Source organism: Chelon labrosus (assembly GCF_963514085.1).
Source record: "Chelon labrosus genome assembly, chromosome: 6".
Taxonomy (NCBI): Eukaryota; Metazoa; Chordata; class Actinopteri; order Mugiliformes; family Mugilidae; genus Chelon; species Chelon labrosus.
The window spans coordinates 3,802,824-3,874,912 of record NC_140342.1 but is presented as its reverse complement, the minus strand read 5'-3'; the positions used below and the strand labels follow the sequence as shown (position 1 = coordinate 3,874,912).

General features: G+C 40.4%; 2 protein-coding genes across 4 annotated transcripts; both read right to left on the bottom strand.

Moving 5' to 3' along the window:
- Positions 1-36,330: 36,330 nt before the first annotated feature.
- klhl20 (kelch-like family member 20) lies at positions 36,331-52,119 on the bottom strand. 2 transcript variants are annotated; one of them, XM_084546988.1, is made up of 14 exons: positions 51,967-52,119; positions 50,335-50,423; positions 47,386-47,643; positions 47,187-47,295; positions 46,879-47,085; positions 44,285-44,443; positions 43,935-44,029; positions 43,658-43,773; positions 43,376-43,559; positions 43,101-43,244; positions 42,778-42,911; positions 42,246-42,454; positions 41,125-41,231; positions 36,331-39,524 (listed from the first exon to the last, which is right to left on the bottom strand). In XM_084546988.1, the coding sequence occupies exons 2-14, from the start codon at positions 50,355-50,357 to the stop codon at positions 39,440-39,442; spliced, it is 1,830 nt and encodes a 609-aa protein (XP_084403114.1). In that variant the 5' UTR covers positions 50,358-50,423; positions 51,967-52,119; the 3' UTR covers positions 36,331-39,439. The 2 variants fall into 2 exon arrangements, with proteins under 2 accessions (XP_084403114.1, XP_084403113.1); XM_084546987.1 differs by having other exon boundaries at positions 50,335-50,398; positions 51,967-52,095.
- Positions 52,120-52,465: 346 nt separating this feature from the next.
- LOC311489190 (LIM/homeobox protein Lhx8-like) lies at positions 52,466-60,824 on the bottom strand. 2 transcript variants are annotated; one of them, XM_084546142.1, is made up of 8 exons: positions 60,678-60,824; positions 58,775-58,933; positions 57,798-57,919; positions 56,376-56,596; positions 55,715-55,818; positions 55,075-55,170; positions 54,372-54,552; positions 52,466-54,143 (listed from the first exon to the last, which is right to left on the bottom strand). In XM_084546142.1, exons 1-8 carry the CDS (start codon positions 60,702-60,704, stop codon positions 54,067-54,069), a joined length of 987 nt encoding a protein of 328 aa, XP_084402268.1. In that variant the 5' UTR covers positions 60,705-60,824; the 3' UTR covers positions 52,466-54,066. The 2 variants fall into 2 exon arrangements, with proteins under 2 accessions (XP_084402268.1, XP_084402267.1); XM_084546141.1 differs by lacking the exon at positions 60,678-60,824 and adding an exon at positions 59,233-59,755.
- Positions 60,825-72,089: the final 11,265 nt, after the last annotated feature.

Sequence of the window (72,089 nt, the reverse complement as noted above, 5' to 3'; positions counted from 1 at the left end):
CCATCAATAGATTTTTTCTTCCCTGATGGCACGGGCATGTTCCAAGATGACAATACCAGGATTGATGGGGCTCAAATTGTGAAAAAGTGGTTCAGGGAGCATGAGACATCATTTTCACACATGGATTGGCCACCACAGAGTCCAGACCTTAACCCCATTGAGAATCTTTGGGGTGTAAGGCTTTGTGCAGTGGACAGACTCTCCCATCATCAATACAAGATCTTGGTGAAAAATGAATGCAACACTGGATGGAAAGAAATCTGGTGACATTGCAGAAGCTTATCAAAACAATGCCACAGTGAATACATGCTGTAATCAAAGCTAAAGGCGGTCTAATGAAATATTTGAATGTGACCTTTTGTTTTTGGCCAGGCAGTGTACTTGTCTTCTTCTCGAGTAATATGGATTTTCTCCTCTGAAACAAACACTGATTATCTCCTGAACCCTGAGAGAGAAGGACTCTGCTGTGAGTGAGATGTAGATTTGACTCTGACTCAAATCAAGACTATACTTTCAGGGATCATTTCTATAGTTTCTAACTTGAGAAATGTGCTTCTAAAGTGTATGGTCTCGCTAACCACGATGATGAGTTGAGATATTTCCTTCTGAACATGAAGTGGACAGAGAATAATGATTGACTTCATATGTTCTCTGTCATTAATGAATGCTCTTTGCTTCTTTGTGGAGTAATGAGGAAAGGAATATGATCAGAGCGGTTGCTAGAAATTATAAATGAACTTATGTTGTTTATAATTAAGTGACACTCAAAGTTTCAGGATAAGTGATGTATTAAAATCAATTAACCTTTCTATGTGTAGCCTTTATTTATAAAACTAATAGATTTTGATTTTGATGTGTCACACAGATCCACATGGACATTTTAACTGTCATCAGTCAGAGAGTAGATATCAACAGAATATTCCAACTCATTAAACTAGTTAGCCACAACAAATAAACTAATTTCCAGAATCATGAATTCTACATAGATGTATAACCCTGACCAGGCGGACAGTAAATCCCACTTAAAAATAGACAGAAGTTATACAACTGCTTTAAATCTTGGTCAAAATATTTGTTTCGTATTTAAAAAATTCCATTTTTTTTCCCCCTACGAGCTTGTTTTCAGGTTTAAATATTGTAAAGAACTTTTTAAACCCAAAATTAGTTCAGAAACACCTGATTTTCTTTAAACTCTTTCTGAAAACCAGTGTGATCATCTTCTCTTCCTCAGGGCCCAACAAGAAGCAAAGAGCAGTCATCAGTGACAGAAAATATATAAAATGAATCATTACTCTCAGTCTGCTTCACATGTAGAACAACTCATGAGTCTGGTTTAACACATCAAACTCTCAATCTATTAGTTTTACAAATAAAGGCTACATATAGAAAGGCTAGTTAATGAATAATAATATGAGTTCATTGGTAATTTCCAGCAACCACTCAGATCATATTCCCTTCCTCATTACTCCACAAAGAGGCAAAGAGTAGTCATCAATGATAGAGAACATATGAAGTCAATCATTATCCTCTGTCCAATTCACACTCAGAAGGCAATATCACAACTCATCATCGTGGTTAGCAAGACCATACACTTTAGAAGCACATCTCTCAAGTTAGAAACTATAGAAATGATCCCTGAAAGTATAGTCTTGATTTGAGTCAGAGTCAAATTTACATCTCACTCACAGCAGAGTCCTTCTCTCTCAGGGTTCAGGAGATAATCAGTGTTTGTTTCAGAGGAGGAAATCCATATTACTCTGGAAGAAGACAAGTACACTGCCTGGCCAAAAAAAAAAAAGTTGCCTCCAAAAAAAAGGTTGGACCGCCTTTATCTTTGATTACAGCTTGCATTCTCTGTGGCATTGTTTTGATAAGCTTCTCCAATGTCACCAGATTTATTTCTATCCAGTGTTGCATTAATTTTTCACTAAGATCTTGTATTGATGATGGAGAGTCTGACCACTGCACAAAGCCTTCTCCAGCACATCCCAAAGATTCCCAATCCATGTGTGAAAATGATGTCTCATGCTCTTTCACAATTTGAGCCCCATGAGTCCTGGCATTGTCATCTTGGAATATGTCTGTGCCATCAGGGAAGAAAAAATCCATTGATGCATTAACCTGGTCATTCAGTATATTCAGGTAGTCAGCTGACCTCATTCTTTGGACACATAATGTTGCTGAACCGAGACCTGAGCAACTGCAGCAACCCCAGATCATAGCACTGCCCCCACAGGCTTGTACAGTAGACTCTAGGCATGATGGGTGCATCACTTCATCTGCCTCTCTTCTTACCCTGATGCCCCCATCACTCTGGAACAGGGTAAATCTGGACTCATCAGACCAAATGACCTTCTTCCATTGCTCCAGAGTCCAATCTTTATGCTCCCTAACAAATTGAAGCCTTTTTTCCAGTTAGCCTCACTGATTAGTGGTTTTCTTAAGGCTACACAGCTGTTCAGTCCCAATCCCTTGAGTTCTCTTCACATTGTACATGTGGAAATGCTCTTACTTTCACTATTAAACATAGACCTGAGTTCTACTAGTGTTTTTCTTTGATTTGATTTCACCAAACATTTAGGTGATCAGTGGTTACGATCAATCAGGAATTTTTCCAACCCCATTTCTTCATTCAAAAAAGGCAACTGGACTTGTAGAGTTTGGCATGCATCAAAGACAATGGTTCCCCAGTATCCTTCCAGTTTTTAATGATTTGTTAGACAGTTCTTAACCTAGTTTTAGTAGTTTCTACAATCTCCTTATATGTTTTCTCTGCTTGATGCATGCCAATGATTTGACTCTTCTCAAACAGACTAACATCTTTTCCACAACCACAGGATGTGTCTTTAGACATGGTTGTTTAAGAAATGAGACGCTACTCATTGCATCAGTTGGGGTTAAATAACTTGTTGCCAGCTGAAAGATAATCAGCCACGCAGGAATTATCCAATAGGACGCTCCTACCGATTTGCTTAGTTAAATCCAGGTGGTGATTTATTTTTGGGCAGGCAGTGTCTGTTTTTTCAAAAGTAATATAGATTTCCTCCTCTGAAACAAACACTGATTATCTCCTGAACCCTGAGAGAGAAGGACTCTGCTGTGAGTGAGATGTAGATTTGACTTTGACTCAAATCAAGACTATACTTTCAGGGATCATTTCTATAGTTTCTAACTTGAGAAATGTGCTTCTAAAGTGTGTGGTCTCGCTAACCACGATGATGAGTTGAGATATTTCCTTCTGAGCGTGAAGTGGACAGAGAATAATGATTGACTTCATATGTTCTCTGTCATTGATGACTGCTCTTTACTTCTTTGTGGAGTAATGAGGAAGAGAATATGATCTGAGTGGTTGCTGGAAATTACCAATGAACTTATATTATTATTCATTAACTAATCTTTCTATATGTAGTCTTTATTTGTAAAACTAATAGATTTAGAGTTTGATGTGTTTAACCAGACTCATGAGTTGTTCTACATGTGAAGCAGACTGAGAACAATGATTCATTTTATATATTTTCTGTCACTGATGACTGCTCTTTGTTTCTTGTCGGATCCTGAGGAAAAGAAGATGATCACACTGGTTTTCAGAAAGAGTTTAAATGAAAATCAAGTGTTTCTGAAATAAGTTTGGGATTGAAAGTTCTTTATGGTAAATGGTAAATGGTCTTGCTTTTATATAGCGCTTTTCTACCTATTGGTACTCAAAGCGCTTTACAGTCAGAGACACATCTACCCGTTCGCTCACACAAGCACTCACACATTCACACACCAGTGCCACGCACTGGGAGCAACTGGGGGTTCAGTGTCTTGCTCAAGGACACTTCGGCATGTGGCACATTCCGGGGATCGAACCGCTAACCCTCTGGTTCGTGGACAACCCGCTCTACCTACTGAGCCACAGCCTCCCTCCCTCCTCCTTTACAATCTTTAAAACTCAAAACAAGCTCGTAGGGGAAAAAAATTGAATTTTTTAAACGCAAAACAAATATTTTGACCAAGATTTAAAGCAGTTGTATAACTTCTGTCTATTTTTAAGTGGGATTTACTGTTTGTCTGGTCAGGGTTATACATCTATGTAGCTCTCATGATTCTGAAAATGAAATTATTTGTAGTTTAATAAATTGTAATATTCTCTTCTCAGTGTGAATAATGTTTCTCTTGATATCTACTCTCTGACTGATGACTGTTATAGTTTTCATGTGGATCTATGTGATACATCAAACTCTGAATCTGTTAGTTTGACAATTAAAGGTTACCCATAGAAAAGTTAATTGATCTTACTACATCACATATCTCTTACTTACTCTTACTCTTTGCTTCTTTGTGGAGTAATGAGGAAGAGAATATGATCAGAGTGGTTGCTGGAAATTAAGAATGAGTTTATATTATTGTTTATAGTTAAATAATGCCAGAAGTGATGTAGAAAGATTATCTAACCTTTATATGTTTAACCTTTATTTGTAAAACTAATAGATTTAGAGTTTGATGTGTTTAACCAGACTCATGAGTTGTTCTTCTTAGTGTAAAGCAAACTGAGAATAACGTTTCATTTCATATAGTCTGACAATTACAGTTTTTCTCAATTGCTAAAACACAATTTCTGAAACCTTGCCCCATTTTCTCAAAACCTTAAACACAAAACCTCAGCTTCAAGCACGATTTACAAAACCTCTGACTCCTCTTGCAAAATCAAACTTTCGCCTCAAAACAGTTTTACCTGTGCCCAAAATGAAACTTTGGCCTCAAAACAGTTTTACCTGTGCTCAAAATCAAATACTGCTCTCAAATAATAAACAAATTGCTCAAAATTACATACACTATCAAGCAGTCAGTAAACAATACACCAAAAAATAGAAAACACATTGTTCAAAACAGATAGTTCTCAGGGAGAAGTACATTTTTAATCTCAAGACAAATTTCATATGTTTCTGTCATTATACAAAAAGCTCAAAATTGATCAGAAATTACTGTGTTTTGCTCTTTGCATTTTTTTTTTTGTTCTTCCTCCTTCTTGTACCCTTATTTTTGCAGTGCTGTGCCCTGCATCTCAAAAACTTTATCTCTGTGATACTGTAATTCTTGTTCTTTGATGATATGAACCTGTAACCAGTCGAAATCTATTGAGCAGTCAGTACTGAAAACAAATGGAAAGCACAATGTTCAGGGCCATACAATTTGTTTATTGTACCATATACAGCCTACAATGCACTGTGCTACAGTATACAATGAAAGTGACAAAAATCAAAGGACTAAACATGTGATCAATGGGCTTCTTCTTGTCTTTAGGCTGGGTCAGGCCAGAGCACTTCATCGACATCACATGCAATATTTTCCCTCCTGAGGCAACGGGGGAAAAAGCCTCTGGTGTGCCCTATCCAGCCCTGACATGATTCCTCACCTATATCACCACAGGCTAAATCCATGGCTTGCAGCAGATTTACTCTGGTGTAGGGCTGTCTATCATACACTTTCCATCTCCAAGAGGAGAAAAACTCCTCAATCGGATTCAGGAAAGGCGAGTATGGAGGGAGGTACAGGGTCATAAACTGCCCATTGATGGTAAACCATTCCCTCACTTGAGCAGCTCAGTGGAAGCTGACATTGTCCCACACTATTACATAGGTGGGCATGGGATCTAGCTCTTGACCCTGCTGCTCTTGACCCTGCTGCTCTTGACCCTGCTGCTCTTGAACCTGCTGCTGCTCAAATAATACATCTCTTAGACTGACAAGAAATCTGAGAAGATGCTGGGTGTTATAAGGCCCCAATGTAACATGGTGATGTATAACACCATGGTTGCTGATAGCAGCACAGATTGTGACATTGCCACCTCGTTGACCAGGGACTTCAACAATGGCCCGCTGTCCAATAACGTTTCGGCCTCTGCTTCTCCTCTTTTGAAGATTGAAGCCTGCTTCATCGACAAAGATGAACTCATGGAGTCTGTTCAAGGATTCCAAGTCAAATATTGTCTCTGTAGAAATACAATATACTGTATGTAGAATTGTGTAAGTTGTACAGAGACAGTGCTATGCTGTAGAGTACAATTAGGCCTAATGTATGCACTTCTGATTCATACACATTGTACTGAAGAGTAATGTCATTCACATAGTATGTGTCGACAATCTGGATTACAGTAAATGTGTCTGGATGTACACTTACTTTCACATACTGAGCTCGCAGTTCTTTCACCCTTGGTGAGTTGCGCTCAAAAGGTACTCTGTAAACTTGTTTCATTCGCATCCTGTTACGATAGAGGACACGGTCAATTGTGGAAATGCTCACACTGTCGATTCCCTGGAAGTGTGTGTTGTCTTGTATCACTCGTTCCTGGATTTCTCTGAGTCGCATTGTGTTATTTTGAAGGACCATGCCCACTATAATGGTCTCTTGCTCCTGAGTGAATATAGCTGTCCTTCCACCTGCACGTGGCAGCCTTGCAATTCTATAAAAAGTAGATATGCAGTTACAAAAAACATTCATGCAGTGCAATACAGTGATGAATTTTACAAATGTCTATTGGAACAGCTGCATATACTGTAGTACAGTAAATTTATAATTACAAAAATACAGTAGTATACTGTACCTGTTCTCTTCTCTGAATGTCCTTACTATGGTGGACACAGAAAATCGGCTCAAATTGGGTTGCACTCTAAGTCCTGCTTCCCTCATTGTCAGTCCATGGACAACAACATGGTCTATTGTTGCTCGAATTTCATTGGATATTTCCACTCTTTGTCTTCCTCTTCCTCTTCGTCCTCCTCTTTCTCTTTCTTGCCCTCCTCCTCTTTCTCCTCGTCCCCCACCTCGCATACGCACTCGTCCTCGTCCTCTCACATAAATTCTTCTATCCATTCTCACACTTTCTCATTCCCACCTTCAACAACCTGTTTGCTCTCTGAACTGGCTTATATTGGTTGTCACATCATTTGAAACAAGTGAAATCAGTTTCGACTGATTGTGTTCAATCAATGACATTTCTGCTCTCTTTATATGTAATTGTTGCCACTTGTGTTTACCAGTATGGATGACATGTGCATTAGAGTGCAGAATGTTTTTAAAGAATGAGAATGTGTTTAGAGTTTTGCTAAACCATGTGAAATGGTTTAAGGTATTGACAACAGACTGAACAGTTAGCTTAAGAGTTCAAGCAACTGAGAACTTTCTTCAGCCAATAGATTTTAGTGTTTTAGCAACTGAGAAAAACTGTAAATGGGATTTACTGTTTGTCTGCTCAGGGTTACACATCTATGTAGATTTTACGATTCTGAAAATGAATTTATTTGTTGTTGCTAGCTAGTTTAATAAGCTGTAATATTCTCTTCTCTGTGTTAATAATGTTTCTCTTGATATCTACTCTCTGACTGATGACTGTTATGGTGTCCATGTGGATTTTTGTGACACATCAAACTCTAAGTCTATCAGTTTTACAAATTATGGTCACACATAGAAAATCTAGTTGGTCTTACTGCATCACTTATCCTGAAACTGCTAACATAACTTAATTATAAACAATATAAAGTTCATTCTTAATTTCCAGCAACCACTCTGATCATATTCCCTTCCTCATTACTCCACAAAGAAGCCAAGAGCAGTCATCAATGACAGAGAACATATGAAGTCAATCATTATTCTCTGTCCACTTCACGTTCAGAAGGAAATATCACAACTCATCATTGTGGTTAGCGAGACCATACACTTTAGAAGCACATTTCTCAAGTTAGAAACTATAGAAATGATCCCTGAAAGTATAGTCTTGATTGAGTCAGAGTCAAATCTACATCTCACTCACAGCAGAGTCCTTCTCTCTCAGGGTTCAGGAGATAATCAGTGTTTGTTTCAGAGGGAAAAAAAGTCACCACCTGGATTTAACTGTGTGTCAAGGAGTGGGATTTGCAACGTGAAACAAGGAGGGACCGACAACGACTCCTGGGGACTTGCACCCCAGGATATGAATAGCAGAAAACTAAACTAGTGTAATGCAAAGAACAAGGACACAGGGTCGTGACTGAGGAGGCAGAGACAGTAGATAAAGCAAATATTTGTATTAAATTTAAATGAATCAGGGATGAAACCAAAAAGAATACTGGAACTACTGAGGAAACAAGATAAACAAGATGACACAAGGTAAGTATGAGGAAAATGATGCGATTAACAAAAACCATCTAAAAGGCTGGCTACAACAAGGCTTAAACTCTAATAACTATAACCTATAGCTAATATCAGTGAGCTGATGCCTCAGTGGGAGGCAGACTACTTGTTACGTGCCCCTTCCCAACGGCCTGGGGTACAACACTAAAACAATCCCTACAAAACATGCACTAAAAGTGCCCCAGTGCCTACTTACATGCAACTGGAGTGAGGTCCTCACCACGGTGCCTAGCCTCCCACCTGACAACACCCAGGCTGCACTGAAAATCAAGAAGGAATCAAACAGAAGGGAACTTTAACTAAACAAACTTAATAAACCTGGACCAAAGGAGTAAATGAAAACCACAGGAACTAAGCAAAAATGGCCAAACCAAAAAGTGTCAATAAGGCCGAAACAAACAAAAAGGTTGATCCAAAGAGAAAGATAAACCTAACAATCAGGGTTGGGTCAGATTACTTTGAAATGTAATCGATTACTGACTGCAAATTACATGGCAATTTTTGTAATCAGTAACGTAATCAGTTGGATTACCAATAACATGTAACGTAATCTGATTACTTTTAGATTACTTCAATAAATATGCACCTTAAGTAAAAGACACCGTCACAGAATTGATCAATGAATTCTCTTTTTATTTTTATTTTTATTATTTCATTACATCTAAGAAAACTTTTTGCTCTCAGTAAAGCTGAGAAAGCATTCCTTTGTGAATGAACTAAAAACTGTATTAACTAAAAACTTTATATTTATTACTAAGTACTTTCTTTACTCTGAACATATCCGTTTTTCAGACCATATCCTCATATCAACCTGTTTAACTCTTTTCTCACATCATATTGAATGTTTACAACTAAAAACATTCCTAAAACATTTTTCTATCTTTTCTCATATTTCTCTTTCTGAACATTTCTCATAGCATATTCACAACATGTCTTTCAAAATCTCAAAATAAATCTGTAAATAAATCTGTAAACATACCATAGAACAAAAGTGAACATGTTCTTTTTACAACATATTAGGATTTCTTCATGCCCAGGCTGTCATAAACAAGTTGCATTGTTTGCATGATAAAATGTAATCAGGTAATCCCCAACAATGTAACTGTAATCTGGGCTGATTACAGTTACTTGATTTTTGTAATCTGATTACGTAATCCAGATTACATGTAATCCATTACTACCCAACCCTGCTAACAATAGACAAACAAAAAAAATAGCACAAGAAAGGAGAGAACAGCACAGAAGTAGGCAAGAAAGAACAGCAGCAGGTGAACCACCTCCAGAGACCACCACCACCAGGGACCAGCAAAAGGCTGAACTGAGCAACGTGAAGCCTTTTATACTGCACCTGGGCAGAAGGAGGAGCTAAGGGAGGAGACTATCTGGGTTGTGTTCACCACCCTTCACTGAGGTTCACTACATCAGCAAATAGGTACGAGCCTCCTATTGGATAATTACTGCATGGGAGATTATCTTTCAGCTATAATGAACAGCAGTTGCTGTGCAGGAAGCATGGAGATGACAATGGTGACATGCAATGAAATGCAGCAACATGCAGCTCTATGCTGTAAAGTCTACTGATTATCCCCTGAACCCTGAGAGAGAAGGACTCTGCTGTGAGTGAGATGTAGATTTGACTCTGACTCAAATCAAGACTATACTTTCAGGGATCATTTCTATAGTTTCTAACTTGAGAAATGTGCTTCTAAAGTGTATGGTCTCGCTAACCATGATGATGAGTTGAGATATTTCCTTCTGAGCGTGAAGTGGACAGAGAATAATGATTGACTTCATATGTTCTCTGTCATTGATGTCTGCTCTTTGCTTCCTTGTGGAGTAATGAGGAAGGGAATATGATCTGAGTGGTTGCTGGAGATTATCAATGAAATTATGGTGTTGTTGTTTATAATTAACTAATGCTAGAATTGATGTAGTAAGATCAGCTAACCTTTCTATGTGTAACATTTATTTCTAACTAACAGAATTAGAGTTTGTGTTCAACCAGACTCATGAGTTGTTCTTCTTAGTGTGAAGCAGACTGAGAATAATGATTCATTTTATATATTTTCTGTCACTGATGACTGCTCTTTGCTTCTTGTTGGGTACTGAGGAAGAGAAGATGATCACACTGGTTTTCAGAAAGAATTTAAAGAAAATTGAGTGTTTCTAGACTATTTTGGGGATTGAAAGTTCTTTACAGTTGCAAAATGCAAAACAAATATTTTGACCAAGATTTAAAGCAGTTTTATAACTTCTGTTTTTCTTTCTGAGAATTAAATGGGATTTACTGTTTGTCTGGTCAGGGTTATAAATCTATGTAGATTTCATGATTCTGGAAATGAGTTTATTTGTTGTGGCTAATTAGTTTAATGAGTTGGAATATTCTGTTGATATCTACTCTCTGACTGATGACTGTTATAGTGTCCATGTGAATTTTTGTGACACATCAAACTCTAAATCTATCAGTTTTACAAATAAAGATCACACACAGAAAGGTTAATTGATTTTAATACATCACTTATCCTGAAACTTTCAGTGTCACTTAATTATAAACAACATAAGTTCATTAGTAATTTCCAGCAACCACTCAGATCATATTTCCTTCCTCATTACTCCACAAAGAAGCAAAGAGCAGTCATCAATGACAGAGAACATATGAAGTCAATCATTATTCTCTGTCCACTTCACGCTCAGAAGGAAATATCTCAACTCATCATCGTGGTTAGCGAGACCATACACTTTAGAAGCACATTTCTCAAGTTAGAAACTATAGAAATGATCCCTGAAAGTATAGTCTTGATTTGAGTCAGAGTCAAATCTACATCTCACTCACAGCAGAGTCCTTCTCTCTCAGGGTTCAGGAGATAATCAGTATTTCTTTCAGAGGAGGAAATCCATATTACTTTTGAAGACACAGACACTGCCTGGCCAAAAACAAGTCACCACCTAGATTTAACTAAGCAAATAGGTACGAGCCTCCTATTGGATAATTACTGCATGGCTGATTATCTTTCAGCTGGCAACAAGTTATTTAACGCCAACTGATGCAATGAGTAGCGTCTCATTTCTTAAACAACCATGTAGAATGACAGATCCTGTGGTTGTGGAAAAGATGTTAGTCCGTTTATTTTATTTTATTTTAGGCGTAACAACACCAAAGCAAATTCCTTGTATGTACGATCATGCTTGGCAATAAAGTCTTTTCTGATTCTGATTCTGATTCTGATTGAGAAGGGTCATATCATTGGCATGCATCAAGCAGAGAAAACATCTAAGGAGACTGAAGAAACTACTAAAACTGGGTTAAGAACTGTCCAATGCATTATTAAAAACTGGAAGAATATTGGGGAATCATTATCTGTGAGGAAGAAATGTGGTAGGAAATAAATCCTGATTGATCATGATCTGTGATCACTTAAATGTCTGGTGAAATGAAATCAAAGAAAAACAACAGTAGGACTCAGGGCTATGTTTAATAGTGAAAGTAAGAGCATTTCCACACGTACAATGTGAAGAGAACTCAAGGGATTGGGACTGAACAGCTGTGTAGCCTTGAGAAAACCACTATTCAGTGAGGCTAACTGGAAAAAGAGGCTTCAATTTGCTAGGGAGCATTAAGATTGGACTCTGGAGCAATGGAAGAAGGTCATGTGGTCTGATGAGTCCAGATTTACCCTGTTCCAGAGTGATGGGGGCATAAGGGTAAGAAGAAGGCAGATGAAGTGATGCACCCATCATGCCTAGTGCGTACTGTACAAGCCTGTGGGGGCAGTGCTATGATCTGGGGTTGCTGCAGTTGCTCAGGTCTAGATTCAGCAACATTATGTGTCCAAAGAATGAGGTCAGCTGACTACCTGAATATACTGAATGACCAGGTTATTCCATCAATGGAGTTTTTTCTTCCCTGATGGTACGGACATATTCCAAGATGACAATGCCAGGATTGATGGGGCTCAAATTGTGAAAGAGTGGTTCAGGGAGAATGACACATCTTTTTTACACATGGATTGGCCACCACAGAGTCCAGACCTTAACCCCATTGAGAATCTTTGGGATGTAAGGCTTTGTGCAGTGGTCAGACTCTCCCATCATCAATACAAGATCTTGGTGAAAAATGAATGCAACACTGGATGGAAATAAATCTGGTGACATTGAAGAAGCTTATCAAAACAATGCCACAGTGAATACATGCTGTAATCAAAGATAAAGGTGGTCTAATGAAATATTCAAATGTGGCCTTTGTTTTGGAGACAACTTTTTTTTTTGGCCAGGCAGTGTACTTGTCTTCTTCTCGAGTAATATGGATTTCCTCCTCTGAAACAAACACTGATTATCTCCTGAACCCTGAGAGAGAAGGACTCTGCTGTGAGTGAGATGTAGATTTGACTCTGACTCAAATCAAGACTATACTTTCAGGGATCATTTCTATAGTTTCTAACTTGAGAAATGTGCTTCTAAAGTGTATGGTCTCGCTAACCACGATGATGAGTTGAGATATTTCCTTCTGAGCGTGAAATGGACAGAGAATAATGATTGACTTCATATGTTCTCTGTCATTGATGACTGCTCTTTGCTTCTTTGTGGAGTAATGAGGAAGGGAATATGATCTGAGTGGTTGCTGGAAATTAAGGATGAACTTACATTATTGTTCATTAACTAACCTTTCTCATGAGTTGTTCTTCTTAGTGTCAAGCAGACTGAGAATAATGATTCATTTCATATATTTTCTGTCACTGATGACTGCTCTTTGCTTCTTGTTGGGTATTGAGGAAGAGAAGATGATCACACTGGTTTTCAGAAAGAGTTTAAAGAAAATCAAGTGTTTCTGAAATAATTTTGGGATTCAAAGTTCTTTACAATCTTTAGACCTGAAAACAAGCTCGTAGGGGAAAAAAAAAAATATTGAATTTTTTAAATACAAAACAAATATTTTGACCAAGATTTAAAGCAGTTGTATAACTTCTGTCTATTTTTAAGTGGGATTTACTGTTTGTCTGGTCAGGGTTATACATCTATGTAGATTTCATGATTCTGAAAATGAATTTATTTGTTGTTGCTAACTAGTTTAATAAGTTGTAATATTCTCTTCTCAGTGTGAATAATGTTTCTCTTGATATCTACTCTCTGACTGATGACTTATAGTTTCCATGTGGATCTATGTGCCACATCAAACTCTAAATCTGTTAGTTTAACAATTAAAGGTTACACATAGAAAAGTTAGTTAATCTTACTACACCACATATCCTGAAACTTTAAGCAGTAGGTAAATATAAACAATAATATAAACTCAATCATAATCTCCAACAACCACTCTGATCATATTCCCTTCCTCATTACTCCACAAAGAAGCAAAGAGCAGTCATCAATGACAGAGAACATATGAAGTCAATCATTATTCTCTGTCCACTTCACGCTCAGAAGGAAATATCTCAACTCATCATCGTGGTTAGCGAGACCATACACTTTAGAAGCACATCTCTCAAGTTAGAAACTATAGAAATGATCCCTGAAAGTATAGTCTTGATTCGAGTCAGAGTCAAATCTACATCTCACTCACAGCAGAGTCCTTCTCTCTCAGGGTTCAGGAGAAAATTAGTGTTTGTTTCAGAGGAGGGGGGTTAGCACTTATGCCTCACAGCGAGAAGGTTCCGGGTCCGAATCCATGGGTCGACTGGGCCTTTCTGTGTGGAGTTTGCATGTTCTCCCTGTGTCTGTGTGGGTTCTCTCCAGGTACTCCAGCTTCCTCCCACCATCCAAAGACATGCTCATGAGGTTCATTGGTGATTCTAAATTGGCCGTAGGTGTGAGTGTGAGTGTGAATGGTTGTCTGTCTCCCTGTGTTAGCCCTGCAATGGACTGGAGACCTGTCCAGGGTGTACCCTGCCTCTCGCCCGATGACAGCTGGGATAGGCTCCAGCAGACCCCGCAAACCTTAACAGGAACAAGCAGTTACAGAAGATGAATGAATGAATGAATGTTTCAGAGGAGAAAATCCATATTACTTTTGAAGACAAATACACTGCCTGGGCAAAAAAAAAGTCACCACCTGGATTTAACTGTGTGTCAAGGAGTGGGATTTGCAACGTGAAACAAGGAGGGACCGACAACAATAGCTGGGGACTTGCACCCCAGGATATGAATAGCAGAAAACTAAGCGATGCAAAGAACAAGGACACAGGGTCGTGACTGAGGAGGCAGAGACAGTAGATAAAGCAAATATTTGTATTGAATTTAAATGAATCAGGGATGAAACCAACTACTGAGGAAACAAGATAAACAAGATGGCACAAGGTAAGTATGAGGAAAATGATTTGATTAACAAAAACCATCTAAAAGGCTGGCTACAACAAGGCTAAAACTCTAATAACTATAACCTATAGCTAATATCAGTGAGCTGATGCCTCAGTGGGAGGCAGACTACTTGTTACGTGCCCCTTCCCAACGGCCTGGGGTACAACACTAAAACAATCCCTACAAAACATGCATTAAAAGTGCCCCAGTGCCTACTTACATGCAGCTGGAGTGAGGTCCTCACCACGGTGCCTAGCCTCCCACCTGACGACACCCAGGCTGCACTGAAAATCAAAAGGAACAAAAGGAACAGAAACTCCCTGACATAAAAACAAACAAACAAAAAGCCCACAGCCTAATTGATGATTAAACAATATCTCAAAACGTACCACTCAACACCAGGAATCAAACAGAAGGGAACTTTAACTAAACAAACTTAATAAACCTGGACCAAAGGAGTAAATGAAAACCTCGAGAACAGAGCAAAAATAAAGCCAAAATAAGGAGAAAGCACTCAAACCAAAGAACACCAAAAGGCCAAAACAAACAAAAAGGCTAGTCCAAAGAGAAAGGTAAACCTAACAAAAAAAAAACTACAGCACAGGAAAGGAGAGAACAGCACAGAAGTAGGCAAGAAAGAACAGCAGCAGGTGAACCACGTGAAGCCTTTTATACTGCACCTGGCAGGAGAAGGAGCTAAGGGAGGAGACTACCTGGGTTGCGTTCACAACCCTTCAAGGAGTTTCACTACATCAGCAAATAGGTACAAGCTTCCTATTGGATAATTACTGCTTGGGCGAGTATCTTTCAGCTATAATGAACAGCAGTTACTATGCAGGAAGCATGGAGACGACACAGGTGACGTGCAATGAAATGCAGCAACATGCAGCTCTATGCTGTAAAGTCTACTGATTATCTCCTGAACCCTGAGAGAGAAGGACTCTGCTGTGAGTGAGATGTAAATTTGACTCTGACTCAAATCAAGACTATACTTTCAGGGATCATTTCTATAGTTTTTAACTTGAGAGATGTGCTTCTAAAGTGTATGGTCTCGCTAACCACGATGATGAGTTGAGATATTTCCTTCTGAGCGTGAAGTGGACAGAGAATAATGATTGACTTCATATGTTCTCTGTCATTGATGACTGCTCTTTGCTTCTTTGTGGAGTAATGAGGAAAGGAATATGATTTGAGTGGTTGCTGGAAATTATCAATGAACTTAGATTGTTTATAATTAACTGATGCAAACTTTTTCAGGATAAGTGATGCAGTAAGATCGACTAACCTTTCTATGTGTAACCTTTATCTGGAAAACTAATAGTTTTAGAATTTGATGCGTTCAACCAGACTCTTGAGTTGTTCTTCTTAGTGTGAAGCAGACTGAGAATAATGATTTATTTCAAATATTTTCTGTCACTGATGACTGCTCTTTGCTTCTTGTTGGGTACTGTCACAGCCCTGGCTCAGAGAGCAAGACAAAATGGGAGACCACACACTTTTAACGTAACTTTAAACTGAACTTTATTACCCAAAGCAACATAATAAAGAAGTCTGTAATCTGTAAAGTCAGTAATTCATGCAGTGTTGTGTGTAAATGAGGTGTGGTGTGGTGATAAAACAACGAAACACAAACCAAACCAAACAGGCAGCAAGTGGTCAGAGAGAGAGACATGTGTGAATGAGGAGCCAGCTAAATAACCTGGGCCCAGGCTACCCAGGTGCATGACATCAGCAGCTCCACCCATCTACCTGAAGTGAGCCTGCAAGAGGAAAAACACAAAGACGACCCAAAAAGAGGGAGGGGTCGTCACCCCCCCCCCCCCCCCCCCCCCCCCCACATAAGAGCGGAGTCCTACTAGGTACTCTGCCAAAGTATGTCAACTATTTACAAAATACAGAACGTCTATCAATACCAAAAATTGACAACATCCACAGTTTTCTCTTAACAGCATTGACAGAATGACAACCTTCCACAGCTTGTTTGGGAGTGACAGAAACAACTTATACCTTCTCCCGAAATTATCAATGAACTTAGATTGTTTATAATTAACTGATGCTAACAGTTTCAGGATAAGTGATGCAGTAAGATCAACTAACCTTTCTATGTGTAACCTTTATCTGGAAAACTAATAGTTTTAGAATTTGATGCGTTCAACCAGACTCATGAGTTGTTCTTCTTAGTGTGAAGCAGACTGAGAATAATGATTCATTTCAAATATTTTCTGTCACTGATGACTGTTCTTTGCTTCTTGTTGGGTACTGAGGAAGAGAATATGATCACACTGGTTTTCAGAAAGAGTTTAAAGAAAGTCAAGTGTTTCTGAAATAATTTTGGGATTGAAAGTTCTTTACAATCTTTAAACCTGAAAACAAGCTCGTAGGGGGAAAATAAAATTGGAATTTTTTTAAATGCAAAACAAATATTTTGACCAAGGTTTAAAGCAGTTGTATAACTTCTGTCTGTTTTTCTTTCTGAGAATTAAGTGGGATTTACTGTTTGTCTGGTCAGGGTTATACATCTATGTAGATCTTGATGATTCTAAATATGATTTTATTTGTTGTTGCTAACTAGTTTAATAAGTCGTAATATTCTCTTCTCAGTGTGAATAATGTTTCTCTTGATATCTACTCTCTGACTGATGACTGTTTTAGTTTCAATGTGGATCTATGTGATACATCAAACTCTAAATCAATTAGTTTTACAAATAAAGTTTACACTTAGAAAGGTTAGTAAATCTTACTACATCATTTATCCTGAAACTGTTAGCATCAATTAATTATAAACAATAATATAAGCCCATTCTTAATCGTCAGCAACCACTCAGATCATATTCCCTTCCTCATTACTCCACAAAGAAGCAAAGAGCAGTCATCAATGACAGAGAACATATGAAGTCAATCATTTTTCTCTGTCCACTTCACGCTCAGAAGGAAATATCTCAACTCATCATCGTGGTTAGCGAGACCATACACTTTAGAAGCACATTTCTCAAGTTAGAAACTATAGAAATGATCCCTGAAAGTATAGTCTTGATTTGAGTCAGAGTCAAATCTACATCTCACTCACAGCAGAGTCCTTCTCTCTCAGGGTTCAGGAGATAATCAGTGTTTGTTTCAGAGGAGAAAATCCATATTTCTTTAGAAGAAGACATGTACGTATCAGGCAGCATGTAAACATTTTGTTCTCAAAGTTGATGTGTAAGAAGCAGGAAATGGAAGTGGAAGGATCAAGGGACTAATTTTAATGGTGAGACGAGTGGGTAGAGCATCTCCAAAACTGCAGCTCTTGTGAAGTGTTTCCAGTCGGCCTTGGACAGTAACTATCAAAAGTGATCCAAGGAAGGAAGACCGGTGACGGACCAAGGTTCATTGATGCATGTCGTGAGTGTAGCCTGGTCCAGAAATATTTGGACCGTGACACGTCTTCATGATTTAGACTCTGCATGCCACCTCACTGGATTTGAAATGAAACTGAGATGCAATTGAAGTGCGGACTTTCTGGTTTATTTCAACTGGCTGAACAAGAATATCCTATGAAACATTTCGGAATTGCAGCCATTTTTATACAAAGTCTCCTCATTTCAGGGGCTCAAAAGTAATTGGACAAATCAAAATGACCATAAATGAAATGTTAATTTTTAATACTTTCTTGAGAATCCTTTGCACGCAATGACTGGAACCCATGGAAGAACAACCCTGGCTTTCCTCCTTCATGATGCTTTGCCAGGTCTTTACTGCAGCTGTCTTCAGGTGTTGCTTGTTTGTTGGTCTTTCTGCACTAGGTTTTGTTTTAAGCAAGTGAAATGCAGCTCGATCAGGTTGAGATCTGGTGACTGACTCAGCCATTGCAGAATATTCCACTTCCTTGGCTTAAAAATCTCCTAGGTTGCATGCTGTGGTGTACTTTGGATCATGAGCCTTCTGCATACTTTCCTCTTCCCATCATTCTGGTACAGGTTGATCTCAATTTCATCTATCCAAAGAATGCTGTTCCAAAACTGGGCTGGCTTCTTTTGATGTTTGCACCTTGTGGTGAACCCTCTGTATTTGCTCTCATGAAGTCTTCTATTTATTGTAGACTTAGATACTGATACACCTGCTTCCTGGTGAGTGTTCTTCACTTGGGTGGATGTTGAAAAAGGGGTTTTCTTTACCGTGGGAAGGATCCTATGATCATGCACCACTGTTGTCTTCCATGGACGTCCCAGGGCCTCATGTACAAAGGGTGCGTACGCTCAAATACGCGGCGCACGTTCTTTTTCACGTCAAAGTTCAGCTGTATCATGACTGTAATGAACGTAGACGTGCTGTGCTTCACGCCAACTTCATGGCTGGCGTACGCTGGTTTCTACAGCTGCTGATCCTTTGGCGACACTTAGAGGTGATGCTGGGAAACTGTCCTAATACAGTTTTTCTCAGTTGCTAAAACACTAAAATCCATTGGCTGAAGAAAGTTCTCAGTTGCTTGAACTATTTAAGCTAACTGTTCAGTCTGTTGTCAATACCTTAAACCATTTCACATGGTTTAGCAAAACTCTAAACACATTCTCATTCTTAAAACACATTCTGCACTCTAATGCACATGTCATCCATACTGGTAAACACAAGTGGCAACAATCTATCTATAAATCAAGAAGCGTCTGTGTGTCTGTCTGTCTGTCTGTGGCACGCATATCTCGCGAACCGTTGGCCCGATTGATTTGAAACTGGGCAGGTGTCTCGCTACGGGCACGAAGATGTGCACTGCTAAGTTTGACGTTGTTTGGATAAGAAATGTAAAATATATCGGTAAAATAGGTTTTCTCCGCTCTAATATTTCCACTAATCCTCATACACAGCACCTGTAGGCTCCCACTATAGGAATACATACTTCCGACGGGCACTGCACTAGTTACATATAAAGAGAGCAGAAATGTCATTGATTGAACACAATCAGTCGAAACTGATTTCACTTGTTTCAAATGATGTGACAACCAATATAAGCCAGTTCAGAGAGCAAACAGGTTGTTGAAGGTGGGAATGAGAAAGTGTGAGAATGGATAGAAGAATTTATGTGAGAGGACGAGGACGAGTGCGTATGCGAGGTGGGGGACGAGGAGAAAGAGGAGGAGGGCAAGAAAGAGAAAGAGGAGGACGAAGAGGAAGAGGAAAAGGAAGAGGAAGACAAAGAGTGGAAATATCCGATGAAATTCGAGCAACAATCATAGACCATGTTGTTGTCCATGGACTGACAATGAGGGAAGCAGGACTTAGAGTGCAACCCAATTTGAGCCGATTTTCTGTGTCCACCATAGTAAGGACATTCAGAGAAGAGAACAGGTACAGTATACTACTGTATTTTTGTAATTATAAATTTACTGTACTACAGTATATGCAGCTGTTCCAATAGACATTTGTAAAATTCATCACTGTATTGCACTGCATGAATGTTTTTTGTAACTGCATATCTACTTTTTATAGAATTGCAAGGCTGCCACGTGCAGGTGGAAGGACAGCTATATTCACTCAGGAGCAAGAGACCATTATAGTGGGCATGGTCCTTCAAAATAACACAATGCGACTCAGAGAAATCCAGGAACGAGTGATACAAGACAACACACACTTCCAGGGAATCGACAGTGTGAGCATTTCCACAATTGACCGTGTCCTCTATCGTAACAGGATGCGAATGAAACAAGTTTACAGAGTACCTTTTGAGCGCAACTCACCAAGGGTGAAAGAACTGCGAGCTCAGTATGTGAAAGTAAGTGTACATCCAGACACATTTACTGTAATCCAGATTGTCGACACATACTATGTGAATGACATTACTCTTCAGTACAATGTGTATGAATCAGAAGTGCATACATTAGGCCTAATTGTACTCTACAGCATAGCACTGTCTCTGTACAACTTACACAATTCTACATACAGTATATTGTATTTCTACAGAGACAATATTTGACTTGGAATCCTTGAACAGACTCCATGAGTTCATCTTTGTCGATGAAGCAGGCTTCAATCTTCAAAAGAGGAGAAGGAGAGGCCGAAACGTTATTGGACAGCGGGCCATTGTTGAAGTCCCTGGTCAACGAGGTGGCAATGTCACAATCTGTGCTGCTATCAGCAACCATGGTGTTATACATCACCATGTTACATTGGGGCCTTATAACACCCAGCATCTTCTCAGATTTCTTGTCAGTCTAAGAGATGTATTATTTGAGCAGCAGCAGGTTCAAGAGCAGCAGGGTCAAGAGCAGCAGGGTCAAGAGCTAGATCCCATGCCCACCTATGTAATAGTGTGGGACAATGTCAGCTTCCACCGAGCTGCTCAAGTGAGGGAATGGTTTATCATCAATGGGCAGTTTATGACCCTGTACCTCCCTCCATACTCGCCTTTCCTGAATCCGATTGAGGAGTTTTTCTCCTCTTGGAGATGGAAAGTGTATGATAGACAGCCCTACACCAGAGTAAATCTGCTGCAAGCCATGGATTTAGCCTGTGGTGATATAGGTGAGGAATCATGTCAGGGCTGGATAGGGCACACCAGAGGCTTTTTCCCCCGTTGCCTCAGGAGGGAAAATATTGCATGTGATGTTGATGAAGTGCTCTGGCCTGACCCAGCCCAAAGACAAGAAGAAGCCCATTGATCACATGTTTAGTCCTTTGATTTTTGTCACTTTCATTGTATACTGTAGCACAGTGCATTGTAGGCTGTATATGGTACAATAAACAAATTGTATGGCCCTGAACATTGTGCTTTCCATTTGTTTTCAGTACTGACTGCTCAATAGATTTTGACGGGTTACAGGTTCATATCATCAAAGAACAAGAATTACAGTATCACAGAGATAAAGTTTTTGAGATGCAGGGTACAGCACTGCAAAAATAAGGGTACAAGAAGGAGGAAGAACAAAAAAAATGGAAAGAGCAAAACACAGTAATTTCTGATCAATTTTGAGCTTTTTGTATGACAGAAACATATGAAATTTGTTTTGAGATTAAAAATGTACTTCTCCCTGAGAACTATCTGTTTTGAACAATGTGTTTTCTATTTTTTGGTGTATTGTTTACTGACTGCTTGATAGTGTATGTAATTTTGTTTATTATTTGAGAGCAGTGTTTGATTTTGAGCACAGGTAAAACTGTTTTGAGGCCAACGTTTCATTTTGGGCACAGGTAAAACTGTTTTGAGGCGAAAGTTTCATTTTGCAAGAGGAGTCAGAGGTTTTGTAAATCATGCTTGAAGGTGAGGTTTTGTGTTAAGGTTTTGAGAAAATGGAGCAAGGTTTCAGAAATTGTGTTTTAGCAATTGAGAAAAACTGTAAACTCAAATTGTGAAAGAGTGGTTCAGGGAGCATGAGACATCATTTTCACACATGGATTGGCCACCACAGAGTCCAGACCTTAACCCCATTGAGAATCTTTGGGATGTAAGGCTTTGTGCAGTGGACTCTCCCATCATCAATACAAGATCTTGGTGAAAAATGAATGCAACACTGGATGGAAATAAATCTGGTGACATTGCAGAAGCTTAACGAAACAATGCCACAGAGAATGCATGCTGTAATCAAAGATAAAGGCGGTCCAATCCTTTTTTTTGAGGCAACTTTTTTTTTTTGGCCAGGCAGTGTACTTGTCTTCTTCTAAACTAATATGGATTTTGTCCTCTGAAACAAACACTGATTATCTCCTGAACCCTGAGAGAGAAGGACTCTGCTGTGAGTGAGATGTAGATTTGACTCTGACTCAAATCAAGACTATACTTTCAGGGATCATTTCTATAGTTTCTAACTTGAGAAATGTGCTTCTAAAGTGTATGGTCTCGCTAACCACGATGATGAGTTGAGATATTTCCTTCTGAGCGTGAAGTGGACAGAGAATAATGATTGACTTCATATGTTCTCTGTCATTGATGACTGCTCTTTGCTTCTTTATGGAGTAATGAGGAAGGGAATATGATCAGAGTGGTTGCTGGAAATTATCAATGAACTCATATTATTGTTCATTAACTAACTTTTCTATGTGTAACCTTTATTTATAATATACTGTTTGTCTAGTCAGGGTTATATATCTACGTAGATCTCATGATTCTGAAAATGTATTTATTTTTGCTAACTAGTTTAATGAGTTGTAATATTCTCTTCTCAGTGTGAATAATGTTTCTCTTGATATCTACTCTCTGACTGATGACTGTTATAGTTTCCATGTGGATCTATGTGACACATCAAACTCTGAATCTGTTAGTTTAACAATTAAAGGTTACACATAGAAAACTTAATTGATCTTACCTCATGACATATCCTGAAACTTTAAGCATTAAGTAAATACAAACAATAATATAAACTCATTATTAATTTCCAGCGTCCACTCTGATCATATCCCCTTCCTCTTTACTCCACAAAGAAGCAAAGAGCAGTCATCAATGACAGAGAACATATTAAGTCAATCATAATTCTCTGTCCACTTCACGCTCAGAAGGAAATATCTCAACTCATCATCGTGGTTCTCAAGACCTGTCCAGGGTGTACCCTGCCTCTCGCCCGATGACAGCTGGGATAGGCTCCAGCAGACCCCGCGACCCTTTACAGGAACAAGTGATTAGAGAAGATGAATGAATGAATGCATGTTTCAGAGGAGAAAATCCATATTACTTTTGAAGACAAATACACTGCCTGGGCAAAAAAAAGTCACCACCTGGATTTAACTGTGTGTCAAGGAGTGGGATTTGCAACGTTAATTAAGGAGGGACCGACAACAATAGCTGGGGACTTGAACCCCGGATATGAATAGCAGAAAACTAAGCGATGCAAAGAACAAGGACACAGGGTCGTGACTGAGGAGGCAGAGACAGTAGATAAAGCAAATATTTGTATTGAATTTAAATGAATCAGGGATGAAACCAAAAAGAATACTGGAACTACTGAGGAAACAAGATAAACAAGATGACACAAGGTAAGTATGAGGAAAATGATGTGATTAACAAAAACCATCTAAAAGGCTGGCTACAACAAGGCTTAAACTCTAATCACTCAAACCTATACAGTCCTGCTCACCATTATTGCCACCCCTTCATTTTTTGCATAACCTCTACAATATCTTCAGAAATAAATGGAAATGTACCAAATTTATATCATCAGGATCTTTTAATTGGAGGTCCAAAGTAATTTAACAAAGAACATTGTTTTTTTAAACTTACATATTGTTATTTCAAAGAAGAAGTAAAAAAAAAAAAACAGCATGTGCAACAATAATGGCACCCCTCTTTAATATTTGGCTGCACACCCTTTGGCAGTGATGACAGCCTCCAAATGTTTCTTGTAGCCATCTATAAGCTTCTTGCACTTCTCAGCTGGTACTTTCTCCCACTCTTTCTTTGCAAATTGTTCAAGCTCTTGAACGTTTGCAGGTTTCTTTTCCCCAATGGCAGATTGCAGCTCATACCAAAGATTTTCAATCGGATTGAGATCAGAACTCATTGCTGACCATTTTAAAACAGTCCATTTTTTCCTCTTCAGCCATTCCTGCGTGCTTTTGGATGTGTGCGTTGGGTCTTTGTCTTGCTGTAGGACCCATGATCTTCAACTCAAACCAAGTTTTCTTACACTGGGTAGGACATTTCGCTCTAAAATCTCCTGATAATTCTCTGATTTCATGAGTCCTGTGATACAGTCAAGGCCTCCAGTACCAGATGCAACAAAGCAGCACCACAGCATTATGGATCCTCCACCATGTTTAACTGTTGGTAGGGTGTTCTTTTCCTTGTAGGCTTCATTGCGCTGTCTATAAACACTGTTGGTGTGCATTGCCAAAATCTCTATTTTTGTTTCATCTGTCCACAGAACATTTTCCCAGAAGGATTGTGGTTTGTCCAGGTACTCTTTGGCAAAGATTAGTCATTCCTTTTCATGTCTTTTCCTCAGCAATGGTGTCTTCCTTGGCCTTCACCCATGAAGCCCTGTTTGGTTTAGTGTGCGGCGTATGGTACTTGTTGAAACCATGACCCCAAACTGTTCCAGGTTGGCCTTCAGGTCTGTGGATGTTTGACGTGGTGTTTTTTCGACCATTCGCACCAACCTTCGAAGACTTCTCTCATCAATTTTTCTCTTCCCCCCACGTCCAGGGAGGTTCTTGACAGTTCCATGCTTGGCAAACTTCTTAATAACATTACGCACTGTTGAAACAGGGATACCAAGGTCTTTGAAGATGGCCTTATACCCTTTGGAGGTCTTGTGTTTGCTAATTATTGCACTTCTGATGTCCTCAGACAGCTCCTTTGTCTTCACCATTGTGACAAAGGGATAACAGGGGATAACAGATGGCTTTTCAAAACACAGAAGTCATCATTCATTGGCTAATTCATGTCACATGGGCACAGACAATTTATCACAGGTGATTCTCATTTGTGATTTACCACAGGTGAGTCACAATGGCTGCGTTCAGACTGCCAGCCAAAATCCGATTTTTAGCCCATTCAGATTTGAATCGGATCTCGATTTTGAAGTCTGAACAGTGACAGATCACATGAAATCCGATTTTTGCCAAACGGTTGCAAACCACATCCAGAGGTAGTTTCATATCGCATTCGTATCGGATATGGACAGATGCGTCTCAGTCTGAACAGCTCCCAACACTCAGAAGGGTTTTGACTGTCCGTGACGTCACTTACGCGACGCCAGGCCAGAACCAATGCGCCAGACCGCGTGCCTATTTCCGTTGTGGAGGAGCCACGTTACGGCCACGGACAGTGATATTACAGCTATCACAATGGAGGAGGACTTTGAAAACAATTCGCCTTGGACAGAGGAAGAAACTGCATGCCTTATAAATCTTTACACTGACGTGACGTACATCCATCGTGTTGTTTGTTGTTGTTTTGCTTGTCGCTGTCGCAATTATATGACGTCTGACAAATACACGTGCTGAATGACGCTTCCGCTCGTTGCTACAGCAACCTATCAGACCGGTGAAGAATGTGGCCCAGTCTGAACAGAACCATATCCGATTTGGACACTTGCTAAAGGCAGTGTGAACAGTCAGCCCTAAAAATCGGATATGAGAAGGAATCAGATTTGAATCAGATCCGTCTGCAGTCTGAACGCAGCCTAAGTGACACATCAAACTCTAAATCAATCAGTCAATCAAAGATAAAGGCGGTCCAACCTTTTTTTTTGGAGGCAACTTTTTTTTGGCCAGGCAGTGTACTTGTCTTCTTCTAAACTAATATGGATTTCCTCCTCTGAAACAAACACTGATTATCTCCTGAACCCTGAGAGAGAAGGACTCTGCTGTGAGTGAGATGTAGATTTGACTCTGATTCAAATCAAGACTATACTTTCAGGGATCATTTCTATAGTTTCTAACTTGAGAAATGTGCTTCTAAAGTGTGTGGTCTCGCTAACCACGATGATGAGTTGAGATATTTCCTTCTGAGCGTGAAGTGGACAGAGAATAATGATTGACTTCATGTGTTCTCTGTCATTGATGACTGCTCTTTGCTTCTTTGTGGAGTAATGAGGAAGGGAATATGATCTGAGTGGTTGCTGGAAATTATCAATTAACTTATATTGTTTATAATTAATTGATGTTAACAGTTTCAGGATAAGTGATGTAGTAAGATCAATTAACCTTTCTATGTGTAACCTTTAATTGTTAAACTAATAGTTTTGGAGTTTGATGTGTTAAACCAGACTCATGAGTTGTTCTTCTTTGTGTGAAGCAGACTGAGAATAATGATTCATTTCATATTTTTTCTGTCACTGATGACTGCTCTTTGCTTCTTGTTGGGTACTGAGGAAGAGAAGATGATCACACTGGTTTTCAGAAAGAGTTTAAATGAAAATCAAGCGTTTCTGAACAAATTTTGGGATTGAAAGTTCTTTACAATCTTTAAAACTGAAAACAAGCTCGTAGGGGGAAAAAAATTGGAATTTTTTTAAATGCAAAACAAATATTTTGACAAAGATTTAAAGCAGTTGTATAACTAATGTTTTTCTTTCTGAGAATTAAGTGGGATTTACTGTTTGTCTGGTCAGGGTTATACATCTATGTAGATCTCATGATTCTAAATAAGATTTTATTTGTTGTTGCTAACTAGTTTAATAAGTTGTAATATTCTCTTCTCAGTGTGAATAATGTTTCTCTTGATATCTACTCTCTGACTGCTGACTGTTTCAGTTTCCATGTGGATCTATGTGATACATCAAACTTTAAAACTATTAGTTTAACAACTAAAGGTTACACATAGAAAGGGTAGCTGATCTTACTACATCACTTATCCTGAAACTGTTAACATCAATTAATTATAAACAATATAAGTTAATTGATAATTTCCAGCAACCACTCAGATCATATTCCCTTCCTCATTACTCCACAAAGAAGCAAAGAGCAGTCATCAATGACAGAGAACATATGAAGTCAATCATTATTCTCTGTCCACTTCACGCTCAGAAGGAAATATCTCAACTCATCATCGTGGTTAGCGAGACCATACACTTTAGAAGCACATTTCTCAAGTCAGAAACTATAGAAATGATCCCTGAAAGTATAGTCTTGATTTGAGTCAGAGTCAAATCTACATCTCACTCACAGCAGAGTCCTTCTCTCTCAGGGTTCAGGAGACAATCACTGTTTGTTTCAGAGGAGAAAATCCATATTACTTTAGAAGAAGACAAGTACGTATCAGGCAGCATGTAAACATTTTGTTCTCAAAGTTGATGTGTAAGAAGCAGGAAATGGAAGTGGAAGGATCAAGGGACTAATTTTAATGGTGAAACGAGTGGGTTAGAGCATCTCCAAAACTGCAGCTCTTGTGAAGTGTTTCCAGTCGGCCTTGGACAGTAACTATCAAAAGTGATCCAAGGAAGGAAGACCGGTGACGGACCAAGGTTCATTGATGCATGTCATGACTGAAGCCTGGTCCAGAAATATTTGGACCGTGACACGTCTTCATGATTTAGACTCTGCATGCCACCTCACTGGATTTGAAATGAAACTGAGATGCAATTGAAGTGCGGACTTTCTGGTTTATTTCAACTGGCTGAACAAGAATATCCTATGAAACATTTCGGAATTGCAGCCATTTTTATACAAAGTCTCCTCATTTCAGGGGCTCAAAACTAATTGGACAAATCAAAATGACCATAAATGAAATGTTAATTTTTAATACGTTCTTGAGAATCCTTTGCACGCAATGACTGCCTGAAGCCTGGAACCCATGGAAGAACAACCCTGGCTCTCCTCCTTCGTGATGCTTTGCCAGGTCTTTACTGCAGCTGTCTTCAGGTGTTGCTTGTTTGTTGGTCTTTCTGCACTAGGTTTTGTTTTAAGCAAGTGAAATGCAGCTCGATCAGGTTGATATCTGGTGACTGACTCAGCCATTGCAGAATATTCCACTTCCTTGGCTTAAAAATCTCCTAGGTTGCATGCTGTGGTGTACTTTGGATCATGAGCTGTTCCAAGCTTTCTGCATACTTTCCTCTTCCCATCATTCTGGTACAGGTTGATCTCAATTTCATCTATCCAAAGAATGCTGTTCCAGAACTGGGCTGGCTTCTTTTGATGTTTTTTTGGCTAAGTCTAGTCTGGCTAAGTGTAGTCTGGCTAAGTCTAGTCTGGCCTTTCTATTGTTGAGGCTGATAAATGGTTTGCACCTTGTGGTGAACCCTCTGTATTTGCTCTCATGAAGTCTTCTATTTATTGTAGACTTAGATACTGATACACCTGCTTCCTGGTGAGTGTTCTTCACTTGGGTGGATGTTGAAAATGGGTTTTTCTTTACCGTGGAAAGGATCCTATGATCATGCACCACTGTTGTCTTCCATGGACGTCCCAGGGCCTCATGTACAAAGGGTGCGTACGCTCAAAAACGCGGTGTACGTTGTTTTTCACGTCAAAGTTCAGATGTATCATGACTGTAATGAACGTAGGCATCTGCTGTGCTTCACGCCAACTTCATGGCTGGCGTACGCTGGTTTCTACTGCTGCTGATCCTTTGGCGACACTTAGAGGTGATGCTGGGAAACTGTCCTAATAAATAAATGTGAAAACAATTAGTCCTCAGGCTGAGTGATGTGCACATCAGAGACACATGAACAATTAACACTGATGAACAATTACCACACCCAGGTGTCTGCAATTATAAGAGTGGATATAAAAGCATGCACAAAGTGGTGCCGAAAATAACGTTGACAACAGTGGTTGCTTTAGCAGTATTAGAAGAGAGTGTGTGTTCAGAGACAGAGGATTTACTGGCACATGATGACATGATGGCTCGTCAGTCGCTTCAAGTTCCCAAGGGCAACCCTCCTGGAATTGTGTGCAGAGCTGCGGCCGAAATGTCTTAATCAGTCTCACCATGTGTCGCATGTTGAGGGTTCACAGCAGCAGCTTGCAAATGCAAATGGCACACCTGGAATCAACTCAAGACCTTTTACCTGCTTAACTGATGAAGGATTAACAAAGACAGTTCCACACTCTTTTCAACAGACTGCTCTACATTTATATGGAAATGGCCATAAAATTTAATTCCTGGTATATACATACTCTGCAAAGAAAAATTCAAATGAACGCCACAATATATGACAACCAATCAGGTGATTCATCACTCAAGGGCTTCAGATGTCACCAGTAACGTGACCAAACCACATCTCGGCACAGCGGTTCAATACAACTGCTTCATGAGCTACTGCGCATGTGGCTTCAGGTGTGGCTTCAGGCCCATCACTAGTTGTAGTGTCTGTATTTTTAGAATAAAACAGCGTAGAGCTTTGGAAGAAGGCAGCCTGGTCTGATGAATCATGTTTTCTCTGATAGTGTGTGGCTGGTCAGGTGCCTGTGTGTCATTTGCCTACACTGTAAAACATTTCAAGTCGATAAAAATTAGAAACAAACCTGCAGCCTTAGCTTTTTGAGTTGAAACAGAGGTTTTCTTATTCACATTTCTAAGTTCTAACTAATGGTAATTTCTGGTTTCATCTTGATATTATGAGTTAAAACAACTTAAGTTATATTATCCATTGAAGAGAACTCATTTTATCTTTTCAAATGAACTCACAATTCCTCACTATTTCAACTCACAAAAGTCAAGATCATTTTAACTATATTCATATCAATTGGCATTTTAAGTTGAGAGCACTAATGTTTTTGTTTCTACTTAAGAGTCCTCATCTTGGCGACTATGGCAAGTTTTAAAGTTTACCTAAACTTCTGACAGATTCAACTCATTTATTTTATTTAGGCCGTTTAGAGAGGAGGACATTAAAATTTGATCCACCAAACACAGCCACAAGTCCTTTTTGCTGATGGTGCCAACATTTGTGCTGACACTGTAATACAGTGATTTAATCCTCTTTGCAGAGCCTTGTTTCAAACTTATCTCCATTTTATAGTAATAGTTCTGTCTAATATAAAAAATGTGAAAATGATGGCAGCCTCCATCACCCTTCCTCCTCCTCCCCCATTGCTTTTTTCAACTTTTAAACTTAAAGACATGAGTTAAATGAAGACTGACCACAAAGACAAAACTCACAAGAAGTCAATGGATTAATTTAAGTTGAAATTTTGAAAACTTATTAAATTGAGTTCAATATCAAAAACTTCAAATAGTCATGACTTTTGAAGTTAAAGAGAAGAAATGTATTCACATAACTCAATGGGGCTGTAATGTCTAACAGTGTAGGACCCAAAGGCCCCCACTAACAGACACCACAGGACACCCTCAGAAGGACCATGTCCATTCTCTGATGAGTCACAACTGTTTGGAGGCACAAGGGAGACCTACACAATACATTAAGCAAGACTAGGCTAGACAGAATCCTAGGCTTTAAGACAGAACCCTGTTGGAGCTGATATTCTACCTTATCGATGTAAACTCTGATTTTTGAGGGCCCCTGGTGATCTGGAGAACATGTCCAGTTGCCGTTTTTTGCTGCAAATCTTTCAAACTTAAATCTGACATGTTTCTGAAGAAATATGAGTTACCGATAAAATATTAAATGTGTTTCCCGTGTGTTCTTGACCATCTGTCAATAATCTGATGGTAAAGGAACTAAAAAACATGTCAAGTGTGTAGTGTTTTTTTTAAACGGCGTAGCACAAAACAGTAGTGGTAGCTGCTGTCTGAGAGACCAGTGAGAAGTTTTCATCTTGAGCTCTAGGACTCTACCATCACTTTAACTGAAAGAGATTAAAAAAAAAACATCAGAAACACCATGATGAACTCATGCAAAGCAAAAAAAGATAAATAATTGTGCATATGAGTGTGTGTGTGTGTGTGTGTAGCAGAGAAAGAAAACTGCCAATGCAGTGTGAATTTCTTCAGATCCAAACTTCCGTCTGTGCTTCATAACAAGACAGGACACTGCAGCGCTTCATTTTCTCCTCCCGTTGTGGTGCTAAGAACTTTCTTATGTTTAGCTGAGTGCTATCTGGCTGTGACTGAACATCCATCTTTCTTCTCTTCTGGCATTTGGACAGAATTCCTCTCAGCAGATTGGAGACAAAGTGTGAGCTGTGATCTGTAACCAAACCAAAGTCCAATGGCGTCGCTCCATTCTTCCCAACAAAACACAATCCGTTTTATAAGAGCAGACACAAAGCCACGGGAAAGCTTAGTGGAGGTTGTAATTAAAGGGACAACATATCTATATTTCCACGAGTCCAGTTTTGATCAAACACAGACATTATGATACATGTTGTTCCTCTTTGACTTTAACCAGCGTGTATCACAGACACCGGCTCATGGCTTCTTACTGATGACTTAGTATCACATGACTGAAGCTGATGTAACTGGACATTCATTCATTCATTCATTCATTCATTCATTCATTCATCTTCTGTAACCGCTTGTTCCTGTGAAGGGTTGCAGGGGTGTTGGAGCCTATCCCAGCTGTCATCGAGTGAGAGGCGGGGTACACCCTGGACAGGTCACCAGTCTATCACAGGGCTGTAACTGGACATGTGAATACATTTTCTACATGACATGACTGGTACAAGGTTGCCTCTTAAGCATTTAGTTTTCTGACCTGCTATTTCCTAGCATCTAGAAGTCTGTAAGCAATGAACATCCCCCAATGAACGTAATGTTGAATTTATTTCTATTAAACAAAAATCACGTGTAGAGTTTAAACTCACATTAAATAGTATCTTAACAAAATAATCTGCACTTCAGGTCCATCTAAATGAACTTTGGACAGCATCCTGCTGGGGATGGCTGCTGCCATCAAGGAGTGTCATTGCTATGGGGTGGGGGTGCCTGGTCTGGTCTAGGTGGGTGCTACATGTCGAAGTAACATCCACATGAATGCCAGGTCCAAAACTTTCCCAGCAGAACACTGGATTGTCACAAGATGGTCAATGTTATTTACTTCTCCTGTCAGTGGGTTTAGTGTTGTGGCTGATAGATGTATAATGCACATTATTCTAAAGGGGCCATAGTTTGTGCAATGAGAAGTTTTACTTTTGGTAAACTAGGAGTGATCATACATTTTACTGCTTTAGAGTATTTCTATACTGTGGTATAACTAGTTTTAACTCAATAAAAGATCTTGTTATAGAAGTGACCGGCTAATTCTGCCGATAAGAGAATTTAAGTCAAGTGTTGCTGTAGCTCAGTAAATTAATCAGATTACCATAGTTGTAGTGATGTTCTCCTTACAGATGTAGAACTGTGTCTCTACTGGGCAGACTGAAGAGTTACTGGTGCAGAGTTTACCATGTGTCATAGACAAGAGGCATGAATTCTATTGTATGGTCGGTTGTCTATTAAACCGACTAACTGAACAGAATCAAGTCATCCTTGTTCCAGCTAATATGATAGTCTCTGTAAGGTGGAAAAACCCTCTATGGCATCACACATAGGACTCCTGAAGGGTGGTTTAGAAGCTCAGCGTGGTGTTTTTTTGTTTTTTTTAAAACTAAATCCTCTTATTATCTGTGCCGATGCACTAGCTCCCATTGCAGGCAATAGGAGCTAGTGCATGCACAGGCAGGCTGCGCCTGCCTGTGCATGGCACATATATTACTATTGCTTTGCGTTTATTATCTGTGCCGATGCACTAGCTCCCATTGCAGGCAATGGGAGCTAGTGCATGCACAGGCAGGCACAGCCTGCCTGTGCATGGCACATATATTACTATTGCTCGAGCTTAATTTTCTTCCGCCTTCTTCCGTAGTTTTTCGGTTCGCTACTCCTCCCAGAGTTCTTAAAAAAAATAAACAAATTGCATATCCAGACGTGCGCCTTAATCGGGACAAGTGTGCTATGACTTTTCTAAGCGATCCTTCCAACGGGGCGAGAATAATTGGGCCAAAAGCGGGCGTTTTGTCCCATTGACATGAATGGAAAAGCCTGAAAAAATCGCCAACATTCCAAAATCTCCTGCTTCGCTTTGTCGAGCGATTACTCGGCCGTGCTTCGGAGTAGAAAAATGATTGGAAGTTTGTACGAGGCACGGGAAGTGTAGCTTTTTAATCCTGAAAACGGCGTTTCCATACCTTTTACGGTTTGGTCAGGGTCGCAGTTTACGTTTTGAGGAAATTTTGGAAAAATCTGAAAAAATTATCGTTTATAATGGATCCCTATGGCCCACTCTAACCGTCACTCTAACTTCAGACTTTCTTTGAAATTCTAAAAAAAAAAAGTTTCTCTCTGACCCTGTGGCCACAGTTTTTGAGGTACAGAGATAAAAACTACGTAAAAACGTAGGGATTTTTGTTGGCTTTCAGATGGTGTGGGTTTTATTTGTGTGGGACGTACGGTTTGGGCTGCAGGCTCCTCCGAGCGAGGAGTGCGCCGATCAGTTTTCGAATTTTTCCCCATGTGTGTGTATGTGGAAATCGAGAGCGATTTTTCGACGATTTTTCTCGTCGCATGCTTTTTTTCTAAAACGACTACGGACACAATTTTCGCAGTACGCGCGTGGGAACAACACTTAATTGTAGAAAACCCTCGGCTGACGCTCACAATGTGCTCGTTTTTTCGATAGGACATTTAGTTTTTGAGAAATAAGCATTTGTTCGGAGGGCAAATCCTAGGGTACAGGAGAAGTATATGTGCGGCGTGTAGTCGTGGCAACGGCCCTGACGAGCAGAACCAGCACAGGTGCACACAGAAGGCTGAGGGAGACAGAGGGAGACGATCTGCCAAAACATTACAACCGCCCCTTCCACTACTGTAGGGGGCCAGAACCTGACACTATGACCCCCCCACTCCAACCCCCCCACCTCCCCTCCCACTATAGCATTACAGACACAGACTGACAAAACATTAGGGACTCTCAGACCATTACAATGGGGAGGCAGAACACTCCATGACCCCCCCCCCTCCCTCCCTCTCTCCCTCCTTCCCTCTCTCTCTCCCTCTCCCTCCTTCGCTCTCTCTCTCCCTCCCTCTCTCCCTCCTTCCCTCTCTCTCTCCCTCTCTTCCTCCCTCCTTCCTCTGTTGGTGCTTTCACACAGCTGCTAGGCCTGGTAGCCATTACATTACATTCACTACAGTAGGGAGGCAGAACACCCCATGACCCCCCCTTCTCCCCCCCTCCCTCCCTCCCTCCTCTGTTGGTGCTATCACTTTATTAGGTAAGTAAATTTGTAGAATTATTTATATGTTAAGTGTTTGTGCCCAACATAGCTGAACTGTTAATAGAAGTTAACTACTAGCCGCCCAATGTTTTAGCCTTAGGCTAGCCTTCCAGCATAGCTCATGTATGTTAGCGAGCTAGCGGAGCTAGCCGCTAGCTAACCGCCGCGGACTCAACCGCGGAGTTAGCCTCGAGCTAACCGCGAGCTAGCCTCGAGTTAACCGCGAGTTAACCGCGAGCTAACCGGGATTTAACCGCGGACCCGCGGGACTTAACCGCGAGTTAGCCGCGGGAGTTAGCCCGCAGTCAAAATTTCCGCAGGAATTTTCTAGTTTTTCTTCCTCTTCTGCCCGTTTTTTCGGTTCGCTACTCCTCCCAGAGTTTTGGAGCAAAATAGACAAGCAGCAGCAGGTGGCCCTGGTAGCCATGACAACCGGACCCTAACGAGCTTACACACCAGCAGAAGAGGAGCACATTCACACAGACACAGAGTGCCAAAACATTATGACCAATCCTGACGAGCAGACTCAGCACAGGTGCACACAGAAAGTGGAGGGAAAAGGGTTCTGAGTGGATAACAGGTTCTGCCACAACATTAAAACCCCTCAAACCATTACTGCAGTACTGTAGGGAGCCAGAACCTGACACTATGACCCCCCCACTCCAACCCCCCCATCCACCCCTCCCACTATAGCATTACAGACACAGACTGCCAAAACATTATGACCCCTCAACCCATTACAGGACTATAGTAGGGGGCCAGAACCTGACACTATGACCCCCCCCCCCTCCAACCCCCCCACCTCCCCTCCCACTATAGCATTACAGACACAGACTGACAAAACATTAGGGACTCTCAGACTGTTACAATGGGGAGGCAGAACACTCCATGACCCCCCCCTCTCTCTCTCCCTCTCCCTCTCCCTCCTTCCCTCTCTCTCTCTCCCTCCTCTGTTGGTGCTATCACTTTATTAGGTAAGTGAGTTTCTAGAATTATTTATATGTTAAGTGTTTGTGCCCAACATAGCTGAACTGTTAATAGAAGTTAACTACTAGCCGCCCAATGTTTTAGCCTTAGGCTAGCCTTCCAGCATAGCTCATGTATGTTAGCGAGCTAGCGGAGCTAGCCGCTAGCTAACCGCCGCGGACTAAACCGCGGAGTTAGCCTCGAGCTAACCGCGAGCTAGCCTCGAGCTAACCGCGAGCTAGCCTCGAGCTAACCGCGAGCTAGCCTCGAGTTAACCGCAAGCTAACCGGGACTTAACCGCGAGCTAACCGGGATTTAACCGCGGACCCGCGGGACTTAACCGCGAGTTAGCCGCGGGAGTTAGCCGCGAGCTAACGCGGAGGCTAGTGGGGTTAGCCACTAAAACTGTGTCAAACTGAAAAATATATTATTCCACCACATAAAGTAGGAAACGTTTATGGCTTGTAACAACATTAATGACAGTATATATTTATAATTGGAGTAATTTAATATAATATGATGTTTTTAATTAAATAAATAATGAGCTGTTGAACACTCATAAGAGTTATATTCAGTATGTTACATAACATTATTTGACATGTCTATTTGTCTGCCTAAAGTTTTCCTCCAGCTGATCCAGACAGACTGCAGTGACGTCCAACATGAGACAAAGAGCTGGACTCGCAGGACAATTTGAAGGTCTTCACTTCATCGCTGATTCCTTGTTACAGCCTGGATGTGTTAAGTAGAATACTGATGTTTTTCTAACTGTAAGACTGTGCCGTAAACTGTTAAACTATTGCTTAGATAGCAGAAATGAGTTTTATTATTAAAATTATTATGATTAATGATCAGTTATTACGATTTGCTCGTTCTTTGTCTGGGGATCCTAGTGAGGACAGCTCTCTTAAAGGTGGGGGTGTGACGATCCCTCCCACTCTCTTCCTTATTTGATGCTGGCTTTCAGGTGGAGCTGGGAGGGGTCTGCTGCCTGTGCCTGCCCTTGTGGACTCGGTTTGTAGAAGGGCATAAAGGACGACCCTTCTCAGTGTCTCTCTCTCTCTCAGCCAGGCCTACTGCATCCTCGTCATCCTGTTTGGTTTGTTGTACCCTACATGACATCAAACTCACACCCATCCAGTCACTTTGAGCCTAGCAGCCAGGCCTTTAGACCACGCACACTTGAAAGTGGACGTCAGCATCATCGGCACAGTCAAAATTTCCGCAGGAATTTTCTAGTTTTCTCACTTAAAGCAAAAATAACTAAGTAGTGAAACCTGTAACAGGGAAAAAAAAATATAACATCTCATATTTATTTTAAAGTTTTTGTTTTGCTGCAGAGAAAATGTCCTTTTCCTGAATTCCAGTCGATGTCACAAAGAATCAGACTTTTTATTTTCTTCCAGGGAAAAGGTTTATTCCTCGTCATAGTGAGCACACGAGTCCAGAGCTGCTGCAGTGATCACAGCAAAGAGCTGGCTCTTTGATCCATGAAAACAAAGGCTGGACAGGCTGCACGGAGGCTGCTCAAAATGAGATATCTGATACAGGCTACTGACTGAAGGCTGGCTGACAATCACAATGCATCATTAGTAACTTACATGATTAAAGGGAAATCCCACTCAGTTTGGGAGCCAGTGATGGTCGTACTGCTTTTGGTCCAGATAAGCCTCACCAGCAGGGGAAGTTGAATTCTTTTCTTTGCTAAATAAAGGGTTTAAAACTGAAATGAAACTGATGGGTTCATTAGATTATAAATATCCTTCTATAGGCCAATGAGTTTCTTGCCCAGGACCAAAGTAACTGCATACATGGATCTTAAACTGAGTGGGATTTCCTTGTAATTCAGTGGCAGTGAAAAATAGCAACACATTCTTAGGAGAGATTTCAAGAGCATTAACGTTTTGTTCAGAAAACGGCAACAGGGCCACAACCAGGACACGTCAGACATGCTGCAGAGCCTTTCTTCAGTATCAACATAAAAAATAATAATAATGCATGAAATGGTCATATTTAACATGTCAAGTGAGCTTCCCAAAGGACAAACATTCATTTTTAACGTCTGCATATGATAACTAGAAGATCAAGAGTAATTCCACCATGTGTGTCATGTTAAGCTGCTCATCACCCATTTTTAACTCGTGCTGCACTGCGGCCACCCTCCAGCAGGTGGTGCTGTTACACTGCATTACAAAAGAGCAGAACTAAACCGAGCCATCGCTCTAAAGCCCGTGGCTGCGTGAACAACTACCACCGACTACTACACAAGGATCTACAAGTGTAGATTATGTAAAAAATCTGATTAGCCTCCAGTCCAATGACAAAACAGCTGCGCAATTTTTTATTTTTTTTGGATAGCACGGAGCTTCAGGCTAGAGCGCCAACTCTCCTGAATTATAACATCCTTTGGCTAGAGAGCGCTGTCCTATCTGAAATATTTATAAATAACTCCGGGGCCATATGTGAGCCTTGACGCTGCCTACACAGTGGTAAATCTATCTCTCAGATGCTCAAGTGGGTAGAGTCAAGTCGGTAATAGTTTTTTTTTCCTAATGCGAGGCTGAACTATTTATTGCAACGTGGGCTTGACTTTGACTTTCCTTCTGTTCCATCATTCTGTGCCTCTGAGCAGAATAATCTGATACGACCTCTGAGTCCTTGTGACGAGACACTAAAATCAGCCGTGTCAACATTAGACTGCAGGCGTGGGCGATTTTATGATTGTAAACACACAATTTTCCACTTTTTAGCTACTAAAATGGATTTTTAACCGTGTGTTTTGTATTATTACGCCTAAATGACAATAATTCCAATTACAGGCTAACTCTGACAATAATCTGTATTGTTATTATGGTCAACAAGTTCCATCAAAAGACCGTTTGTGTGGGTATTAAGAGTCTCAAATTTCTTTCTTCCTCCGTGTTATTTTTGACCAAAACAACACAAATGAGCCACAGGGTTGCACTGGGTGACTTCGTTACCATAAGACGCCGACACACAGTGGTTGATTTTGACTCCTGCATACGCTCTCCTGCTGCTGGATACACTCACTAAAGCACCAAAAGTGTATGATCCTGCTGCTGAAAACAGTTCAACAACCAAACAACAAATGAACCATTTCCTAACGTTGGAGAAACATTTCTTTGTTCTGCTCTTTTCATGGAGTTTGTTGACGGCAACAAAAACATAGAACAACCCAGGTTTATCCTTCAAAGTTCCCCTTTGCTGTTAAGGCCTCGGAATGCTTCCATCAAAGCCTTACTTGATCATCCAACAGGGTTCCCCTTCGTAACAGGAAAAGAAAATTGTGTACCTTTCCAAAACAGACAATCTCACAATTGCACCCAGGTGTATAAACCACTTTGAAACCCTGTTCTTTCTTTCTTTCTTTCTTTCTTCCCACAGAGTGGAACACCGTGGATGACTTAAAGACATCCTTTCTGGAAATGTGTACAGTGTGCCATACTGAGGCGGGCAGCGTGATGTAGCCAGGCTTTTAAATGCCGCCAGCTTCTGGAGTCAGCAATAAAACCGCAACTCGACTCAACGACTTTTGTGTCTCTTTCCGCTGAAGGGTGAAATATATTCCTCCGACTACACTGTCTGAACTGAAACGACGCAACAAACCGATACAGAGTCCCATTCAGTGTTCGGCAACACCATTCTGCCAACCATCGTCACTCATTTTTGAAATAAACCATATTTTTCTTCTCTGGATATCCAGCTCAACATGCAGATGCCTTTAGAAGGAAACTGCACAACAGATTTTTTTTTTTTTTTAGTGTTTAATGCTACAAGCATGGCCCAGAGATGTAACAGTCACAGCTGAGATGTGTGATTCAAAGCCTAAAGCAAACAGGGAACAGAATGACGGTTAGTGCGCGATGTTCTGTCTCCAAATAACCAATGTCACAACGGACAGAAGTGGCTGGCGGTTCTGTTTAAGCTTAGAGGGTGGTGGTCAACTGCTAGAATTATTTTTGGGCCTGTTAGCTCCTCTGAACGTCAGATAATCTCCGTCAGCATCAGTCTTGGTCTAGGGAGGCTTCCTCTGTCCCAAGCGTTGGTTTAAATCCAGACCCCAACGCCTGGAGGATGAAAACTTGGGAGAGATCACAGGAGAAGGACCGTCCTCTCCAAACTGGAAGTTTAATGGTACTTGGTAGACTTCTGCTCTCAGTGCACTTCATGGTGACCGTGGTCAATTCAGCGAAGACCACCAAGGTATTTAAAAGTTAATGACCTTGGAGTGAGGCTTGGGGGAGAACTAGAGTTCAACAGTTTGTCCCTCTCTTCCGTCTCACCTCCTCCCACCCCCTCACAGTTCCCTCACCCTCGCTTGAATCACAACGTCTCCTCCGGAGGCACGAGAGTCGGTGAAAAAAAAAAAGAAAAAAAAAAAGCATCCACTGCAGCGTGATGAGAAGGGAAAGTGTGTGAGCGGAGGGAGGGAGGAGGGGAGGCGGTGGCTTTACCAAATGTGGGATTCACAGTGAGTCATTTTAATGACGCCAACCCCTCCTCCTAGCCGGCGGTAGTTCATTCCTCCGTATAACCTAGAGAGAGGTGACAAGGCAAGTGATGAGGACAGGAAGGTTCAAATGAATAATCAGCTTTAAAGTTTACATAGTTTAATGATGTGAACATGGCAGAAAGAGGAGGAAATCCAAGATTGAGAAAGTGAACTTTAATTGCTTTTAGATTCACTTTTTGACAGATAGCTCAGCAGGCCAGTACATGTTGAGATAAAAGGGGTATTAATGAACCGCAAAAGAGTCCTGTATTTAGAAGGGATTTGGTTACACTGTGACGTGTTAAGCCACGGACAGTGACACACCAAAAAGTTGCACTTGAACACACCGCAGAGGCTACAGGTACTGCCAGCCTGCAAATAGAAGACCTAGAAGAACTACAGAGCTGTCCTCTCCTGAATCATGCTGATCAGTTTATTCTTTCATGTATGTTATTGTGAAGTTATGAGTGTATTTGATTGTTCAGACTAGATGAAGATAGAAAACTAGAAGAGCCTTCTGTGTGCCCTTGGAACTTAGTCGTTTTGTGGGCTCTTGTCACTTTGGTTGTTCTGCTTAAACTGAGGATACACCACCAGATTGTTAGCCAGATTTTACCCATGATTCCCAGTTGGGCAAAGTCCGCACCAGTCTGCACTAGCTGGGGACAGTCAATATGGGTAGCTGGCACAAAAATCTGTCAGTGTGCGAGGAGAACAGACAGACCCATTCTCAGTTGCAGTCAACCAAACAGCTTTGAATTTTTTTTTTTTTAAATCTTGACTCAGTCGGGTAGTGTGAACTGATTACACACCCAACTGTTGCCAACAGCCAATGAAAAAGAGAGGGCGGGACACAGGAAATAGCATCAGAAGATGACAGGAACTGGCGGGAATATCAAAATGACGACGGTGAACAGCGAGAGAGTGGCGACAGAGCGAACCTGGACCACAGAAACGGAGGAGAGCTTAGCTGCGTTGTGGCAGGAGCGCTTCTATAACGTTGGCTGCAGTGTACACCACAAGTGTCGCCCTCGGGATAGTTTGCACAAGAGTTTGATGCGTTCACTTCAACAACATGCTGAAAAGCTGGTGACAGGGGCCCAAATAGTTCCGAGGGACACACGGCCACAGACACTCAGTGATGGGCTGACACGGAAGAGTGTTGAAACCATGGAAAAGGTTACAAATAGCAGCTAATGTAGAAGGTGCATTCCGACACACAAAGGCAAACTAAGATAAACTGAGCACATGGGTCCGTGGGTGTGTTCCAGTTATTGTAGACACAGTATAAAAATACCTTTCAGTGTCAAGGTCAATATCACAAAGTGGCAAAACTGAACAAAAAGGATAGAGGTGCCACAATACCACTTACCCTCTCAGTGTCACTGTAGAAAGGATATTAATAACTGCTACTACACTCGGTGGCACACACACACTAAACATTGTTTGTGAGAGAAGGCCATATAACACCCCGTAGCCTCACGAGTGTTTCGGTAGTTTCAACAAATGTTCTCTCTCCAGCTAAATGTGACAGCTACATATTTATTCAAAAGTTAGACAGTTACAAGTATCGGATAGCAAACAACTGGACTTCATACCTGCACTGTACACATTACACCATCTTATTACAGAAAGACATTTACCTCCATGTGTTGGCATCTGGGTCGTAGACTTCTATAGTTTTGAGGTACGTTGTCCCGTCAAATCCTCCTACCGCCATCAGCTGACCATTTACCACCGCCAGGCCCACCTACAGACACACATTTATATTAATATGTCACCCAGCACTTTAAATCATTAGGCCTCGCAATTAGGGCTGCAGTGTTACTGATTACGTAAATACCGTATACCAATTTGCATGGAATATGCTGTCACAATGTTGACACTAATAGGCAATTATGACAGCTCCCAGTGCTAGGCATGCTGAAAAAGAGACTTTATCTGAGCATGCTGTGATTGTCAGCAGTGTGGAACTTCTACAAATAGACACCTAATTAAATGGTGCCTTTGTAACAATGAAGCAGACTACCACAGCAGCGAAGCCACTATGCACAAGTATCTAAACAAAAAAAAGATCCACCTGCTTTCAGACCTCCTAAGAAGCACACAGCAGGTTCGGCATTTGGAATGTTACAGATTTGTCTGATTCTTGGCTGGTTGTCTGTATCAGGTAATCACTGCAGACAAGACCTCAACAAAGACCCCCTGGAGAAGAAACTCCGGGGAGCCATCAGCTGGTGCAGCAATGCCGCTTTTCAGAGGTTTTGCCAGTTGTAAGCCGTTTATGCGCATTTATAGACCTATAAAACTAAACGCCAGTTTCCATTAACGCTACGCACTAAGAGGGTGTAAGCAGTGTTTTGCTGAAATATAATAAAGCTGCATTTCCAATTACCATGAGCAAAAGCCATTAAAGTTAAATCATACTCAACATTATGTATTCTAATTTATGGCACAGTATACTGTAGTAAACATCATCTTTCCTAATTAGGTCTCCGCTGCATAAATCTTAACTTTGGTGATAAATAGTATCATTAGATAAAGTTTCATTTCCTGTTAAAAATGTGGAATTATGAGAGTCTGTTTGAATAAAAGTTTAAAAGTTTAATAGTTTTTATTAGGATGAATCAATTTATAAGTAAATATTTGGTAGATTCATAGACTGGGGAAAAAAAAAAAAAACATTTGTTGCAGCCCTGGTTAACTCATTTATTAAACTATACCAGGTTCAGTGCAATGCAGCTCTTAACCACCACACACTCACCCCGCTCCGTCTGGACGTCATAGCCACTACAGGAGACCACTGGTTGGTTCTGGGGTTGTATCGCTCCGCGCTGCTCAGCTCCGTGGTGTCGTCTCTCCCTCCGACGGAATAAATCATGTCCTGGTAGACCGCACAGCCCAGGTGCTTTCTCCTGGTTCCCATGGGGGACACGGTGTGCCAGCGGTTTTCTTGAGGGTTGTAGCGTTCAACTGAGCAGGAGAGTAAGACGGAAAGGTTTTGTTTCAGATCAGAACCAAAAAGAAGACAGACATTTTGAAGTAAGTGATTGTGTATCGAGACAGCAGAGGAAGTTATTTGTAATAGTGACCGTATGCTGCATGGCAAGGACAAACATGATCACAGATGACACATCTTTCTAACTCATTCATTTACAGCAAATGTTCACTCTGTGGTGGTGCAATATTAACTTACATATTACTTGCACTGTCTTACCTAAAGACAGCTGTCTTCTTATTTTTACTCCATTTCCTGTTGCAATTATAAGTTAATATACCATGACCCCGTACCATACCTGTATTTAATGGGGACGTCCCATCGGACCCTCCTACTGCATAAAGGAATCCTCCTAGCACGGCCACGGCTACACCAAGTCGTCTGGTGCTCATGGAGGCTACACGAGTCCATTTGTTCTCCTTAGGATCATACCTGGAGCACAGGATAATCATGAAGATGTTAATCAAGACGTCAAGGTGTCTGAAGGCAGGCCCTGCCCTGTACTGAGCTACTTCAAGTCAGAAATCTGCACGTAGTGGCTTTCAGTTTGATTTACTTAAAGAAAAAAAAAGAATGAAATGATGGATGGCTCACTAAACACACAAGAGTTCTGAGTGATACCTTTCAACAATATTGAGACAGGAAACTCCATCCTGTCCTCCCACAGCATACAGATATCCACCAAGCACAGCAACGCCCACGCTGGTGCGACAAGTGCTGGTGGGGGCCACATCGCTGCTCCACTGATTGGTCTTCGGGTCATATCTGGATAGGAGAAAAATCCTCTAAGTCTCAGAAATGTTCAATGTGAGTCAATCTTACTGGCAGAACAACGACAGACAGGTAGAGAACCACAGTGAACATCTAAAGAGAAAGCCTGAGCGATGATGGCGGACCTCTCCACAGAGTTGAGGTACGATGATCCATCGTGGCCCCCGACAGCATACAGCAAGTCATCCAGAACACTGACGCCAACTCCACATCGCCGTTTACTCATCGACGCCACCATCCGCCACTCGTTGGTCTGCGGATCGTAGCGTTCCACGCTGGAAATGGCGTCTCCGCTGCACCAACCACCCACTACAGAAAGAAGATACAAAGGAGAGTACAGATTATACAATGCTGATAACTCTAACATGAGGCAAAAGGAAACAACTTCAGTGCCTACTGGTACTGACCTGCAAAAAGGACTTCTCCACATCGGATGGGTTTCCTCGGCCGGGTTCTGGGGCCCTGCATCAGCGGCCTTTCCTGTGGCAGCAGCAGGTAATTCTTTGCCTCATCAACCAGGTCTCTGGAACAACAGAAAAAATAACTGTATGAATCAACCATGTTACCTACAGCATTCAAAACCAAAACTCATATTAGGTAAATTTCTTGATCTAGCATGATTTTTTACCATCAAAAAGATCTGAATGAGTGTGTGCAACTTTAAATCAAGAAAGCAGCACCCACCTGCACTCCTCGTCACTCTTGATGAGAGGATCAGAACCCACCGTGCCCACCAGGAATTTAGGGCTGAGCAGGGGCAGACGGACATGCTGCAGGACCTGAAGAACACACCGTTTCAAGTCAACATGCAGCTAAGATACATTAGCACATAACAATGATGGCGTCAAAGCAACATAGAGATTATAACTAACAGACGTGTTTAATCTAACTGGATGGTTTCAATGTATTAAATATTGTAAGACAAAGAAAACTGGTGAGCTCTGGAGGAATATGAGTTCACAGGCAAACGTTCTGACTCCAGTGAAAGGTTTAAGCAGTTCTTAAGTTTTTTTTTTTTTCCCCCAGCAACAAACCTGTGGTAGCTGAGGTCTGCGTTCTTGGATGCTGTATTTCACCCAGGCCATCACAGCGTTGAAAACCTGCTCCTCACTGCGCACGTTTAGCTCGTCACTGGAGATGATGTCAATCAGCTGGTTGGCAGGCAACAGCATGAACTCCTCACTTTCCATTACCTATGACAATTAGATTCCACAGACAGTCAAAGAGAGAACAGTGTGTTCAAGGTTTCTTCCGATAAATCATCAAATCGATTTTGTGTGGTATTTTGATCATCAAACAGGCTTTGTTGCCGTTTCTTTAAGTAGTTCAGCTTGTATTTTACACTTGAAAACAACATTCCACAGTTGATTACTGCTACCTCTGACTTCTCATACAGTTAGGTTAGTCAGGAACAGTAACAATGCTGAACGGAACCAGCTGGTGACTTGTAACAGAAGATTGTTTTCTCAAAGCATACACCTTAACCAGCTATGGCAGGAAACACAAATGTGTCAGATATTGGGTATAGACCTTAGCAGATCTCAGCAGACATTTTGGATTGTGGTAGCAAAAAAGAGCACAGGTGTAACTTATCCTGTTGGAAAATGACTGCTGTGAGCCAGTAACAGGATCATTGCATTGTGCAGACTAGCTCACTATAATGGCTTCCAGGGACACCTAACGGAGCAGAGTCATTGTATAGAAAAACTCACCTAACCTGTGCTTTTCCTGCTCTGACAAACAAACCTGCTAAATAATCTATTTTAGGTTAGTTTAATTTACTTTCACAAAAACTATACATTAAGTTTCCACTAGATGTAGCTGTTGAGATGAACTGATAGCAGGTACCTTCAGCCCTTCATGTTCCAGTTAACACACTGCACACAGACCACTCCACTTCTGTTAAGAAGTAGTATCCAGTACAGATGTCACCAGAATCAATACCAATACAATACTGGAAAAAACAGTGGCAGGTGCTTCAACAGCTCCACTTGGTAGCACCATGAGTTGTGTATGGAGCTATTTACACAATCGTCCAGTGTGGAGCTCCACACAGTGCAATGATGTGCTCAGGTGCTCTATGCTGCTCCTCAGACGCACTGACACACTGAATCCAAACACATATATGTCATATGTGGGTGGAAGACTTGTTATCTGGGTTTCCAGGCAGTGCAGACAGCTGCCAGAATTTTGAAAAAGAATCGGTCCCCAAATAGTCACTTTCATGAACAACACTTTTGCAGCATGTGTCCAAAACTGACAGATTCCGGTGAACTTTGATAAGTTAGTCTGTTTATGTTTTTTTGCGCTGCCAATCTCACTGATCCAGCTCTTCACATAAATAATTAGCAAGAAGTTAGAAACCTGGCTAGTAACGACAGCAATAAGTTGGGGTTAGAATACTGCTGGGAAGTGGAAGTTAGCAAGCTGTACATAGCTGATACTACTATAAAGGAACAGTCAGTACTGACTGGCAGAAAGTGGATAATCAGTTCTTTAACTCCCACACTAAATGTTTGCTTTTCAAGGAGGCGTGACTGAAAGACTGGCCAGGAGATATTAGCAAAACAAAGTACCTGGAAAGTTGAGAAAAGAAAAATGGGAAAGCTGAACAGGCCAACAGTGAGATTAGCTTTCTAATTCATTTGTTTTAAATATTTCCAGGCTTAAACCTGAGCTGCTGTGACAGCAAGATGGTGTTGAAGAAGGAATAACTATAGCTAATGAAAATCCAATTCTGTTTGTACTTTTTATGACAAAGTGTTGGCGCTAACCATCTTTGCTGCCAAAAAGCTCTATTTTGGACTGTAACCATATGAACTGGTCCCATTTATATTTGTTGGTTTATATATGTTTGTGAATAGTTTGAGTGAAAGGTTAAGAGGATAAACGGCCTTTTGTTAAACTACATTCACTGAGGTAGCCAACATTTCTGGAAGGCAGTGTATATCAATAACTTAATCAAGTCAAAGTTATTGTTTTTAATTAGGGTCTTGGGCAGATCAAACTGCTTGTGAATAGCCAGTAGTCTATAGCTGTTAATTAATTCTGTTTGTTGCATTTTGGTGCATAGATCGAAAGTATCTGCATTTCTTTGAGTGCATTTGACTGCACGATTACATATTTTAGTTTTATAATCTACTTATGTGCCGTTTCAGCACAAAACTCACACGTCCCATGTACATATGCGACCCAGAATTTCACCATCAATGGTGTTAGTAACTGCGTACACACGTCCTGAGGCTACCAACGGTAGACAAGAGAGACTGACAGAAAACAAACTGAACTGTGTTATCTACTGATTATATCACTGTAAGCAAATAGACATTTTGAATTCCACATGCTTTCAATAAGGAGAAGCAGTATGTACATGCACAGGATAGGTGTTGATGCTGATTTTCTTGCAGTAACCAAATCTTTTGTTTCCAGACACATGAGAGCACAACAAACACTAAGACATGGGAAGCACAGCTCTGCGTCTCTCTGTGGTGTGCAGGATACAAGGAATCTATCACCTCATTGTTGTGCTGTATGTTTTTATATCCTAAATTACTTAAGTTTAATCTGTCTTTTAAATATGTCCTAGTAAACGTATATTTCAGTATTAGACTTTTAGTTATGTTCTCACCTCCTGAAAATTGTGCTGGGTGAACTTGTCTGCGATACGGAGCAGCTCCCGGCAGGAGTGCGTGTCAGCGAAGGCCCTGATGCCCAGACAGTTGGATGGATCCAGCTGCCTCTTGAGGAACTCGCAGCAGGCCTCTTGGATCTCAGCCAGCTGGAGAAGGCAGGCCGCAGGGAGCAGTGTCTGGACGTTCCCCTCCTCTACGGTCACCTGGGAGGACGGAGATCAGGACATTAGAGACACGTACAGTTTTTATACTTCTGACATGAGGCTACAAATTGTACATCCTACACTAACACAACTATTTCTACCTGTGAGGTGTAGGCAAAGTCAATGAGCAGCTCCATGGCTCTTTCATCAATGTCTCGAATGACCACTTCAGTCTGCCTGCTCTCTGCCAGCTCACCAGTAAACATTGCCCTGAAGAGACCAAAGAAATGCAGATAGAATTTAGATACAGCCGCTCCATCTAATCACTGAACACCGGTGTAAGTAAACTGGTCTTCGTACCTGAAGTAGGGGCTGCACGCAGAAAGGATCACCCGGTGAGCGTAAATCTTCTTAGCACCCACCACTAGCACCACATCACAGAGCTCCCTGTGCTTCCTCAACAGGTTGATCACCTCCAGGGTCTGCCGCGGGTGTTTGTCTGAGACGTAGGGCATGCGTGCAGGCTGGGGGACCCCTTCAGGGAGCTTGTTGGGGTCCCCCAGAGTACAGCGGCTGGTGATGTCCATTCCAGTGGCGTCTTGGCGTGCGCTGGTGACCCTTGACATTAAAGGGGAAATGAAATCAGCCAATATATTCCTGGTCTCCACTTGAAATCTTAACAACTTACTTCGTTCAGAGATTTTCAACAAGCTGTCTATCAATACCAAATGGGGAGCAAAAGTGGGAACTGTGAGCGCTCTCTGCTTCAGACTGTGATTCCTTGTTTTCATAGATCCACAAAAGCCAGGGTTAAGCCTATCCAACAGCAGTGGCCTACAGAGGAGTCTTGTACAGAACAAGATTGCAAATCACTGTGGTTGTTGGAGGATTTTCTCCTTCAAGAGACTGCTATGAACACTGCCCTCGTCTCTGCTCATAAATAACCAAATTTAACTGCACCTTTTCTTGACATAGAGGGCCTAGTTTTACAACATCTTGCTCAAATGTTGAGGGATCGTTTTTTTCGCCCTATAACACTCGTACAGTGTTAGCAAACGTTTGTTTTGTGCAGAAACTACAAGAAATGACTAAGTCAGCAGTAACTTAACACAGTTCAGATGTGGATGAAATTGATCAGCAGACGGAGGCACAGGATACTAAGTAGACTCCACAAACAGATAGAAACTACTGAGAGCTGAGAACACAAAGACTTGGCAAACAGATTTCTCTCTTGTCTCAAGAACAGTTTGAAGGTAAGGGCCCTCGTTCAAGCGTTGGTATCCACAGCAATAAACCTATCAACTGTTGTGAATCTACCCTGAAAACACACGTGACAGTTTGATGTGGCAAGGAGCTGCTAAAGTGGACATTTGTGGTTCTGAAAGACTCTTAAAATAATAGAAAAATATGTGTTTGACAGATATATGAAAAGAGCCAATTGCTACTGCACACACCTGAACTTAAGTCTGGGTCTGTCACCATCAGCTGAACCAAATATAGTTGAGTCACTGGCCTGTAGATTTAGCAGACAGTGTAAACGGATCCACACCAGTTACTTCACTCAGTGTACCCCAACGTCTTTTTAGAGCTGTAGGCAAAGGATCCCTTTAGTCCTGGGACATGATTTACTTCAGATCATGTTCCCAGTGACGGCCAAAACTCCTTGCCATTTGAACAACATGTGTCCTTATCATTATGGGAGGGACAAATTATATCACATCACCTGCCATTTTTAGAAATCTCTTCAGCTTTAACTCCATGCAGTTAATAATAAATTAATAAAAGTCTATTCAGTCACTGAATAATTAGAAAATATACAATTCAATGTAATTTAAAACAAAATCAGTATACCTACTGTATGTTAATGCCTGGTTGTAAAGTGAATCTGATGTTATATTAAAGGTTTGCTGCATTTATGTGGACTAAAATACTCTTGTTACAATCTAGAGGTCTAAGGTTTAAGAAAAGTGACTGACAGAATCAAAGATGTGCTCCGTGTTGCAGAAATTGTGGGATCCGGTGTTCTGGGAGCTTGATTCATACTGTGGATAAACAAAAGTCCTCTGACCTCTGCTGCTTGTATTATGTCTGTTGTGAGTCCTCCAGCATTGCGGAAGGGCTCTACTAAAATGCATGTTTAGTCAACCGTTGGATGAAGCTGACCGACGCAATCACCACAGCACATTTGTGCTGCTGTGTGAGTTTGAATTTCCCCTCCAGAAGATCGGTAAAGGCACTTATCTTATCTTTCCCTATCCTGCCTATCCACAACAGATGGTATGTATTCAGATTTTTTGTTCATGTTATAAGAGTATGAGTTCACGGGTCAAAAGAAAGGTAACCTGCACCTTTTTAGACTGGACTGTTTATTTTCACCACATTTTGATATTTTATAAATCAATTTCTAATCAACAAAACAGCAGAGGATTGATAACAGTCATCAGCTGCAATTATGAAGTTGTCCCTTTACTCCAAGAGATACAAATCGTACGCTGCAGTGTGATCTGTATCACATAACAACGCCAAAGTTCTAGATTTTCACATCAAATTTAGGAGGCTAAATATAGTAATGAGACGGGACCTCATCCCTGGTGACTACTTGACAAGAAACTGTCTGTGTAAGTGACTGTTTAATTCCCCCCAGCAACCCCCTGTGTTTATCCCTTTCCTTGGAAAAACAGGAAAAGGGATGAAACGAGCCAGGGAGAATCAGAAAAGTAATTTTTTTAGATTCAGGATTTTAGACAAGGCTTTGGCCTTTCCCCTCATTAAAAAGAAGAAGCTTGTTTATTTTTAGTGGATGTGTGTTTATCATCTATATCATCCGTCTTCCATCCACCTCACTCTCCAGCAGCACAATAACCCTGACAGACACAGACCATGAAAGCAGCTGAGCTAAGGTCAGATCCAGTCAGGCCTCAGGGGGTTGGGAGGTGGGGGTGAATTCGAGGAGAACCCCCAATGACTAGCCTTTGATCACGAGAAACTCTATATCAGGGATTTGTCTTCCTTGTAGACAAGCTTATATGGTGACGTAGCAGGACAGGTGTCAATGAGTCACAAGCAGTCTTTCTAAGAAACTAAAACTCATTCTAGAGCCTTTATTCTTCTATAGTGGACAGTTGGAGTTCAGTTAGATTCAGAGATGAGAAGTGTCCTGGACATGGACATGCAACGTCCACAACAGTAGAACAGTTAAAAAGATTGTAGTTAAACAGACTAGAGAGAGTCTGGAAATAATACTCAGAGATATCTGTCATTCTGCGAAAGGATCATACACATCCCTACAAATGTTGACACCACACCTACCTGCGCATTGGCTTTGCGTCCATGCACTGAAGAAAAATGTTTGGTCCAACACCTTCCAGTTAACCTGTGAAGTCAACAGCAAAGAAAATCTTTGTGTTTGTCAGTCTTGTATGAAAACTGTGTCTCACCAACACGTGCAAACCAGCCCAGCCCATTCACAGTTTCATTCTTTCCGTCTGGAAGCCTTTTGTGAGTCCAGACTGCTTTATCTGAGTTCACTGCGGCTCGTGGCACACCCCTGTCTCGCTGCCTACCAACTCTTACCCGCACCCATTTCTTTTTACCGAGACCAAGACTAATCAGATCTTTATTGCCGCTATCAAGGAGTTCTCCTTGGCATAAAATGTGCATTAGTGAAGTTTATGAAGTATGCTTTTATTAGCACTCTGTCGAACAGATGTCCAGTTAATTCATTTGGAGCATATAATGGCCGGCGGTGATATTTTGCACTTCACTGAACCGAAAGACAATTCTAAAGTTATGTTCTCAGTCACATATAACTAAGTACAGCCTCACAATGACCAAGCCAAATCTACGCTTCTCTGATACAAAATACAACATTTAAATATGTTACAAGCTTGACAAATGCAGTATATTCTATATACAACATATATTACAAGGCAGTTATATTGGGCAGCAACAGATTTTTGCAGGAGTGGTTTAGTAGAACTTAAGAGTGTATTACTCCCATTCAGTACCTCTGTCATGTGTTTAATTTGCTCCATTTCGTTATAATACATTTTAGCATTTTCATTTGACTTGAAACAACTGTAATTGTTATACTGAACGCAGGCTGTAGTTTGGGTTAACGGGGTGTCAGTGAATGCAGCTGCTAGCTCGAGCACAGTACTCAGATAGCATTGGAGTAACGATATTAACCTTATCACAGATGAGGATGAATTAGTGGAAGGACGTAAGGGAAAACGGAAACTGTTCCACGGGATAGGCCTGGCAGCGACTTGGTGGGTTCATATTAACGTCAGATTTTTATCAAAATGTCCCCGAGTCAGCACTGCCAGATCAGGTTATGTTAATACATGGCAGCTTTCTGAGAGTTATTTGTTTCTAGCTACATTCTTCGCATGACTAACACGTTGCTTAGCTAGGACAGACCAACTCTCGGCTGTTAGCTGCTCAGATCCGGATGCACAGTTAGTCGGATAGCTAATGATCCCAATTTCCAGTGGTATAGTGGGAAGTGGGTTGTTGTTACATTTATAGATAGCTGTGGCACAAACAAATGAGCTAAGTAGAGCTAAATGTTGTTAGCAGACGACTTAGAGGTAACATTAGCTAACCGACGTTAGTTAATTTGAGCCTGTCTGGAACCAAAGTGCTACAGCTAGCACTGTGGTCAGGAACCCAGAGGCGATTCCTAACATAGTACTAACACTACAGTGACTTGATACAAATAAATACAACGAACTATAACAGCAAAAGACAGTATTCACGAGCCATTCGACGCGTTCAGGGTTCCTGTGGCTGCTTCTGTGGCAGTTTGAAATGCTGTCCCAGGTCTGACACCACGGAGCAGATATTATAAACCGTGCGTTAATTAAGTGACATGTGTTGAAAGTAATGGCAATGACAACTCTGCGAAAAAGTAGTAGACATGATAGATACGGGGTTTACCTTATATTTCCATCCCAACGACAGGGATAAGTCGTGCGAGTTGCTAATGTTTACAATATTTAGCCGTCGGTTAACGCTGCTGCTCTTCTTCCTTGGTCTTATGCGCATGCCAAATGCCAAGTGCCACTTCCGGATAGTGCATTTTCAAAATAAAATGAAGAGATTACGTCATTACACAATATAACGTGGTATACAGTCGATGACAAGGACAAGTATGGAAATAATTAAAAAATATTTTTAATTATGTGTCCGAGTTATGAAATACTTGGCGTAATACTAAGGACATTTTTGACAGTTCACAAGTACAGTCATAATGCACTCGTGTTTGTTACCACTTTGGAAAGTGTCCCAGCTCGTACTCATGCATTTGTTCCTTCTATCCACCAGAGGGTGCTCTAATTATTTGCTTCATAGAAGGGAAATGAAAACAAAGCGCCTACATGTCACCTGTTATTTTTGCAAATAGCTAAGATGAAATACAGGACAATATTAATCTTTGTACTAACTGTAAGTACAGGAATGCTATAGGGCTTCACAAAGACTATATAAAAATCTCTATTTTTATAGAAATTTTTATTTAAATTGTTGTACCCTTCTGTGTGTCTCTCTGTGTTAGCCCTGCTATAGACTGGAGACCTGTCCATGGTGTACCCCGCCTCTCGCCCGATGACATCTGGGATAGGCTCCAGCAGACCCCGCGATCCTTAACAGGAACAAGCAGTACAGAAGATGACTGAATGAATGAATGTTGTACCATTCATGGAAGCCACAGGAGTGCATCTGCCTTGTGTGCTTTATATCAGAAATCTTGAGGCCAGACTAGAAATTTGTCCTATTTTTATGTAAATTTAACAATCTGGAATCTGAAAGTTATGACATGTTAAGTGAAGAAGGATTTGTATCCTTTCGCTGAAGCAGTGTTCAGATGACAGATGAATGTGCACAAAGTCCATTTATTAAGCTGCCAGGAAGGCTCATTATCCTGGGATGCTTGCCACTGTTCTTCCCTCTGTGGATTCAGGATATCTTCACATCTTCTTTCTATACAATCACACACCATGATGCCAAGATCAGAGCTCTGTGGTAGCCTGACCAAATATTGCAGGTCGTTTTGTTGCTTCTGTGTCTGAAGTAAGTTCTTTATGATTCTGTCTGGATGTTTGGGCTTGTTGTCCTGCAGCAGAACACATCTATAACAATCATACTACGCAATGGAAAACAACAAGAGATGCCCAAAACCTTTGCATGGTACAAACAATGAATTCCTGCAGGAGTAATTGCAGTTTAGCAAACAGCCAATCTTTCCAAGGCAAAGACAAAGACTTGGTGCAGCCATGAACTTTAATCCCCTGTATCTCAGCTCTCATTACATGCATGACATCAGGTGGAACATTTAGAATCAAGGAAATCATGTACACACTGTATTTTTTTGTCTGTGCTTCACTCATGCTCCACTGAACATACTCTTCAGAAGTATTGTTCATTTTAATTCAATAACTTTAACTCAGTTTAATTCAATATGTGGATGTGCTGAAGTGGAATAAAGAAGTGTTTGGATCTGCAAGAGGAGACTGCAGGAGGGCAGTCCATAGTCCATATATACATACGTTGTTACTAAAACTAAAAAGAAACAGGAGACCTATTCCATGAATGTACCCTCTGGTGCTTTTAATTTGTGATATAACCCAATTCAGAATTTTCTAGTAGTCAGGAAACAAAAACAATATCCATCTAATTGTCACTCGTCAATGCAAAAACTACATTTTCTGTTACATCCTAAAATAAACATTTTGCTCAAAACCAAAACAAATTTACATCATTTTCTAACAAAGTGCTTCATCTCATCAATCCTCCAAATAAATTAAATACAAATAAATTCATAACACACATTAACCCGAAAGTTTAAGCTTACAAATATCCATATTTTACTTGCCATTTCAACTTATTCTCATCTTTGAATCCCTGTCTGACTGAAGGAAATTAATTCAGTGACTAATTCAGTGCCATTATTTTGCTCACGGATGTTTGCTGCTCCTTTTGTTTGATGCTCTTCATCGTCCCATCATCGTTTCATCAGTGTCTGAGGGGACAGGCTGTGACTCAGGCATGGCTGACTGGCAGTTGTGTCAATGAATGGGATATTAGTGGCTGAAGCAAAAGTGAGTCTGGAGATTGAGCTGAGGAAGTAAAAAATGAAAATGTATTATAGAACCACAGACAGTTAATTAAAATAAGCAAGTTACTTCCTTAGGAATTTTAGCAAGGCTTGTAACACTAACTAAATACCTTGTGACAAAACCATGTCAATGATTCATGCTGTTGGCACCAAGTTAGTGGTGTGTGAGCTGTATATGTTTTTCTGTCTTAGTAATCATGGTTAACATAGGGATGAGTGTATTTCTTACCATCCATATAAGTCAGTGTAGTGAGGAGGGGTGCATCTGGGGAAATATAGGTTGTGTATTGAAGGTCATCCACCAAAGGTGGCATCAGTTGACCAGGAGCGAGCGATGTCATCATGGCTGAAGAGGCAGGACTTGGGCTGATGTGTTTCTTTTGACGAGCTCGACAGTTCTGGAACCAAACCTGCATAGAGGGAGGGTCTTGAAAGTTAAAATTCTCTTTCAGTTCCTGAGGTGGTTCCAGAAAACTTCCAGAAAAAGTATTATTTGTGCAAAAAAACATGGAGATCTCTCTGCCAACAACATGAAAGCAGTGGGACTTTAAAAATTCTCAACTTATAAAGGTTAAACCTAAATACACTACCTAACAATCTGGTGCAAATTCAACGACCATGAGGTAATGCAAATGTTCTCACAAATTAGTTGAGATTAGTTGAATGTTATCCTTTTACACAGTGTGTATGGCCAGTGGTAAAACGGGCCCCAGTGGTCACAATTCCATTGATTAGAATTTACATTTATAAATTTTAAGTGCACCAATAAACAACATGTATTGCTTATCCTGCTGTGTCAAATTATGTATTACTGAAGTAAGACTTATAAAAGCTATATCACAGCGGGTAACTGGGGAAAGCTATATATTTTTTTTTTCTGTTGTGAGGACTCATCTTAAACCAGTGAGGTCAAGTTTCTTAAACTAGTTTACCTGAATAACCCTGCGGCTGAGACCAGTCCTCTCTGCCAGCTTCTGAAGAGTCTGGGCATCTGGGTTGTTATCTTTGGTAAACTGGGTTTGCATCACCTATAGATGTGGAAGGGATGGAAGAGGCCGTGTTTACATGGCTGAAATCTGATTTCATTTAACTGCCACTAGAGGGCAGTCAAACATCAAAATAAGCACACCAGTTCTTAATGATCTTGTCACTGGCGCTTTACACATTGAGCAGATAGATATAGGTTCACATCAACATTCATTGGTTTCATGTTTCTGTTCATCTGATAAACCAAAGTCAACATTAACTCATTTTAACTGAATCTTGTCTGGTTGTGCACCTTGCAGAAATATACTAAATTCAAAATGTGTATAGATGGAAAAAAGGTACATACATGAAATACAGATTTTTATAGATTTCCTTTTATGAATCATAGTGGCGCTAGGTCTCCACTCAGGCTACCAGAAGTGTGGACATAAATATTAGAAAGAAGTTAACCAAATCATTTTATTCACCCTTCATGGAGGGGATAGATTATACTTGGCCTAACACTATAGTGGAAGTCAATCAAAATGACACAGTATGTCTAGCAGCAGCAGTTAGCACACACACAGAAACACTTGCTGACAGTACCTGTAACTGGTCGACAGTGAAGCTGGTCCTGGCCCTCTTTGCAGGTCTAGGCATAGTGCTAGAATCTTCTTTGTCTATTCCCTCTTCCTCTGCTTTAGGTTGCTCTTTAAGACAAGATACAACAAACGTTACAAAGCTTTTCTTTGCAATTCTTTTGAAATAAAAGTCTGGACTGGCTCAGTGCTAGACAGGAGGCTGCAGCATTTACAGCATAATATACTGTGAGAGGCAGAAACAGTCGTAATGGGCAGAAGATTTGAAGGGAGTTGGCTCTGCAAGATACGTGCCACTGAAAAGCAATGAAAAGTCGTTTGGCAGTATCAGTAATACTTGCATCTCTATTGCGCTGACTTGGTAACACAAAACTAAATTTACTCGCACCTCACTGAGATTTACTGTAATGTGAACTCATCATGACTGATCTGGAGAAGCATCATCTCTGTGAATGACTGGCACCACTCACAACCTCTTGTACATGGCTGAACACTCCTTTCTTCAGATGATATTTTAGTAAATATCTTAAACATCTAAGGGTGACCATCAGGGCATACTATTTTCTTGACACCAGATAATTACTACTGGGTGTGTAACATTAGCTTTACAATCAGGGGTCAGACTTGTGTTTTCCATCATCAAACCTGAACCCTGTCTATAAACTCACCATTTTCCTGTGTACGTTTGAGATTCTCCATCATAATATCATAGTGTGGCCGGCAGAAAACCCTGTTCTCTAGTAGGCCACATTCCTCCCCAGTAGACAGCTGGCGCTTACAAGAGGTGCAGGAGAAACAGGCCAGGTGGAAGGTGCTGCCTCTTGCCCGACGCACCCAGTCACTAGAATGGATGTTACGGCCGCAACGAGCACAGCGGGTCCCATACTTTCTGAAGAAACATGAAAACCGTAAGGGGTTGAGAGTGAGAAGCAACAGTCATTTACATTTAGAAGAGATGAGCTGTGATTGATCAAGGGTTGTTTGGTTAAATATAACGCGATTTATTAGTCTGTGAGATGACTGATTACACAGATTACATTGGCCTTCAGTATATAATTTATTAAAAGTTATAACTTCTTGTTTACCCCGCGACCCTTAACAGGAATAAGCGGGTACAGAAAATGATGAACTTCTTTTTTTCAGATTACTGACAGATATACTTGCCTCCGTGCACCAGTATGTGACTGGGTTGTAGCGGAATCTAGATTTGGTTATGAACACAATCTTTTTTGAACAAATTTCACATTTTTAACCAATAATGTGGATTGGGAATAAATCTGCCAGTTACTGCTCTATCGTCCAAACAGAGGCTATTGATAAGTTGTGTTTCAAAATCTCACTTCAGAGCTCAGTCTATTGAGTTTGTTCTCTGCCTTCACTTGGGCTTTCCTATGAATCATCGGCATTTATACTCTAGTCGATGACTCACTAGTTCAGTTCTACGTTAGTCAAAATAAAAACAGAACCAAAATGGAAGAACATTTCAAAACAGTTGGAAGGTGAAAGAAGGGCACTGCTGCTGACTGTGTTTCCAAATCTGAAGAGGTTTCTCAGGATATATTAAACGTGCAGACACATTCTTGATTCCACTGCTCTGGAATAGAAATAAGATATTTTTCTGTACGCCTCAACTTATTAATCAGAGGCCACTTGTTTTTGAGCTCTGTTTTAAACCGATTTGCCTTTCTCTTAAAAAAAAGAAAAGAAAGAAAGTGCTTTTTTGTTACATTTCCTGACTCTGACTTCGTATACACTAGCTTTCAGGATATTATTAACCACATACCTAAGATATAATCCTCATGTTCCATTATTACCAAAATCTACTTCCCATTTCTCTCATTCTAAATTAATCTTATATTTGTTGTTTGTGTTGCACGTTCTAGCATCATCTCACCGTTTTTATTTTCCTATATTATAACATTTACTCCTTAATTGTATTGCCAGGTATGATGATGTTTAGTCAAGAAGGCTACAAACAAAAACACTTGAAAACAAGAAAACCCATCAAATGTATTCAATTTTTCTTTCCCTATATCAAATATGACTGTTAAAGATGGTCACTAAACACAAGATAATTTGGTTGGACATACCTGAAGTAGTCGAGTTTGCAGAAAACTTCTTTATCTTTGATGTAACAGCTCACGTGCCGCCCCAGAGATGTTTTACACACACTGCATGAGAGGCAGCGCACATGCCAGCACAGGTTGTTCACCTTCAATGCGGAGAATACTGGGTTATAACCAACTAAAGCATCATCAAATCTTTTAAGTATACTTATTTCCATTCTTGGAACTGAATGCCTTATAGGATGTTCAACACATTTGTTAATGCATTCAATAAAGTCAAATGACCAATGTTAAATAAGTTAATAATACTAAACCATCTCATTATTCACCAGTGTCTTCAGGAAAACATATTAAAGATGTTTGAAAGTTGACTTTTTAAGAAGGTTTTATGAAAGCAAGTATGTTTTTTTCTGGGTTGTAGAAATAAACTAAATAATATGAATATTATTCCTGTTTACGTCTTTGATTGCTGCTAATTGAACTTTAATGTGCAACCCTGAACTCAATGTCTTATCTTGACAATGAAGTTGTTTCTCCTGTTATGGCTGAATTAATATCCTATGGGCCTCTGGAGCAATAGTTGTTGTCCACACAGAACCCCACTATCAGTCTAATTTTTATTACCTCAGACACCCAAAGAAATAACTGGTTTTACATCAAAAGCACTGTGGAAAAAAAATAATCAAAAAATTAATGCAGAGTTGGTGTCTTCAGTTACAGATAGCATCATAGTCGTTTTGAAAATAGACAGCGTAACCCAAATTGCTATAAAGTCCAAAACCATCCAATTAGTTTGACTTGTTGAGCATTTCAGAAATGTACAAGAGTCATCTTTTAGTTTTGCTTTAACTTAAACTAAAAAAGAAATAAAGGCAGCTGACCCAACTGGTGTAAAGCCACAGGACTTTTGACATCTGGACTGCCTTTAGGCCGTTTGTTTTCTCAAAATAATTACAGTGTGCCTAATTTTATGGCGTTGTCATCGACATCCACAGTCTGACCTTGAGGAGGTATCTGTCCACTATCTCCTGGCCGCAAGATGTGCAGAGAGTTCTTCCCTGCAGGGAGGTGACCGTGTGGAGGGAGGACGAGGAGGACGAGGACAGGGAAGACGGAGAGTAGGAGTCGTCCTCGAAAATATCATCAGGTCCATAGGAGCTCTGTCAGAAACAGACAAAAATAACACCAAAACTTATAAAAACTTTTTGGGAAAAGTAAAAAAGATATCGCTAAACAATGTTAAACATATATTAATATTGCTTTTAGACGTCTTTTGCCTGACACAACATTAGTTTGGGCAGACACTGTAAATAAGAAGGGTTTGTTTATGTATTTGCCCTCGTATTCGTGCGCAGTAGCCTACGTCAGGCTCGCTCCATTTTACCCCAGTATTAAAATGTCGACCTGTGAGACTTCAGACAAAATCTCGTTAATTTGATATCTTATCGAAAACACCTACTGTGTCGATAAAAATGTGTCCCTGCTGTAGCTGAGTGAAAACAGCCTCAGTCTGTCCCGTTTCCCCCTCCGACATGATACTGTATAATCAGCAACAAGTCCAGGAGCGACTCGTCAGCCTGAATGACCACCGAGGAGGCTCAGCTAATGTCCCCCTCATATTTCCATGACAACCACAGAGGTTAAGCCTCACACTAATAATGATCACACCATGAAAACGAAATATTTGCTCAAACTTTCTTTTTTTTTTTTTTTTTATTGCGTCGTCTTTATTGTATACACGAGCCCGCATAGGTTCAGTGGTATTTACATATTTACTTTGTTACTTAATCCTTTAGACAGTTTAATATTTTTTCTTAGCTGAGGAAAAATACAACGACTTCCTGTGTTCTAATTAGTAAAAGCCACCTGGTGACATCAGGGAGAGCGGCCTCGCGCTCAGCTGAATCTCATTCCGAGTGATTGCGCTCTGCTCGTACGCACGTGCACACGATAACGAGCAATCAGTTAGGCGCGTGTATTTTTTCTGGTCAGTGACGCATCGATATATGTTCCTATTAACTTACTATTACCTGCCAGGTCAATAGGTACACCAGTGAAATGTATTTTAACATTACAGTCCTGCATTAAATCTCGATTGAGTGTTTGTGACGAGACAGCGCCAGAAAGGTGGTAATTCCACTGTTTGCGGTGCAGTTAAACCGGACTGAATTAAACCAGTGTTTCTGTTACCCACTAACTAAAATGAGGTTGGCAAACCAATAGAAACATGCGTCGGTACAATACAATACTATTCTGTAACACTGCAAACCACAGCAAAATGAAAACATCGTTGAATCAACAGAACTCTCAGTTATTTGAAACAAATGAAGCTGAGATTTAGTGCCGATTTAAAACGCATTAGTTTTCACTAGTGTACCCAATGAACTGACAAGTACATATATATTAGAATACTGTTGCCATTTTTGAATAGCAGGTTGATATGACCGTGAACGAGTAATAAATTCTAACTGCCTCCGTGACTCGTTTAAGGCCCCAGACAGATTTGCTTGGTAAATGCTGTACTTTGGCTATAGGGGAGGGTTGCATACATCTACTGATTTCCATTGTACACAAAAATGTAACAAACTCAGCTATACGTTTAATTTCCACTTCCGTTTAGTAGTACAGCCTACACAAAGAAGCTCTAAAATAAATACAACAGCTTTATAGCCCAAACACAAAGTTATTTGTTGTCAGTGGCAAACGCGTTGTTTAATAACAAAGTTAATAACATGACTTTATTTAAAAAAAAAAAAAAAAAAAGTCGCCAACCAACCAACAATGAAATGCGGAACTTTCAGCTAAAATGATAATAATAACTAAACAAAAAAAATAAAAATAAAATAAATAATCGGTCTTTCTTCTACACTAATTTCTTATTTAATATCTCATTAGGCTACTCACCACGCTGCTGGAGACACAGTTAAACATTTTCACGGAGCATCCCCGTTCAGACAGATGTTGTAATTCCACAGCAGCCGGCTGGAAGCTCCTTCCTTTACCCTAATATCAGTCCCCTGTACTCTCCTCAGCTTCTTGTTCTTCTTGTACTCGCAGACTTTGTCCACTCACCACTTGTTGTAAGAACCAAGTGGTTGTTTCTTGTCATTTTAAAAAGCCCAGCGCACCTCCCACCGGGGTGGCCTGCCTGGGTCCGCCCGCTGCAGCGTCAATGAAAAGTTTTTAATTGTATTTTCTCTGTCTTATGCAATGTGCTCTTGTAGAACTGATTATTTATAACAGACATGGCATTACAAACTGGACAAAGCAGCTATGCAGGACGTCCAGGTCTCCAGGAGCCCAAGAAGCCAGATTTATACTAGTATGCATGTTAATTCTAAGACCTTATTCTGTTTAAATTTCCATTCTTTGCATTTGTTAAATATATAGCTTAAACTTCGTTGTGTTATCATAAAAAATAATAAGCAAAGTCCTGTTACCACACCAAAACAGGTGAAACCAGCAAATATATAACATATCTGACAGTTTATTTACCTTATAAAATATCAGACTGAGGCAGATTTGTCTCAATAAACTTTTATTGTGTTGACTAACAGCTAAATTTGGAAATATTCACATTTAAAAAGATATCTGACTCAAAATATACAGGCATAACATTATGAACACCTTCCTAATATTGTGCAGGTCCTCCAAAACAGTTGTGACTCATCAGAGAATGGACATGGGCCTTCTGAGGGTGTCCTGTGGTGCCTGTCTAAGTAACATCCACATGAATGCCAGGTCCAAAAGTTTCCCAGCAGAACTTTGCATTGTCACAAGATGGTCAATGTTGTTTACTTCTCCTGTCAGTGGTTTTAATGTTGTGGCTGATCGCTGTATACGTACATATATTTTCTGGGCGTATGGGGTAATAATTAGACTGATAGGTGGGTGGATCAACTATCTATTGTCCCAGAGGCTCCACAGGACATCTCTTCTAAAAGGGTGAAACCTCTTCATTATCAATGCAGCTCAGGGTTGCACATTAAAAGTCAGTCAGCAGTAATCAAAACACTTTAATAGGATTTATATCTGTATTATTTAGTGTGTTCTCCACAGCCCAGTGAAAAATGTGCTTTGGAAAAATCCCTCCCAAAAAGTCAACTTTGCAAGAACTTTAATATATTTTCCTGTGAGAGACATTTAGGTTCAGTTATCCCAGTCTAACCCTGTATCAGTGTTCTTCATCTTTTACTTCTTGCCCTCACGGGCATTGTGAAAGTAGCACAGGTCCTGTTTGGGGACTGACTTGTATTTATTTAGGCATCTACACCAGTCTGACCAGCAGCAAAGACTGTTGATTTAATCCTTCAAACGTGCTTAGTGTACACTGCAACAACAGTTTAAAGAATTAAATTACCTGACTCTCAGTTGAATTAGATTTTTCGGCCTGCAGCACTAAAGCACAATCTGTGCCTTCATTACTATAAATAAATATGTACTTTATTCTGTATATTGTATGAGGCACATATCACCTATGATTTAAGACCTTCTGAACTCATGTTCTTATCTATAAAGTGTTAGCTTACAGTGTGCCTCCTCTTTGATGATTACCTTGTCAGACTAAGTGAAGATGATGGCGAACCAAAGACTGGGGTCAAAAAGGCATGAATGAAAACATTCTGAGGGGGCACTTTGTGAATGGAGAGCCAAGAGGCTGGGTCAAGAATCCCTTTGGGTCTTATCTGCGCATATGAAACCCAATACCTCAGCTCCCTCCAGCCTTCTAAAACTGTGTCTTTAAGAAATTGTAATAGCTAAGATGTGTGGCGCAGAATGGGTACAACCTCTGGCAGAAAAGAGCAAAACATGCTTATAAAACTAATCTGAAAACAGGAGCAACAATATAAAATAAGATAAAAATATCGTATTTATTTACAAAGTAATTCTGATATAGCAAGTAAATCCACTAAAAGACTGACTCACCCTTTGAAATATATTATTGACAAATATAATATTCATATTCTTTAACTGAAGTATTTGCAGTGATGAGCAGTTTCTGGCATGTCAGATCGGATTTTAGTCTTTAAGATGTCATCAAAATGTGCCATTGATTGTAACCAGTATTAAAACGAAAACCTAACATTGCTCTGTCTAGCCACTGTAAGAAATTAATTCTATAGCTAAACCATCAGAAAATATTATGTTTCTTTAATATTGATAAGAATATATGAGTATCTGTAGTCAGTTTGAACACGTTTCTTTTTTCTACCAATTTGCTCATGGTTGACATAATGTTAAAGGCATCTTGGGGTTTCTGAAAAGTAAGTAAACTTTGAGGTTTTTAATGCAGTTAGTTTTAATTCACTCATTGTGTCATTTGCAGCAGTAATTACCTAAGTCTTCTTTTATTTGTACAGCTTAATCCTGCATTTCACCAACTATAGAATGTATACCACTGCAGCTCTAACCAAAATCAAAATAAGACTTTTCTCCAGTACACCTGTTTTATTCACAGAATGTCTTTTGCTACCTCACCTTACTCAGGTCATTGTGTAAGATTGTTTCTGTTTCCTTTATAGCCTAAGTTGTACATTAACAGTTTCTCATATGACCAACAATTCAGTAAGAAATGTGTATTTTGTCTAACAATGAAATGAAACCACCAAAAACAATCTTTAGTTGAAACTAACATCAGTTGCTCAACGTTTTATTGTATTGAGTAGATTGTTGTTGTTCCGTTGTACTGAATGTTTTATACTAATCTTGTTTCTTGGATTTATTTATATGGACATATTAAGCAGTACTATTGTTCAAGGAGTAGAAATAGGTAGGATTTGAAAGAAGAAAAGAAGGAGAGATAAAGATGCCCAGCTGCCTTCATTTAGATCAGAAATAAAACTCATCCCTGTTGTCTTTCACCGTGGCAGACCTCTCCACTGCTTCCTAATCCAGTCCTCTAACCAGGGATGGAGGATTTAGGACAACCCTACACACAGACAGCATCTGCTGAGTCAATAAAAGAGAGGGGAGTTTTGGTGGGCAGCAGTATTACCTTCTTAACATCGTGGCAGCACGATGTAATGTTAAATAGATTCTTGGCCCTTTGTTAAAACCACTTAGTTTTGTCATATTATAATCCCTGACTCATAAATCTGTCAATGCTGCTAGAAGTTACAGTACATTAAAAGAAACATGAGTGCTAAAATTATGAGTAAGCCTCTTGTTATAGTCTGGAATCCTTATGGCTTCCCTGTTACAATTACAAAGATTAAGAGCTTACACAGCTGTCTTAATTCCTATTTGTTCAACAACGTGAATGAAGAGTTAAGAGGGTCTAAGAGCTCTGAACAACACTCACACTGAGGACACCTGCTGCTTTATTTAAATGGCTGACAATTTAGCTGTCAACTGGCGCTGTTCATTCACAATGAGGATTTTATTTCCTTTAAGCAGCGTCTACATATAAGTGTCACGCTGTAACAGGAAACATGAAAAGTGTAGTGTTAAGGATATCAGACAAGAAACATCTTTTTGAATGTATAATATTAGTTTACATGTAACACGTGTAAATAGTGTGATCATACATAACAAAAAGTGAACACTGGTCTTACTTGGTAACATCTGCATAGAAATGAAGACATCAAAACTGATAATACGCATAATGGGGTTTATGCAGGAATCAAAACAGTATAAAGTCAAAATGTGTTTTTTAATTTTATTTTAATGTTCACTTAACAACTGCAACAAACATCCTGTGGTAATAGAGATAATGAGGCTGCACATCAACAATTTATTGGTGAATTTCATTGTCTAAAGTTATTTTTTAGAACTTTAGCAGCTATACACAGAAAAGGCTTCGGAGATATACCGCATTTTTTAACCCGGCTACACTATCCCATCTTTCAACATGCTGTGAAGTACTATTAAATGCTATTGATGGTGATGATTTATATAGGCTATACATATCCGTTCTCAACACAATATGAAGCACTTCAGCTGTCTGTTCTCAGTGTAACGGACTGGTTTGAGTTCTGTTGTGTTCTATTAGTTGACATTGTTGCTGTGGTTGAAGAGCTTGTTTTTTGTCCTTGATGTCAGTGAATGCACCTATGCGACAGACGGAAGTTATGGTAGAGCTGAGTGTTTGCCGAGTGAGAGCTGCATATTAGAAGTGTCAGACTGACGATGTTTATGGTGTTGACGTGGTCTATGGCCAACAGTAGCCCGTGTTCAAGCTTCAATAAACCTGCAGAAAAGCCTCCGCAGCTTGTGTTGAAACGCTACGATATGTATTCTACGATATGTATTCAGCTCAAGAATATAGATTTCATTGTTGAAAAGCATCACTTTCCACTGTGTTGACGTCATAATTGACTATTTGACATCGACTCGACTTTCACCGTATAACTGTCAACTTTAAAAAAATTGAAGTTGTGCAACCCCTACTGTGTACCAACGCTGTGTCGACATAACACAACTGATGGTGACAAGCACATGAAGAAGGCAAGAAATTTCACCAGTTGTGAAATTTCTATTGTGCTTTTGTATTTGATTATCCAAGAAAATGTATCATTTGTACATATCTGTGAGGTTCAAAAATAAGTGAACTCTTGCTTTCATTTACTGCCATGACCTCCTTGTGCAACAATAACAGCAACTAAACATTTCTGGTAACTGCTAATCAGTCGTCTAGAGCGGCTGGGAGGAATTTTAGCCCATTCATCAGTACACAACTGTTTTAGTTCTGAGATGTTTTATGCATTAATTTTGTTCTTCTTAAACTGTCCTTTTGTAGAATGGCTTGTGTTCTTGGGCTTGTTGTCTTGCTGCATGACCCAGTTTCTCTCAAGATTCATCCCATGGACAGATGTCATGACAATGTCTTTTAGAATTTGCTGGTATAATTAAGAATTAATTGGTCCATCAATGATGGCAAGTTGCCGTGGCCCAGATGCAGCAAAACGGGCCCAAACAAGGACATTACAACCCCCGTGTTTCACAGACGGGATGAGGTTCTGGTGCTGGAATGCAGTATTGTTTAGTCTCTAGACATGATCCTCTCATTTAAAACCATATAATTCTACTTTAGTCTCATCCATCCACAAAATATTTTCCCAACAGTCTTCTGGCGTGTCCTCATGATGGTGATGGTAGCTTTGTCATTTCCACTCTGCCATGCACAACACGATTGTTCAATATCCTCCCGATGGTGGATTCGTGAACATTAATATTAGCCAATGTGAGAGAGTTGTTTAGAAGTTACCCTGGATTCCTTTGTGACCTCTCAGAATATTATGCCTTTTTCTTTTGGATTGATCTTTGTTGGCTGACCACTCCTGTGGAGGGTCACAGTCGTCTTAAATGTCCTCCATTTGTTCACAATCTGTCTGACTATAGATTTGTGGATTCCAAACTCTTCAGAGATAGTTTTGTAACCTTTTTCTCTTTTTCTGAGGTCCTCAGAAAGCCCTTTTACAGAGCCCAGAGCCTGAAAGCCCCAGAGCAAGCACTAAGGAAAGAACTCTCTTTAAACAGGACGAAACCTTCATCAGAACCCAGCTCATATGGACGGACCCATCTGCTTGAGGCCGGTTGGGTGGAGAAAGAAAAAGAGAAAGAAGACAGAGAGGAGGAGGAGAGAGGAGTAGGAATAACAAGATGATACATACATGTCATTCATACATCTGATTAAAACATACATACAGAATATAAACATGATACAAACAAGGGTACAAGATATAGCTGATGATACATGAGATACATCATATGCATACAGCAGGTTACACTGTATAGTTACATCAGCTCTATGCTTGCACTGTACGGATGTTCTGATGCGAGTTTTGATGCAAAAACAATGTGCTGTAAATAAAAGTTGTGTAAAAAAACAACAACAAAAAAAAAAAACAGTTGGTGCCCTTTTAAACCCTCTGAATGTCCCAGTGTTAAATCTATCATGTTGACGTCAGGGTTCGTGAGCAGTAGCAGTGTTTGTCGATGGGTTTGGTTTCCCTCCTCAGCCAAAAACATCCCAGCATCCCACAAACACCCAGTTGTTTTCGATCTAAAGCCGCAGTTGCTTGTGGTCTGGCCGTGACATGCCGTGGCTTATCTCGCTGCTTTGGAAGTGTCGCAGTACGGGTGTGTCCTCATTCACATGCTGTGTGGGTGTGTTTGTGTGCAAGTGCATCATGAGATTGCTTAGCTTGATGTCAGGGAGAGCCGCTGGTGAAAGATTGGATGTGACTGTGTCTGCATGGTGAATGTGTGTTTGAGAGAGAGAGAGAGAGAGAGAGAGAGAGAGAGAGAGAGAGAGAGAGAGAGAGGGGAGGAGACCACCTTCCAACTGCCAGGTCTCCATCAGTTACCTGACCTCTGACAGGAAGTGCTTAGTGGAGACAGGTATGGATGGATGGTGGTACTTTCACTCTTTAAACTGGAAACCAAGCAGTTTCCAGTTTGGAGTCATATTTACACATCAGCACTGTCAGTCTTTGCTGAAGGGAAAAAATTTAAATAATACCTTGCAACAGTCTCAGTCTCTAAACATACAGTTGTTCTGTATGTTAACTGCAACTACAAATTAACTGAATTATTGTTCAGTTCATATCTTAGCTTAGATATTTGGACACTGACTATATTTTCATTCACTTTTACACCATGAGAAGTCTGAACATTATTCTGTCTATCTTCCATTTCCATAGGTGACTCATATAATAATTCATATAATGGAAATTCTGGCATATATTCTTGCTATCTCTGTACATCACAAATACACAGATCGGGCATTAGATTATGACCACCTTCCTAATATTGTGTAGGTCTCCCCTGTGCCTCCAAAACAGTTGTGACTCATCAGAGAATGGACATGGGCCTTCTGAGGGTGTCCTGTGGTGTCTGACAACAGAATGTTGTTAGTGGGGGCCTTTGGGTCCTATGGGTTGAGGGGAGGGGCCTCTGTGGATCATCCCACAGATACTTGATCAGTTTGGGATCTAGTGAATTTGGAGGCCAGGTCAACACCTTGTGCTGTTCTTCATGTTTTTTTAGTTGTTCCTAAAGCGTTTTTTGTGTGTGTGTCTGTGACAGGCTGCATCCTGCTGGGGATGGCTACTGCCATCAAGGAGTGTCATTGCTATGGGGTGGGAGGTGTCTGGTCTGGTCTAGATGGGTGCTACATGTCTAAGTAACATCCACATGAATGCCAGGTTCAAAAGCTTCCCAGCAGAACATTGCATTGTCACAAGATGGTCAATGTTATTCACTAATCCTCTTAGTGGTATACTGTATAAATGTGAATAATAGATTGTGTTATGAAACACAGTATGGATATATAAAATATACATCAATCTGGTTACGCTAACCTCTTGTAGTAAATAGAATATTAACAATTGAAGTAAACACTGCCTTTTAAAAGGTATTTCATATCATAATTTATCATTTACTTTAAGTTTTATTTATTTGCAAAATTCTTAGAATACAGCAAACATAATAGTACAGTATGCCACAGTGAGCCTTTGACATAGTGGTCCTTTTTTGCTGTTTTGCACAAGCTGCAGAGGATAGCTAACTCATAGCAAACCTGATATGAAATCAGAGCAGGCTGCTACTGTAACTGACAGCCAACCAAGCAATCAATGAGGTCATTAGTGCGCGTGAATTTGTTTGTCTGCACCCTGTTCTCCCCGTCATCGCCAGCTCCTCTTTCATCCCCGCTACGGAACCCCCATCGCCAGGACAAGCACAATAAACAGTATAGGATTCTGGGTACTGTACTGCCGGGACAACAAAGGATATGGTGACAGACGCCGGGAAGAACAAGAGGAACACCACATCTGGGCCACATTAGCCTTGCTGGACTCGTATTCTAGCCGGTGACACAGCGCGAGGCTGGATGGAGGTGTATTCTGACAGACAGGGAAATGACATCATGAGCTGAACGTGACATTTCCTGGGCCTCGGGGAGTCATTTCTGGAACTAGAGGGATTTCATTTGGTTTAGTTTTAGTAGGACTGCCGTTAAGTGAAGTTAATGACAATCTCACTGTGGCCCATTTTCATGTCCCTTTTTGTAAAATACCTTTTAGCCAGACAGAGACATGCTTTTTATCATACTTAAATGTATCTGTACCCTCCATGCTGCTTGTATTGATGGTTGTCCATAGGTTTGAATCAGCAAACGTGCAAAATGTCTATCTGATATTAGTGGCTTGAAGAGCAGCATTAGAAAGAACAGGTAGCTGGGCTATCTGGTTGTTGTAAGATTTTCCCCTTTTGCTGCAATTAAGGAATCTAGATTTAAGATTTAAGGAATCTAATCAAATTCCATGGAGCATAGGTCGGATTATTGATGTGGTTGTAATCTTATTCTATTCTGAAAACATTTAATATGACTCAAGAAGAATCTTAGCGGCTAAAGATGCCCCGTTGTATGTGCGTTTTCCGGTGTGCCTAATGAACAATAGCTATTTACTCAATGTTCTTAGGGAGTCGTTTAATCTCTGTGTGCATATTTCACTTTGTGCTGCTACAAACAAAAGAATGATGCTGTACTGAAAGCGGAGCAGAATTGTTCTTGGCAAGACTCTTCTCACATCTTTCACTCTCATGCCGCTGATTAGTTTAATTCTGACTGATGCTCTCAAGTGGCGCAGAGCAGATGGAAGGAAATAGTGAATGGAGGATGATAAGAGGCTAAAGAAGGTAGCTGCTCTTTGACCCAGCCTCATAGAAGGGTCACCAGGCCACTAGTGGAAACCAACCTTCAGTCGCTAGAAGATGATGAGTGATTAAGGGTTAAAGCTGAGTTATGGAAGGCAACTAACGTCTTCTGCTGCGTAGAGGGACCATGGAAATGTAGCTGAGATTTTAATCACATTGAGGGGTGTTTTCCTTAACTGTCACCCATGTCAGGACTCACTGGATCTCTCTTTCAGCGAGTGGACTTTTCAAAGCTCCCCTGCTCCAAAGGAAACAACGTTTTCTCATTGGAGTCTATGGCTTGCGTGCTAGTGCTCTACTGAGATTAATGCGGTCAGTCCTGTCCAGGCCTCTGGATTTCAGCGGTTTTATTGCAACACAAATGTTCTTCGCAGTCTCTTTGATGTTTTGACTCCAATACTCATTTCTGCAATGTGTCTGGTGGGGTTAAAGGGACTGAAAAATTGCTGTATTTACAATATCCTTCTGTGAGCACTTGCAAGCTGAGGGCTTTTAGCAGTTTGAAGATCCCCAGTGAAAAGTTACAGCAACATGTGTAATACAGACAGGGCAAGTGATTCTTTCAAGTTACAAACATACTAGAAAACTATTTTGACATAGTTTTAATATGTTCTTTCCCTTATCAAAGATATCATTCTTTTTTTTAACTGTACTGCATTTATCTGTTACTTTTCAGATAAGACACGCTTAAATGATTCCACAGTCTATTTGGTTTGGTACTTCTTACAGAAAAATACTGTGAGGCCATGTTTCAGCCTGAAGTCCAAAGAGGTAAAATTATCCATTAAAATAGCTCAGATCAAAGAGGTTGAAAAACTTGAAACTAATTTATGTTGCAGAACTTCCTCTTCCTGTGTTCCAACTCCTTTTAATCATCTCGTGATCCCTGAGATTTATCTTGTGAGGTTTGAGAGGGCCCAACCCAGATACTGAAGCATTTTTAACCATAACTGTACTTTAACATCACTAAAGTTTGTGGTGATACTTAGTTTTGACTGGGTGAGATGTTTAATGCTGTCAAAAATGGTTGAAGTCAAAGGGAAACACTAATACAGCACAGTTTAATATTTTGTTACCCTTCAGAATAAAAACTATTAAAGCGTTTTCACACAAAGAGAACAAGAGAACCCAATCAAACAAATGAAACAAAAATATTATACAGTATCATATTGTGTATTTTTATTTATTTTTTTAGTTCAGGAAAATGAGCGAATATTACATATCTGTGAGTTACAAAACTATTACTAAACCTCAAGGATTACAAGTTACTTGTGAGGCCAAATTAGTTCAGAAGGTTCAAGATGTTTGTACTTTTATTATTTTGTTGTAGTAGTGTCTGTTTTCCTGTGTGTCTAGTTTACCACTACATTATCTTTACAATTTTTAAACAATTGATTGTTGCTTGTCAGAAGGATTTCTTTCTCCTGCTCGCTCTTCTCTACACTTTTCTACTTCTGTTTTTTTCTACTTTCCTTTGATATTTTGCACCGCTGTAACTCGGTCTGCAGTTCACCCTGCCTCTACCATCATCACCAGCATACACCGCAACAATGCTGCAAACATCAGCCGTCAACGCAATGTGTAGCACTGGGCATTTCACCAGGACGGGGACAACAACACAGCCACTGGTGAGGCCTAAAGCCGTATTCCTATTAAAAGCGAAGGCTCCATATTTCACATTGGTCTACACAGCAGACATCTGCGTGCTGATATTTCCCCAACGAAAAAAGGCTCTTACTGTGCAAGACTTCTTGTTGTGCAGCTCTGGAAATTCATAAACAGAAGTTGGCTAATTACTTTACGCTCCGTCTTTCGGTTAAAGCAGCAGGAACTTAAAGTGAGAACAATCACTGACTGCTCCCATGAAGGAAGATTTAATAATATCTTGAGAAATATTTGGTACTGTGTTGTACTGTGTTAATATTATAGAGCTATGTTTTTATTGTGACGGTGACTGCCGATAGCACACATGTTAAGGTATTATTCATCTATTTATCTCCGCCCTGAGGTTAGATATTTTATTTCACTGCAGTTCTCTTTGAAGCAGGGACAGACAAATCTCTTATAATAAAGGTAAATAAAGGTCAATTATTGAAGAGATGTGTTTCCTAACATCGTATGGCTCTTTATACATTAGCATGATCACATCACTAATTGATTGTAAGCTTTTTTAAGGACAGAATCACCCACAGTGTACTCACATGAAATCATTTCATTTGTTAATTCCTGATTAGATTTATTTATTATTGAGTTGTGCAGTTGTGTGTGTAGATATGTGTGTTCAGACTTGACATTAACATGCATCTCCAGATCCGATCTCAGTTTAGCGCTCCATATGCAAATAAACCCCAACATCATCTGGAGCCCAGTAGAATATTTTAACAGCTGCTGTCTCTAATGGATCTCTACCGCTGCTCCAGAACCGAGAACAGCTCTGTTTTATGTGTCTGTGTCATAACTTTGGCACACGTTAACTTATTGTTTATTGATCTCCACCCTGACGTTAGTTAGACCTGCACAAAACTCAGATTATAACTCCAACCCTGGTTTTCATAGGCGGCCTTTGATGTGTGTTCACACTGCCAAAGGAAGGCGGACACATGCAACCCAGTCCACCTTGTCACGTCCGGCCTAGGGGAACCCAACACAACAAGA

Excerpts from the sequence above, each read along its gene's own strand:
- klhl20 (XM_084546988.1), bottom strand. The coding sequence starts at position 50,357 with ATGGACGCAAAGCCAATGCGCAG. Across the intron at positions 47,296-47,385 it reads GCGTGCAGCCCCTACTTCAG|GGCAATGTTTACTGGTGAGC; the intron begins GTACGAAGACCA and ends TGGTCTCTTCAG. Across the intron at positions 44,030-44,284 it reads GCAGACCTCAGCTACCACAG|GTCCTGCAGCATGTCCGTCT; the intron begins GTTTGTTGCTGG and ends TGTGTTCTTCAG.
- LOC311489190 (XM_084546141.1), bottom strand. The coding sequence starts at position 59,307 with ATGTCGGAGGGGGAAACGGGACAGACTGAGGCTGTTTTCACTCAGCTA. Across the intron at positions 56,597-57,797 it reads TGCAAACTCGACTACTTCAG|AAAGTATGGGACCCGCTGTG; the intron begins GTATGTCCAACC and ends ATGTTTCTTCAG. Across the intron at positions 54,553-55,074 it reads TCAGCCGCAGGGTTATTCAG|GTTTGGTTCCAGAACTGTCG; the intron begins GTAAACTAGTTT and ends CCCTCTATGCAG.